Raw genomic sequence first — 66,188 nt, forward strand, 5'->3', positions numbered from 1 at the left:
AAAGGATCATACACTACCATGAACACCTGTGAGGTGGCTTCCCTTTAAGAATAAGCTTTCTCCCATATTTTTCATGCACTTGTCCTTTACTCCTTTGCAAAATTGCTGGTTGTCAGCAGGGCCTCATATCATGAGTACCATTCTCTGGCCAAGAGGAAAGGGGGTTACTCCTTTCAGAGCTGTCAGCACCGCTCCTTAATCAACCAGAAGGCTTTCTGTAGTGCAGCATGAAGCCTTCCCTCCTCCAGGAGCTCTGCACTCCCTTATTGCCTTCCCAAGGAGCAAGACAAAGCTGCATTTTATTAAGCTGTTTTTAATAGAGAAGCCGGAATGCTTAAATCCAGTTCTGAACTTCCCCAATATCTGAGGGGACTTGTGGCTTGGATTTTGGTGCAGGCCTCTGTTTCTTAGATTCGTGATCTTGGAGTGTTTAAAAAATACACAAAAAGAGAAAGAGAACTTCCCCACCAAGGAATTTTTCCAAAGCATCCACAGTGGTAGATACGAACAAATTACACTGAATAAAACAAGCCCCGGCCATGTTATTTCCCCTTTCCCACTGGGTAAGGGCAGCGTATTACCTCCCCTACTGATAGATTTGCATATGGGTGGGTTCTAGAGTTGAAGTGGAACATTTGACTGTCATGACAACACTCTTGTACACGGCTATGATTTAAATGACTTACAATTATCTGTGGATGGAAATGTCTCCTAATTGGCTCCTGGGAAATGTGTGGACTGTAGAAGTGAAACAACTTGTTCCAGTTGATTAATAAAAGAGATGCTTGGTGAAACTTTAGAAAATCCCTATATTAACCCCTGGTTTGGTTCCTGGTATTTTATTAGAATTAGTTGAGGCCTGATCCTGACAGATGCACAGCACCTGAAATTCTCCTTGACTTCAGTGGCCACTGCTGCTAAGAGGGAAAGGAGACATGTCCACATATCTTGGGGAGGGGTAGAGTTATACAGAATCCTCCACAGCAAAATGAATTGCATGCCAGGGTGAAGACTCCAAATTACACCTCTACCCCAATATAACGCTGTCCTCGGGAGCCAAAAAATCTTACTGTGTTATAGGTGAAACCACGTTATATCGAACTTGCTTTGATCCGCTGGAGCGCGCAGACCCGCCCCCCCGGAGCACCTCTTTACCGCATTATATCCAAATTCGTGTTAGATGGGTCGCGTTATATCGGGGTAGAGGTGTAATTACCCAAGCTGTGTAACAGCACTAAGTGGTAGGAGGACTAGAGCTCAGATTTTCCAGCCACACAAGCACACCCCTATTGCCAGTCCTCCATAGCCAAAATAAATAGCAGTACCACTGTGCTCACTTAAGTTGATTTCCCTCCACACATGGAGGTCTGGCCAGATTTCTCTTGTTCAGAAACAGCATCAGAGGGAGAAAAACCTGTGGTGTCATCAGTTCGATTCTTTTTTTCCAATGAAAGGGTCTGATTTTTCATTGCTCTGCACCTTATGTATGTAATCATTTCCCTTACACATAGTAGGTGTTTAACACAACTAAATCTGATTTGATAGCATTTGACACCCATTTTGTACTGATATAAATGTCTATACAAGATGGAGTGCAACAGAGAATCGGGCTCAAAATCCTTATTTTCATGAAACTTAAACCATAAAGAGCATGTTACCAGTGTTTCCTCTTGCACGGCTCAGAAGAAACCTCTCTCGTAGTGTGACTGATAGATGTTAAGCAAACCCGCTTTAGATATAACCCATTCTGAGTTATCTAGGTGGAGAAGAAGTGGGAGATAGTTTTTTTTGTCTATTACAGAGGTCTTTTCTACACTGGATACAACCCTGGGTACAGCCGTCTGTGGTCAGGCATCCGTATAGCCACACCAGTATAAACGCCTAGTGCATAAAGCAATGATTTATATCGATGCCACTTACATAGCTTGAAAATAAGGTAAACTACACTGCTGAAGATTGTGGCTTTGCCAGCCTACACTAAGGATTTGCACCAGTGCTGATACACAGTAATCACCAGGACAGACAAGGCCTGAGTGTATGATTAAGCCTCTACATACTCAGCAGGTCAACAGTTCATTATTACAGCACATAGCATAGTGAGGTCCTGGTTCGTGACAAGGAGTCCTAGCTGCCTTGGTAATGCAAACAATTTCGTAGAGAGATCGAACTGCTGATAGAAGTTTGTGCTGGCTGGCTGTCAATTGCCAAAGTTTTCTCTCTTTACTTAAACAAGGTGAGAAAGTTCTAGAAGAGTAAATAAGTGAAATTCTCTTGAGGAAACTGGGAGTCCCATAGGTTGTGCTTCTTAGTCAGATGTTACAAAAACAATTTACCGTTCAAAAGAGAGTGGGTAAAATTTTCAATAGTGCTTAAGCACTTAAGTCCCATTGACTTTCGGTGAGACTTGGGATCCCAAGTGCCTAAGTCACTTAGTAACTTTTGAAAAGGTTACTCAAAATTTCAAATATGAAACTTCAGTAGGTGTCATATTACACCAAGGCTGGGTGGGAATTAAATTCTGAGTCTAGAAAGATCTTTTTCTGCTAGTCAGACAGTATTAATCACTTTGTCTGCAGAGTGGGGCTCTTCTTCAGTTCACAGAATAAAGTAAGGAGAATTGTGGGTTTTTTTGTATGTAATAACAGAGAGGATTATAAACGGTTGCATTGCTTTGCTTTGTGAATTTGTGTTGTTCAAGCTTTTACTAAAGATCCTGCATAGAAGGCTTTGCAGTACCTCAGGTTGGTTATAAAAAATGTTGCATCTCAAATGAAAGGAAATAAACCTAACACAACACTCTCCACATTGCCTGCTTTTCATCCTGACTAGTTTGTATTAAAGGATCCATACCATGTTAGTTTCATGACAAGTAGAAAACAGTAAACATTCATTCTGGTGCATTAAGGTATTCCTTACAAATAGCTTTCAGAAGGATGGGCACTTTTCTCAGTGGGCAGTCATTAAAATTTGGTTCATTTTGTTTTGGAACTGCTACTATACTTTATACTTGACTCTGGAATTGAAGGTGGTCTGAGTTTTTTAAACCAGTTTCTTGAAGTTCTGCTTAACATCAGAAGCCTATTTGTGATCAAACAAGCGGAATCAATATATGGAACATTTCTGAGATCCTGGAATGTAACTTTAAGAAATTACAACAGTTACAAATGGAGAGCCAAACCCCTGCCTTACACAAAGTATACCTATGATAAATTAAGGTCTTACTGACCTAATGAAAAGCTACAGATTGATATTCCTTTTGTTGAGCAGCCTGTAATTTCATTACTTTTATTGACAGTAATTATAACAGGCTGAATTTATGGACGCCATAAAGAAAAGTTAGTGAACCACATGAAAATGTCAACATGCTCACTTTGGTATGAGCAGTCTCAGGATTTTTTTTTTTCCTCGTGCAATTCTGTTCCAGGGCAGTTCTTCTTAAGGTCTAGGGAGCATTACTTTAGAATTTCCCCATACCAATTCCATTTTTTGAAATAAAATAATGGCTTCTGGTCTCCTTAGGATTTCAGGCATATCTTTGAACTCTCCCCTTACAATCATAAAATTGATCATCTTGTCATTATTCCATCAGTTATATCACCTCCCTCTAGCCCCATCCCATTGGGTAGGTCTGAAGTTTGACTGAGGATTTTCAGCTCTCCTTTTTGTATGTTTTGAAATAATTAAATTAACTGTGTAGGCCAAATCTTGCACTTCTTAGGCAAACTGCCCATTTACTCTGTTACTGGAAGGTTTTCCTGTACTAGGATTACAAGATCAGGCCTTCGCCTTGATCATGTGCCAGGGTTTATACATGTAGCTCTGTAAGGCTAGGTGTCAAGTTTACTAGTATGGGAGTGTTTGTACAAACAAGCTGATGTAATGCTACTATGAATATCCTAGCAGGGCTGGAAACAGATCAACACCACCTGTAAGAAGTATTCAACAGTAAGAAATTAGTAAAGAAGAGCACATGCCTGGTATTTCTGCCAAATTAGCAGCCTTTCTAAGTAAAATAGAGACCTAGTTTTCTATAAACTGGGAGGCGTAAATGAGAGGCATTTTGTGTTTTGGTGAAGAGTGCACTAGACTGAGGCTAAAAGACTGGAATTCTATTCCTAGTTCTGCCACCAATCTTCTGGGTGACCTTGAGCAAGTCTCTGTGCTTTTGTTTCCCAACCTGCCCTTTGTGTGTCTCATCTGTATATATTGTAAGCTCTTTGGGGCAGGGACTGTCTCTCCCTACACAGTTGTAGAGCTTCTAGCAAAATGAAGCTTTCAGACACTATCATCATACTACCACTACTGAACTGCAATCAACAATTTGGCAAGGTAGTCTAAAGAAAGATCATAGCTCAATCCCAAAATGCTTCCATACCATATTAACCATTCTGGAAAGAAACTAAGGACAAGGACACCATTTTGCTAAATAGAGAGAGAGAAGCTCCTCATCAAAATAGCAACAGACTAATGGGATGTCTGAGAGTGATGCAGGCAGGCAGAGAAGTGTATTAAAGAAAGTTAAATCTGACACTAAAGATGCAAAATGAGGAGGATTGGCTTTTACAGTACTGATGTGAATGGGCAGAGAGAGAGAGAGATTTTATTTCCCACAAGAGCTCAGCTATGGAGTCACGTTAGTGACCATGTACAGAGAAAACCATACAGATTATACGCAGGACTGAAATAAACTGTAATTAACCAAGTAACTTCTTAAAAAAATATTCAAATGATATTTGAAAATGTAAAAGTATTTTCTTAGAGAAACTACATAGCTTAAAAGTAAGGAGAACTACCAACTTACCCGTACGACTGTGGGGCTAACTATGCTAATGCCTACATGAAGCCTCCGAGTTTAGAAAAATAATTGAATAATTGCATGAAAGGGCTCCCAGACTTTAGGAAATGGTGATGAATTTGTGAAATTATATAATGTTCAGGCAAAACGTTGCACTGCAAAATCTTTACAAATGTTTCGTTATGTGCAAAAAATTAATATAGTATGATTTTACTAGCCCTTTTAACAGCTTGGTCTGTAGAGGGTCTTGTGTGTGCTAACATCTCCACCTTTGTATCTTCATTGGTACAGCACCAATGATAGTAACATTAGTATAGACTGACTACCAGCATTTTAGCCACTGTAGTTTCTAACACTGCATCATCTAATGTTGAGAAAATCTGCTTAAAACACCAACAGCCACTGGTGGCCAGCTTTCACTAGTGTTGTTAATGGTGGTACTGCCCTAGTGTGTGATTTTAACCGAATTACTAGTATGGAAAAGGCCTAGTATTCAACCAGGACAGGGTAAGAGGCCATCTTTAATCCAGAGGTATAATGCTCCCTGTCTTTAATGTGTTTCATAATATATTGAGTAATATGAATAGGGAAAATTAATTTTGTGTATATAGGGCAACATTTGTAGAAATTTCCAGATGGGCTATTGCAGATGGTCTTGCTTGTTCTGTTTATCTGGTTAGCTCTTAAAGAAATGCTTATTATTAACTGTGGTGCAATATTTTTTGGATGTTGTGCATATCATAGTAAAGTCTGTTTTACCTGAATCTCCCCCTCTAACTAAGAATATTTTTTTAGGTGCAGAGGTGCTGTTTAGAGGTTGTATGTATACAAACAAACAAAACATGCCATCAAGTCCAAACAAGTGCAGGCACTCTCTGTTGTCTGTGTAACTGGAAGTGCTATTTCTAAAACTTATGGAGCCAGGAACTGTTTAATATGCTACATTAAATAAGAGCCAATTCATACATTCTATTCAGAAAATATTATTTTTGTTTTTAAAGAGTTGTTAACCCAGGACATGCTTGAAAATAGCCTTGAAGAACAATGTGCTGTTTATATCTACGCATTTAATTAAACTGGGTAAATAGCAAAAAAACCCAGAGAAAAATAACATACCAAAGACTCAATTATAAATGACAATTTTCTGAAAGAATAGTGGAAGGGTGTCACTGAAATCCTGTACAACTAACCTAAAATAAGAACAGCTCAGCATTTCTATAATATAGGTGCTATTTAGAGTCATGAAAAACCTTGAATTGGTTGCTGTAAAGAGACCTCGCTGCTTGTGCATTACTTTATTTCCTTACATTGTGGTGCTGTAGTGTCTGTCAGCAAGTGGAGTGTGAGTCAGCCTCCCACTCTCCCAATTTCATTGTACAGATACAATATCTTCAAATCAGCTACTGTACTGGAAGATGTGAGTAGATCAGTATACATAGAATCATAGAATCAGGGACCTCAGGAGGTCATCTAGTCCAACCCCCGCTCAAAGCAGGACCAATCCCCAACTAAATCATCCCAGCCAGGGCTTTGTCAAGCCTGACCTTAAAAACCTCTACAGAAGGAGATTCCACCACCTCCCTAGATAACCCATTCCAGTACTTCACCACCCTCCTGGTGAAAAAGTTTTTCCTAATATCCAACCTAAATAACCTCCCCCACTGCAACTTACGACTCCTTGTTCTGTCATCTGCTACCACTGAGAACAGTCTAGATCCATCTTCTTTGGAACCCCCCTTAAGGTAATTGAAAGGAGCTATCATATTTATACTATACACATGACTACAATATGTGAGTGTGTGTGTAATACAGTATATATATGTATAGATATAAAAATACACACAGTGAACACAGTACTAGATCCTCAGCTAGTATGAATTGACTTGGTTCAATTTGGTTTATACCCAGTGAGGGCCTGACCCAGGTACTGAAGAATGTGATGATGTGTAGCACTAAACTGGCTGGAATAGTGGGTTCCTCTTCTTCAACCCTGCTGATGGATGTCAAGTTGGAGGTCAATATGATTCCACATCAGTGTTCCCTCTCATTTTTCCCACCCATGTGCGGAGTGAATTTTATTATGTGCACCAATATGGAGGTGATGTGTGACACATAACTTTCATCTTGGTGCACATAACAAAATTCATGTGGTGGGGGTGGAGCTGAGGGGTTCGGCGCGTGGGAAGGGGCTCAGGGCTCGGGCAGAGGGTTGGTGTGCAGGGGGTGAGGGCTCCGGCTGGGGGTGCGGGCCGTGGGGTGGGGCCGGGGCTGAGAGAGCTCAGGGCTGGAGCAGAGGGTTGGTTTGCAGGGGGTGAGGGCTCTGGCTGGGGGTGTGGGCGCTGGGGTGGGGCTAGGGATGAAGGGTTTGGGGTGCAGGAGGGTGCTCTGGGGTTATGGCGGGGAGAGAGGATTTCCCCCCAGCTCTCTCTCCCCACCGTAGCAGGCACCTCTCCCCGCCGTGGCAGCTCTGGGGCTGGGGCTGCAGGATAGGCACCGCTCCCCTGCCCCAGCAGGTCTGGGCAGGGGGAGGGCCACCCCGGCCGCCCCTGGGGCCAGCGCAGGCCGCTCCAGCCATGCCCTGTCTGGAGCAGGGCTGTTCCAGCTGCGCCATCCCAGCCGCACCGCCCTGGCAGGTCTAGGTGCCGTGGCCGCAGCACAGTTGGTGCTGGGGGAGGGGTGGGGTGCCCTGGCTGCGGCAGGTTGGGGACCGGGCTAGGTGGGGGCATGGGTGGGGCTCCCCTCCCCCAGCCGGTACCCAGACTGGTTCCTTCAGCGCCTGCATGGCGCTAAATAGGCTGCTGTGTGGCTGCGCAGCTTACAGGGAACTTAGTTCCACATGATAGAATTTATGTTTTCACAGTTTGTAAAAAATGTAAGAAATGACATTGAAGAAACTGTTAAAAGAGCATTAAGGTTACTGAGTCAAGCACTCAAAAGTTAGGAAATGCCAGAATCAAGTTTGCTTCTGAAACTTTAACTCAGCCTCCTTGTGCATATGCATTATGATAGAGTCATATGATCACATACTGCTTTTCTATCCTAAGTGCCATAGGCAACTTGTCCAAGGTTACAGAAGAAGTCTGGGAATTGAAGACAGATTGCCTGAATCCCAGCTCAGTGCATTACCCCAACGAGCATCCTTCGTCACCAAAAGACACGTTTGAACTGCAGGGTAGTTTGCAATCCTATTCCAAACGCTCTGTCTTTAGTGTGGCTTTGTTTCCACTCTAGGACATGCTCTCTTAACTATAGCAGTGCTTCTGCTAGCTACTGAAAGGTCATGTGATCTCTATCCTCCTCAGACCTGAATATTGATTTTCTGCACCTCAGACTTCCTGAAGATTCTGAAGCTACCGAGTACTGCAACATATTAATCACAAAACTCCCTGTTGCCAGCTTCCTCTAAAATTAACACTCACGCTATCACACGTTAGCCCTGTAATACCGTACTGGGGCTTGCAGGGGTGAAAGGTCAGAGATGAAAGGGTTCCAATACTGATTGTTTGTAATCAGCCCAGGAGGGAGCAGAACACTTCTGTTTTACACCTGTCCTCTTGCACCTTTTCCTTTTTTTGTAATTTCCTCTAAAGGGAATTCTATAGAGCGGAAGATGGTATAAGCTAATATAGGTTGCTATATTTGTTTGTCAAAGCTGTGTCAGTTTAGTCTGCATCATCAGTAGAGCTGTGCTTAAAATTTGAAGGAAGATTAAAACCTTTGGGCAGGGGGGTTAAAATAGAAATTTGAAACTTGGCTGGTCCAAAGGCTTACGGGTTCACTGAGTTCTACAAACCTGGCCTGAGCCATGTTGCAGAAACAATGCAAAACTTGATTTTGGATGGCTGAAAGGAAAGAGACAATGTAGAGAGGGCTTCAAACCTCCCTCTGCTCAGCTGAGAAAAGATGGGAATCTCTCAACACGCCAGTCACCATTGCACAATTTTGATATGCTTTGGTTTGACTATGTCTAGAGTGTCTGAACACAGAAACACAAGGGTGTTGCCTGCTTTGTGTTTAGCTTTTATGTTTGTATTTTTAACATTTTCTGCTTCTTTTTCTATCATTTAAGCTGACATTAGTTCTTAATGAATTAAACAGAATTAAAATAAATTACAAAACCTAGCTATTATTACAGTTTAATAACATGTCCTATTGCTGAAAGGCAGCCTGTGAATAGGGCAATATGAAGCGGAAATTTAAAGTGCTTCATACAGAAAGTTGTGGGGGAAAGTAGAAATCATGAAGGTTTATGAGGGCTATGCATGCAGCCTTGGTTAAAACCAATTAGTTCAATTACTGGCTCTGCCAGCCTTTCTCTGTGACCTGGGGTAAGTCATATAAGCCTTGATCCTACAAAGCACCTATTTTACATTAAGCACCTGCTGAAATCTGTCCCTGTGTAGGAAAGTACTTAAGCATGTGCTTAAGTCTCATTGTGACTTAACACCATTTACTTCAGAGTTTCCCATGTAACTCACCTCTTTGATCAGTGGGAGGGGATGATAAAACCGTAGCAGGATAAAAACTTTAACCTAACCTTGCGCCAAGTTAGAAAAAGCTGTGCCATTACTAAAGACATTATAATAATATTCCCATTTGAATACTTTTCACAGAAACAGGTGTATATCATCAGAAAGTATAATCACACCTTTCATCGGAGGTACAAGATCCATTTTTCATTTTAACCCTTTTAGTGCTAAATTAGTAGCACCTTTCGTGGCACAAGACAATAGCTGATTGCAGCCTTATTCTTTCTTTCTTTCTTTCTTTCTTTCTTTCTTTCTTTCTTTCTTTCTTTCTTTCTTTCTTTCTTCTGCCACAGATATGGATCTGAAAGGCGAGTTGCAGGATATAATTTAGATCTGGCACACACCTTTTTAAAAATAAATTATATGATGGAAAATAAAAAAATGAGGCTTAAGCAACTTTCAACCTCAACTCCTCAAAGGGGTAGAATGTGTAATAGACAAAAGTTAACAATATAGAGGGAGGAGAATCAAATAGATAAAATCAGATGGGACTTGTAGCAACAAGGTTTCTTTTAGGTTCTGGGTGGGAAGTGTATGTGTGTGGGGGAAAAGGGAGTGAAGAGCCTATACTATTTGTTTTGTGGCCAGCTCACTGACAGAGTCCCAAGCCTTCACGATGCAGACTGAATGGTGATAAACTGTGTAGGTCACGGTCATGAGTAGCTGCACACTGTCTATCACATGAATGCAGACGTTCTCCGCTAGCAGCCACTGTTTGTTTTTCAGTGTTGACATAGAAAGCCGAGCTGTTGTGTCTTGTTACCAGCTCCATGCAGAAAGTGCCATTTCCTTACTCTGTGCAGGCAAATATTTACTGGCTGTGGGGACAACCAGGTGGAGTGCTAAGGAGGCAATCACTGAAGTACTGCAAGGTCACTCAAGGGTCATAGCGTGGACTGCTACAAGGTTTTGTGTGTTTTTAGTGCATAAAAACAATAGCTATGACAAGGGAGAAATTCACTTAACCCCTTATGGAATTCTTTACTTTCCTGTAACGAAAACTCCCAATATAATGAAAGAAAAGTTTAAAACCTATCAAATATCTATGGTCAAAATGTTCACAAGCAACCAGTGGTTTGGGGTGCCTCTGGTTTTGCATGGTTGCAGAGGAAAGCTTGAAACTGCGACTCCTAAAGGCTCAGGAAGCAATTTTTTTTAAAATCTATTTTTAAAATTTCATGTTTTAAGCTGATCTCATGATTTTTGGGGCCTTACTCAAGATTCTTTGAATGCTTGGGGTTGTCAATGCTATGAACTATATGGATAATTTCTCTGGTAGACTAGGCCTCAAACCAGAAAGCCCCTCCATGGCTTACAGTCTAGTCTAGTTAAGTTCGGTGCCTTAAATACAAGAGCATCATTCTGGACCTTTTTGTACAAGTGTAGGTTTGAAAATATGGCAATGCCTGCCTTAGATATAATAAAATAATGGGTGATAATTAGTATAATTAAAATAAAACTAATAAATAATAGGTCCAGATATGTTATTACTCAAAACACCAGAATTGTCCCTAAGAGTTATTCCTATCTTGCAGTAGATTCCCAGGTCTGTAACATAGTTTTGGTGGAGCACAGAATGGACTTCCATCTTGAACAGTCCCTTGTAAGTCTTCTTCCTTCAGCAAGAGTCGGTATGGGAGGATTTAGGCTTCTTAAATCCCTCAAAATGCACCTTCCAGCCTTATTCATGCTGGACTCATGTTTCTCTTCCTTCAACCTCAGCTCTATAAACCTCTACAACAGTGTATCTTCTTCTGCACATTGGACATGACCCAAAACACTGCAGTCACCTTGTTCTCAACTGATTCAAGACTGCAACTTGCTGGGATCATGATAAATAAATTGCTAAACAGAGGGTGATACAGAAAATTACAACTCATGTACTGCGATTAAACACCCAAGCTTAGGCTTTTAGGGAACCAAAAGCCAAAGCAGCTGTCCAATACACGTCTACCCCGATATAACGCGACCCGATATAACATGGGTTCGCATATAGCGCGGTAACCCTGGGGCTCCAGCAGCGAGGCTCAGGCAGCGCTTTAAAGGGCCCGTGGCTCCGGCTGCTGTGGGGAGCCCCGGGTCCTTTAAATCACTGCTGGAGCCCTGCCGCTGCTACCCTGGAGCTGCGGCAGCGGGTCTTGGCTGGCGATTTAAAGGGCCTGGGCTCCCCGCAGCGGCCGGAGGCCGGGGCTCTTTAAATCACTGTTGGAGCCCTGCTGCCACTACCCTGGGGCTCCAGCAGCGGGGATCAGGCGGCGATTTAAAGGGCCCAGGGCTCCCCGCGGCTGAAGCCCCAGGCTCTTTAAATCATCGCTGGAGCCCTGCTGCTGCTACCCCGGTATAACGGGGTTTCACCTATAACGTGGTAGGGATTTTTGGCTCCTGAGGACCGCGTTATATCGGGGTAGAGGTGTAATTCTGAAATACGGAAGTGCACTCAGGTAGCAAATACATGCCCTATGATTAAAGGAGCATTTGGCATCTTCCTTAAGAAGGAGACAAGGATGCTTTCATAATTTCATATGTACTTTAAAATGAGACAATGAACAATAAATCATTCAATGGAGCTTATAACTCATTCCCTTAGTTGATGTATATACCAGAATAAATAGAACACTTGGTCAAAAAAGTAAGGATGGGCTTGGTCCAACATATGTATGTATGTACTCAGACACACAAGTGCTCCAAAATATTATTTAAATGTGAAAAGTGATCGTGCAAAATCATAATCTGATTATGTAGTTTAGACCTTTTTTTGTCACACCTATGTATCAATTTCCATCATCAATTTTCACTTCCACCATTTGGTAAATGGATGCTACAATAGGAAAAGGAGGCAGGGGAGCATTTGGTATATTTCCCCTTATTTCTTTTTCGCAGACACTTAGTTTTGGGGAGGGTTTTCTGTTATTTTTAAAAAGTCAGAAGAACCAAAAAAAGGGGGTACAAGTTCAAATTTTAAAAACTGTTTGGCAGATTGCTTTTAATACCCCTTAAAACATATAAACAAGTTTACCCTTTGTTCCCAGAAGCCGTTCACATTTCCTCATGAGTTTAAACAAATATAATACATACACCTCTACCCCGATATTACGCGGTCCTCTGGAGACAAAAAAAATCTCACCACGTTATAGGTGAGACTGTGTTATATCGAACTTGCTTTGCCCCCCCCCCCCCCCCGTTCCTTGTTCCCTGACCACCCCCTCCAGACACCCCTGTCCCTAATCACCCCCAGGACCCTACCCCCTACCCAACTCCCCTGTCCCCTGACTGCTCCGACCCCTATCCACACCCTCCACCCTCGGACAGGCACTCACTGGCAGCGGGGGGAAGCGAAGCAACATGGCCCCAGCCTGCTCCACTCCGCCACCTCTCAGTCACGTTGCTCTGCTTCCCGCCGCCGGTGAGTGCAGGGAGGTTGGGGAAAGGACGCCCCCCGCACTCACCTGAGGCGGGAATCGGAGCGACGCAGCCCCAGCCCAGCCGGGTCGCTGGTGGGGGGTTGGGGAAAGTTCCCCCACTCACCTGCGGCGGGAAGCGGAGCGCTGCAGCTGGGAGCTGGCGGAGTGGAGCGGGCTGGGGCCGGGCTGCTCCACTTCCGCCGCTACTGGTGAGTGCAGGGGGGATCCCTTCCCCCAAGCCCCCACCCCCCCGAGCGACACGAGGGAAGTAGAGCGGGCTGCTCCCAGCCCCCCGCTAATTCCCCGGGCCACTCTGGAACTATGGGGCCCCCAAAATTGCCCCCCCCACAGCTCTTGCCTCCTAGATCCTGGGGGGGGGGGAGTCCCTGACCGCCCCCGTGACCCTCTGCCTCTTATCCAACCCCTCGGCCCCGGCCCGGCACCCTTAACACGCTGCTCAGAGCAGCATGTCAGAGCTTTACCACATTGTATGCGAACCCGTGTTATATCGGATAAAGTTATATCGGGATAGAGGACAGGAGAAGGAGAGAGCAGGAAGCCAAAGGCTCGAAGGGGGGTCCTGTGAGCCATGACAGCACAAGATTCAGGTTCCATGGCAGAATAGGCTACTTCCACCTTAATTGAGTTGGCTCATTAGTACTGACCCCCCACTTGGTAAGGCTACTCCCATCTTTTCATGTGCCATTATATATATTCTGCTTACTGTTTTTCACTCCATGCATCTGAGGAAGTGGGTTTTAGCCCACAAAAGCTTATGCCCAAATAAATGTGTTAGTCTCTAAGGTGCCACAAGGACTCCTCGTTGTTTTTGCTGATACAGACTAACACGGCTACCACTCTGAAACCTGAAGACTTACTGTGCCAAGTGGAGGAACTATTGGGCTGTACCTTTAGCTATGTGAAGCTCAACAGTTGAATTACAAACTGGTTTTCAGTCGAATGAAGAGTACGCCAGGGATATGTTCTCTCACCTATGTCATTTAATGTTCTAATAGAGTTTCTGAGGACAAAGCTGATTGAGGCCAAAGTAGAAAGTGTGAAATTTAAAGCTTCGTCTTTAGAGGATCTTGAGTAGGTGGATGATATTGCCTAACTTGGAGAGGCTATTCCTATCCACGAAAAAATATTAATTTAATCACCTTCTATAAAAGGTGAGTTCTTTTCCCTCCTTTTAAAAAACTGAACAAGGAAGTTAAATAACTAATGTTTCAATCATTGCCTTTAGAGACAGATCGAAGGATAGACGTACCCAGAATTGAACAAAATAGGAATATTCACTGCTCTTTGAAAAAATATGTTATGCTCATCTAAGAGAATAATAGAAATATACTGAAACTGAGAACTACATAAATTATGCTAATACTCTCATCTTTAAGAGCGTTTGCCACTCTTATACTGAGTAGTACCTTATTGTAACCAATTCAACAGTCCATCTGTATTCAGTAAAGCACTTAAGAATGTGCGTAAATCCTCTCTGCTGGGATTTAAGCACATTCTTAAAGTGTTTTACTGAATAGGGATGAATTTAAACATGCATTTAAATGCTTTACCGAGGGCTTGTGGTTTAGGGTATTGCTTAACCGGAATAAGGGTGGTAGATGCCTGCCACATTATACTGCATTTGTTTTGATCTTTTCCGTGGTTTAAGTTTTAAAGTAAAAGCTTCAGTTCAAACCTTCATTGTCTTGTCCTCACTAGATCTGAGTTATAACCTTACTGTTACTGAAGTGTATGTTTTAAAAACCTATTTAGTATGTTGGCTGTTGAAATGGTCACAAACGAGCATTTTTGTCATGTTTTCCCAGAGAGTCTGACACCCTCAGAGCATGGGGAAACACACTGATGCCACATCCTTGAACTCCTTTGTGTGTTAAGAACAATGTCACATTTAAACAGAGAACATAGCTCCTAAATAAATCTAATAAAATTCAGGGTGACAGAAAATGAAAACCTTTTGAAGCACTAGTTGGCTACAGTGAATATTTGATTCAGGGCTAAGAGTAGTGATGGCAGCAGTTTGTCATTGTTAAAAAGTGTGAGGGGAACATAGGGGCAGCAAAGCAGGCTCATCACCAATAATCCTGTCATCAACTCATGTATTGCTTGTGACTTTAAATAGTTCCCTCAGAGCCCAGCGTGAATACCACCACCACCACCACCACTACAGCAACATGGAAAAAAAGGGGGGACTCACAAAGAAGTCATAAAGTCTGGAGCTCTAGCCAGATTTCCTTTGCAAGGTGAGGTGTGGCTTGCACTGTGTGTGTGGAATTGCTTGGGAGGGACACACACGCTCCCCCCAGACTGGAGAACCTAAGACTGGCAATGGGCCAAGCAGTCAGACGCCAGGCTCCGGGCTCTCAGCACTGGGAGAGGTCGCTCAGCCTGGTTATACAATGGTATTATCTCAGGCCAACCACCGCTGCAGAAACTCTCAATGCTTCCTGTCCTTATGGTAGCAGCACAAACTGTCCGCTTTCCAACCACTTTCTGACACACTCACCAGCACTTGGTCGCCAGACTAGCTGTATAAATGTCTAAAACTACTTCTTTCCTGGGATTTTCCAGACACTGCATGCAGTAATCTATTGTATTTTTATCCCCTTCTGTCATGGTCAACATGATCATGAGTCACATGGGGAAAGGGAGTAGCTCCTTGTTCAGTTTATATAAGACCAGCAAAATCAGCTTTTCAGTAAAAAGTCTTTAGTATCACTTGATATGTTTTGTGCAAGAAAGCATCATATCAATAGTAGTTATATAGATATGAGAGATTTAGGGACAGTCCTTTTCTTTATTGTGATTTTTAATTTGTGGATAAGCACCCTGTGCGCTGGGTGGGTTCTTGTAGCTGTATTTTAAAAATGTGAAGTCATAGTCACAGCAAACCAGTCTCCAGAGCTCACTATCCATAAGCTATGCTTTCTATAAAAAAACACTAACGTGCCTTTAAAAAGAAAAGGAAGGGATCATGCACAAAGTGAAAGGAAAACTCCAGTATAATATAAAGAAAGATATTCTGATCCTTGTAATTATGTGTCAAAGCGACCAATTCACTAGAAAATGTGAACTGTCTTAAATATAATTTAAAAATAAATTAACAGTGAAAACAGTATCTTGTTTGTGGTTAACAGTATCTTGTTTGTGGTGTACGTAGCTATGCTTCTGTGTATTGTTCTTGAAATGCATTATTTCTGCCAGTGATTAGCCTCCACCAGAGAGAAATAGAGTCCCAGTCACTGAAATAATAACTGTGGGCATATTAAAAACTATGGAAATATCCTTTTAAAATATTCTGATTTAATAAATGATATAACCAAGCAGGAGAGTTTTATTTTAAAGAGGCAGATAATCTAGAAAATCCAATTTTATGATCCTGAAAACTGGCTTTCAGGATCTGATGGGCCAGATTCTCAGCTGGTGTAAAATGTAATAGATCCATTTACTTCACTTGAGCCAGATATGTATTTGATAGACTTCATTCTCTTGAAAACTAGAACAGAATTAACAGATACTTAAGCACATACTTAACTGTAAGTATGTGATTAGGTATATGGGAGTTAAAAAAATGTTTCCCATGCTTAATAATGTTAAACATTTAAATGGTCCCAAATGAGTTTCTGTTGTCCCCCCTCAGCAAGGTCTATGGGGTAGGAGAGTCCTAAGTTTAGGCCTATGCTACCGTTTTTTGGCGGGAGGCTATTTTGTGAAAATGTACATTAACTTGGCAGCACCACCATTTAACTTAACTTTCCAAATCTACATTAATACAACAGCTATGTAATGGTAATTTTTTAAAAGGTAGGAAAAGCAAAAAAAAAAATTTCCTTCAGTAATAACAAGTCCTGGATATGCATTTAAAAAGATAGGTCCCAATCCTGCAAACTTTACATTAATAACTTTATGCTTGAATAGTTCCATTGTAGCAGCCACACATGTCCGTCTACAGGAGTTATAATATGACACAGTAGGGCAATATTTTGTTCCACAAGAATCCTGACAAGATGATTCATGCAGTGTAGGTGGGTGCTCAGTCGACTGAACTATAAAACTGGGTGAGGAGCCACATCACTGCAAATCAATGTCTAGGTAAATGTTTCAACTTTGAAAATGATGTAATGGTTTATATATTTTCTTTCATTTTTCTTACTTTTTTTTTTTTTTTTGTAATTTTCATCACCAAGTGAATGATCAACTGTCTTATTTTTGCTCCCATGGAAGCTAAAACTAAAAACAAACAAACCAACTAAAAACAGTTTGGATGAAGACGACTTTCTAATACTTAGGGAATCTTTAAATCTTTGCCATTATACTCATCACTTGATCACTAACTCTGCCTTTCCATACAGAAAGTAAGCATACAGTGCTAGTTCAGTATTACTGCTACCTGAAGGTATGCTACAAGCAGCAGCCTAGAGAGGGGTAAATGTAAATGGATGAACCAGGTGGTTAAGTTAAATAAATGTATAATAGAAACACAATTATCTTGAATTAAAATGAGACCTTACCAAGTGAGATCCTGTTTGCTCTGCATGGACATTACAGAGCATGTGACACTTTTTATAAGAGTGGGGCTTTGGTTTGGTATCTGTGGCTAAAATTTCCTCACTCTCCACTCTTGTTCAGTGTTCTATGAACTGATTGCATTTCTGGGTTCATTTCAGAGATATCTGCTTTTAGTGGGAGATCTCAGATTTTACAATGAGGATGCTGCCAGCCTTGCAAAACTCTGTTTGCTCAGTTGTCTGGGATGAATAATTTTTTTTGAGGGACAAATAAAATATCGGTTTCATCACTATGATGTATGGTAAAGGACAAGAGAGTCAGTTTTGTTCCTGGGCTGATTAATTATGATTTTACAAGACTGGCTGCAGCATTCGTGGGCGGCAATGTAGCTTGATATGCAAATAATCTAGCAAACACTAGTATATGTGAATAAAATTATTTACTTGGATCCTGATCCTGCAACTGGATCTGTGCAGTCGGACCCCTGCAACCATCTGGATCTGATTGCGCTTTGGAGTGTCTAGTGATTTGAAGTTAATGCCATTACTTTTGTGAGTTGCTTTACTCCTGTGTATCCATTCCTAAAAAGCCAATTTTTATTAGTATGTTTGTTTTAGTTCTAAAGGAGAAAACATGCTGCTCTGACCTGAGCACCCTATTTCCACCAAGAAGATACTTGAAAGAAACTAGCCATTTTCTAAGAGCTGTAAAATATTGTCCTGTTTGTTATGTTTAATTTTCTTTACATCTTTTTTTCTTTTAAAGAAAACCCTTCTCTTTTTTCTCAGTTTCTGCAAGTTCCCATCTTTACTCTGGGGTAGCTTGGGTCAAAGTCCACTCAAGTTTCAGCTGGTACCACTCATGCAGTTTTTGGCTACCTTTCTCAACCAGACTGATTCAGCCCCTCAGATAGCCAATTTGCCTAAATCAGCGGTTCTCAAACTGTGGGTCGGGATCCCAAAGTGGGTCACGACCATATTTTAACTGGGTCGCCAAGGCTGGTGTTGGCCCTGGGCCCCAGCAAATCTGAAGCCCAAGCCCCACCCAGGACTAAGATTACATGCCCCCTGCCCAGGGCAGAAGCCCTTGGGCTTCAGCTTTGGCCCCCCCGCCCAGGGTGGCGGAGCTCAGGTGGCGGGGCTCAGGCGGGCTCAGCCTTCAGTCCTCTCTCCTGGGGTCATGTAGTAATTTTTGTTGTCAGAAGGGGGTCACGGTGCAATAAAGTTTGAGAACTTCTGGCCTAAATGATTGTTCTTTGTACTATATCACTTTGTACCTCACATTTGTTGCATGATTGAAGTTAAGCCCATGCATACATGTTTTCAGGTTCAGTGCCTGAGGTTGCAATTTAAACTCGGAAGTATAGATCGGTAAAATACTAATTATCATCTTAGAGATTTTATTTGTGAAAGTCAAGAAAATAAACAGAAATCCAATATGGACCAATTCTTCTTGGTGAGTCAAATAAATTAATTTCTGTGCTGATGCTTACTGAAACATAAAATTCACACAGTAGTGGATAAAGTTTGCTATTTAAGACACAACATTAGTGAAATCTAAAACCTTGAGTAAAAATAATGAACACAAATATTAGTTATTTTGCATATCAAAATAACTCTTGTTCTTATTAGCAAACATCACCATTGCTTTAAATTTTCACCTTGTAATAAGAATACAATGCTATGAGGTAATGAGAAATCTAACTAGACTCTTTGAAAAGCATATAGAATTCAGATGATGAGGACGAGACAGTTATGAGAATGCACTACACAAATGAGATAGAGAGATGGACAAATGCCAATATAAAGAGATACAATACCATTTCTTAAAAGACATACACTTATTCACCTCAGGCTACACCCAATTATTTTTAGGGGCCTTACTCATTTCCTAAGTGCCAGATAGGAAATATTCAGATATTCATTGAGTTTCCAAACACTCATTAACTGCAAAAGAAAGTTACTGAAAACCCCTGTTCACTGCACTTTCTTCAGTGTCTTTGGGATAGTTATGATGCATTCAGCGTCCCATTCTGGCACCAGGAGTTGTTCAGAGGTTCGGAATAAGCAATTTACTCACAGAGTGAATCATGGAAATTAGAGATATAAAAGATGTCTGTCATTCAAACATGTCCTGGACATGATCATGAAGGTAGTTTTTATTTCTTATATTCTTGCCAATGCCCTATTAGGCAAGGTGCTTATATCTTTCAGGTGTCACCATTCACCTAGAAGTTTAAATTCTGGGCTTCAGTCTAGGGTTAAGCCACTTGTTAAAAATATTCTGTTGTAACATTCCATTCCGTTATACAGTATTTTGTTTTGTTGTTGATGGCTAGATAGAAAGTTGTTTTTGCTGGTTCTCTCACAGTTTACTGTGTGATGTTGGGCAAATCACATAATCTCTGCCTCGGTTTCTTCTCTGGTAGAATAGAGTTAATAATGCTTACCTACCTTTGTTTGCTAATATTTGGAAAGAGCTTTGTGATTCCCAAATAGCTGTTATAGAAGTGCAAAATATTATTGTTTTATATAAGCAACTGTAAAAGGGCCACTTCACACACATCTCATTGATGAAAAAGCATGATTGCAGCAACATTTTCCACCCCAATAACAGAAGACAAAGATCTCAGGGGATCCATATGTTTTAGCAGCCAAATTGCTAGTGTGGGGGAGAATCTCAGCACCTTGATGAAATTCCTTGGGGAACTCTCAACTCCATGACAGAGTTTCTGTCTTTCCAGAGTCCCTTCCTGCGTGTTTTTTTATGAGTGAGATGCTGGTCATGAGGGGTCAAACCCCACTCTCATGTTTAAAAACAAAAGTATTTATCTATGTTACAAGTACTACCCTAGATTGTTAAAATTAAAAGATTTTTTTAAATAGAGAAAAGTACCTTAGATTTTATGCATTTGTTTATTATTTGAATTTCTTTCATGTTGGACAATGAAAATAGCCTAGTCAATTTCACATTTTTTTTCCTCCTCAGATTCATTGTTAGGATCTTAGGTGCTAGTAGAATGCTCAAGATGTGGGTAGCAAGCACTGCAAGGGAATGATTGTTTATTTTAAAATAAACTGTTTCCATTGATTTTTTTTTTTAATTCACATAACTATTTCTGTTGGCCTTAGATTTTGTAAAATTTATTATTTTTACAAAACATCCATTTTGGGGGCAGATTTAACCATATATGTGTCATTTAAAGGTTAAGAAAAATACAATACAATTCCTAAAAGTATTATTTTTCCTTTTATGGATGAGCAGTAGGCTAAAAGACCACAGTGTAAATAGAGTTTCCTGTTCCAGGGTAGTGTTGGCTACTGCAGGAGCCAATAGAGTTTCCTGTTCCAGGGTAGTGTTGGCTACTGCAGGAGCCCAAAGGTCCTTTGGGAAAAACTTGATAGGAACTATGAGCTGTATGTGACCTGAGGCTCCAGGAACCAAAGAGCCAGAACTGAGGGAAACACATTTCACAGCCCTTTTGTGCAATTTTAAGTCCCATAAGCACTTCTGGGAAAGTAAACCCTGCATCATACACACAGGATTATTAAAGAATAGTGAAGGAATCTTGCAAATGCTTTTCAGAAATTATTCTATTATCTGTAGATCAATAATCTCTTTCCTTGAATCTTGCCGGAGCACTGATTTTTAAAAAAGCCTGCAGACAAAGAGCTGGCTCCTGCAAGGTGCTGAGCAGGATTAAGGGTGTTGAGCATCTCTCCACTGGGTCAGGCCCAAATCACTCATTCCAGGCATAACACTTTTAGAAGCCTACTTCAGAACAGAGAGTTCTTAAATTATAAAGCAAACTCAGAAATTATCCGGCACATCATCAATCTTAATTTACAACTATCACTATCACAAGCTCCCACTCCTCCAGGATATATGTTGCTATTCTCCCCCACCCAAAAAATGGTGCAAAGTGGGAAGAGGGCCTTGAGTGAGCACACATATTGTCACTTAGGCCACAGTCCAACCAACACTTGCACAAGTGCTTAACTTCAAGCACATTAATAGTGTTATTGACTTCACTGGGACTACTTATGAGTAAAGTTAAGCATACATATCTGCAAGATCAGGGACTTAATGAGTAATGACATCACTGACTGGGACTTACCAGAGTTAGGTTCAATTCCTGGCACTGCCACCCACTTCCTGAGTGTGAGCAAATCACCTGATTTCTCTGTGCCGCAGACCCTGATCTGTAAAAAGGGGTAATAGTACTTCATTTCTCCCATTCTTTGTCTTTTTTTTTCCTATTTGGATTGTATGCTCTTTGGGGCAGAAGCTCTCTTACATACCTGTGCCATCTCAGCTGAGACCTTTAGGTGTTACTGCAATACACATAATATTTGAGAGACTAAAATAATTTTGGATGCAAAATCAGTCAGGGACACTTGAAGCGTCTGATTTAACTGTATAGCTTATTCAATACTTGCAGTGATACACTGAAACTATTTTACTTTTGCTTACCACATTACAACATGATCTTGGAAACCAAAAGAACAGCTCAAAGGGGAAACATTTTCATTCAAAACTTAGCGAGAAATATAGTTTCAAAAGGTAAAGAAGAAACATCCAGTCACATCAAGTGTGTCACTGAGAATGAGATAATGCAGTGGTTCTCAACCTTTCCAAACTACTGTACATTTTCAAAAGGCTAATTTGTCTTGCGTACCCCCAAGTTTCACCTCACTTAAAAACTACTTGCTTACAAAATCAGACATAAAAATACAAAAGTGTCCACCACACTATTACTGAAAAATTGCTTACTTTCTCATTTTTACCATATAATTATAAAATAAATCACGACCCCAGGTTGAGAAACTGATATTAGTATATAGAGCAGTATAAAAACTTCATTGTCTGTGTGAAATTTTAGTTTGTACTTTTCATGTAGCTTGTTGTAAAACTAGGCAAATATATGGACGAGTTGATGTACCCCTGGAAGACCTCTGCGTACCCCCAGGAGTATACGTACCCCTTGTTGAGAACCACTGAGATGATGCATTTCTTTACAGTTTGATAACTACTCTCTCTTTGTGATACAGCCAATATTGTCTGGTGGTTTTGAGTTAATGTACAGCACTTAAAGGATCCTTTCTCCTTACAATAGGTCGTGACGTTGGTTTCCAAATCCAGGAGCGGTTCTAGCTGGGTAATATAAAATGACCTTCCTTTCAGGTTGATCCTACAAAAAACAAAACAAAAACAAGACACACCACACTTCTGAAAAGATTGAAACCTAAACAAAGGCATCTCATTTGCCTTTCGCCTCCAAGATAATATTTCAGGTTTATTAGACAGTTTGTCTTTTAACATTATTCATTTGAAACAAAACCCTGGGTGTGTGCTTTCTAGAGGCCCACCTAAATCCACAAAGCTATACATAGCACGGTCTGATTTAGTTACCAGCTGACATTTCTCCACAGATATTCCAACTGAAGAGAGGAAATTCTGAACTTCCTTATTATTCCAACATGCTGAGCCCACTAGTCAATAAAAGGTTTTGCATGCAAACAGCTTCTTGTAATAAATGGTTGGGGATATTTTCACTGGTTCCAGTGACAGAGATTATATCATTAGTTTTTTTATCTTTTACCAATTCCTTTGGAAATCATTACAATGCTAGGGGGGTTCATGTTACATTTCCTGGTGACTCCCTTGCCTTGTGAAGTATTTGAGTTAAGTCATTTCAGTGCTTTGGTGTGGCTCTCAACAACGACCCTCCCCCACCCCCCACTGATCCATTAAGGAATAACAAAAGGAATCCCAGTGGGCTCATCCAAAAAGGGACTTAGGCACTTAATTGACACTTTCATTGCCTAAGTCCAATATTTAAGAACCACTGAGATCCCCAAAGCCCCCCCACTCAGCAGCCGCCTTACCCTGGAGGCATTTAAATTTCCACAGGTAAAGTCCCTGAGGTGCCTGTTTCTGCCACTGGGTACATGCAAAACTTCCTGAGTCCTAATGCCGTTGAACTGCCTGATGCCCTAGCTCACGCGGGTGGGTTTCACAAACTAAGTGTTCCTCCACCTATTTGGGCTGGATCCAGTAGGCATGGTCAGAGAATGCCTACCCTGCACGAAAGATGGGCAGGAAGTTTTCAGGCAGGCATCCCCTAGTATACTGGGACATTGAAAACCTGTTTTCAGACCCTAACTCTTCCTGATGTGAGGCACAGACTTGAACTTGGGTTTCCCACAGCCTAGGTGAGGGCCCTAATTACTAGGCTACTGAGGATGCTGCACCAGGTCTTGCGCAATCTCTTCTGCTGAAGCAGTGCCATTTTTCATGAAATGATTAAAGATTCATTGGGCCAGAGAGAGAGCAAAAGAGAGAGACTGACTCTATAGCCCAGTGGTTAGGGAGCCCCCCTGGCGCAGGGGAGACGTAGTCTATGTGAATCCCTTTCGGAGGTGCCTAACTCTGAGTTGAGAATTCCAGTGGGTGGCAAGGCACTTAAAAGTTAAGTGTTATGATGCCTAAGTCCCTTTGTGGATTTAGCCCATCCAGACCATCAGCCAGAAAGATGGTGTGTGGGGGCATAGGCTTGATTTTAGGGCTTGGGGAGGCTTCTCCTCTAGTCCCTCCACTAACTTTTAGCTTGGATACCCAGTGTGTTTCTTCCCCTCACTGAGAGGAAGGGGTAAGGCAGGAGGGAGCAGTGTGACCTTTCTGCCCAGGAGTGTTTGGCTGAGTGGAGAGGTGGCAGTTGCAATTGCAACCTTCTGCCACAAGGGGCTGCTCTGTTCCCCCTGCTGCGAGGCAGGCCACTGCTCTCTGGAGTTGACCCTGATCCTGCACCCTTGAAGTGTAATGGGAGCTTTGCCATTAACACCAGTGGGTGCAGGATCAAGCCCTCTAACAGGGCCTGTTTCTCTGTCTTCCCCACGATGCTGGCAGAATTATTTATCTGTATAGAGCTCAGAGGACAAGTGGAATGGAGTGGTGAAAGCAGGGCATTAAGGCTCCAATGTATATTGGTTTATTAATTACCTTTCAATTAGTACCATTTGCCAAAGTGTATGTGGCTGTTGTACAGTGGCTGTTCATGGCAGAGAGTCAGTGGCTAAGGGTGCAAATGTCTTTATTTCTTCTTGATCCCTTCCCCAGCCAAATTCATAAGTGGTTGTATTGCCGGAAAAAAATAAAGTGCAGTTCTGCTCCCCCCAAAATTACCTTCTTACAAGGACATCGTCGGGTGTCTTTTTTGTATCTCAACTATTTCCACATTAAATGTGCTCAATTCTCACTTTAAAAGATATGTTAGACCCCACCTAACTTCCAGCCCTACAAACACAGCATATGTTCTTTCCTTCAAAGATGACCAGAAAAATCGGGACACCTTTTGGAGGGGGAGGGAGGGTGGATGAGTATAGTTGTGTATATAAAACAAAGTCCCTAATATCAGGACAGTCCCATTTATATTGGGACATCTGGTCACCCTATTTCCATCTCACTTATTCATCAGTAGTGAAGGTTCTGCTGGTTACATTAGGTTCACAATGACACCTATCCATTGCCTTCAGTTGATCTGCACAGATGTAAGTGGCTGGAACTAAATTAACCCTTTGGTGAACAGACGCGTTGGCTCAGTCTGTTTTAGCTGTGTTGGGTTTACAGGGTTAACAGGAGTAAAAATCAGTACCAACTTATTTTTGCCACTAACATCCTCAGTAATTACATGGAATATACACACAGAGCCAGATTGTTGAGTAAGAAGGTGCCATTTTTATATAGTCATTTGTCAGAGATGAACTGAGATTTCATGATGGTATGTTGAGAGTACAGACTCAGGGTTAAATCTTGACGTCTGGGGGACTCTGTCCTATAGGCAGAGGGGCTCCTGAAGCTATGTGACATCAGCTATAACACTGATCTCTGTGACTCCTGTTAATAAGTCTTGTTGATTGCATTGATATTCTTCTGCTGCAGCACCCACCTTGACTTTCCAAAGCATCAGGGACAGCTGATAACTCTGAAAATTACACCCCACACAATGTAAAGAGGTGTGTGAAGGGCAGAGGGGGCCCGAGGAAGCCCCAACCTTCCCCCATGTTCCTTTCACAAACACATGAAAAGCCTGGGGGTTTGAGTGTGAGTCTGGCAATATTTGGTCTTTTACTTAAAGCCCTGGCTGATGACATTCTGGTGTACAGACAGAGACAGCAGCTACTTATTGCATTAAGAGAATTAATAATGGGAGCAATAAAGCCAAATTGGGTAAGTAGCACTGAGAAGCCAGGTAAGCTATGTGTTTGCATAGATCAAAGCAAAAAAGAGCTCACTACCAAATACCTAATATTGAAGAAATCTTATCTGACTTGGCAAAAGCAAAAATATTTATAGTACTTGTTGCCAAAGATGGATATTAACAGCTACTATTGGATAAGGAAAGCAGCTGCCGCACCACATTTTGGAACCAGCAGGTAGGTTCGGATGTTGAGAATGTCATCTGGGATCAAGCCTTCAGTAGAAGAATATCAGTGCAACCAGCAAAGCTTACTAATGGGACTCACAGGAATCAGTGGCATAGCTGATGACATTCAAGTGTAAGACATGGAGACAGCATAGCGGCAGCTCATGACCACTGCCTCATCTGTCTGCTAGGAAGAGCCAGGGAAGTAAATCTAAACTGAATTGCAATGTCATGTTTTTATTGACTGCAATACTATGCATGGGACACGTGCTGACCTGCCAAGGGCTACAACCTGATCTGAAAAGGTTAAGACAATACAGCAGATGCCCACGCTGAAAGACATTAAATCAGTTTACAAAGCCTAATAATCTCTGAACTATCTGACAAAATTTATTTGAAGCCTTTCAGATGTCTGCAACCTCCTGAGGTGATCATTGGACAAAGATGCTGTACAGACATACTTACCTCAACATGATGCAGCTGTCACACATATCAAGGAGCTATCCCATCCTGAAACACTATGATGTGAATGAAGAGGAAAACATACAATGTGATGCCTAAGAAGCAGAGCTATGAAGCAAGGCTGGCTTCAACTATTGCACAGCCCCTGGAAAGACAACTGTGGAATGCCCTTAACAAGGGAGAAGCTATGAGGGAGGGCTGTGGAATCCCTTAGCCCAGGGAAAGGGGTTGGGCCCGTGGGGCCAAAGGAGACAGAATATTAATAAAGACTTAAGAAATTGGACTCCAAGAAAGGGCATATTATTTTAAGTAATTTGGGCTGCAAACAAATTATTGAGGAGAAGCAGGAGGGAACTCAGGGCAGCATGCTTGCAGGGCCATGCTGTGCCACAAGAGGACATGCTCCAGAAGTACAACTGGAAGATCCTGTCAGGATCAAACTATTTCTTTAGGACCAATTGTGCACTGGAAGCAAGCTACATGTATTGAACAGATAGATCCTTGTTTGTATAACATAGTATTGAGTGGGTATATATTTCACCTAAACTGTAAATACATTTGCCCATTCCAAACAAGTGAAAAACACGGATGTGAAGGATGGTAAAATATGCAGTGACTTGATTAGCAGGAAGCGGAAGGAATTCAAGCCAACGAGTGATCGATAGATGTCGGAATAGACTCAAAACACCACACCCGTTGTAACAAAGACTTGCAGTTGACCCAACATCAAAGCACCTGCAAGGTATATGCAAGTCTTTCTTTCATGCCTTAGTATCGTACAACCCTGCCAAACACAGGGAAATTAAGGAAATTATCTTAATTGCCAAGCAAGTTAAGAATTTGTAAATTAAAAACGAAAAGAATTGGGGTTAAGTTATATATATGATGCTATAGAGCGCATGGGGGTATAATGGAATGTTGGCTATGTAAGCCGGTTATGGTATTCATGTTTAACTTTGCTATCTCAGATAAATGTAGTAGAAGTGATGTTACAATAAATAACTTCTCAGTAGGGGGTGCGGTGGTGTGATTATGTGCAGGAACTTAGAGACCTCTATAGAGGAGAGAGGACAGCATGTGTGGAGGAAGGACTAAAATCTGAACGTTGCACTGCCTTGGCATGCTCTCTTTTCATGCTTGATCGATGAATATTTTTGAGCTGTTCTCTGCAACTCTGAGGGCAAGAAATGGGCTTGTTTTATAAATGAAAGCTCAGATTCTCTTGTAATCACTTGTGTTAAGGAACTGGGGCTTTAAGTAGAAGACCAAATATCGCAAGACTCGAGATTAAATCACCAGGCTTTCCATGTGGGTTGGAACATGGGAAGCGGGGAGGTTGGGGCTTCTTCTGGCTCCCTCTGCCCTTCACACATCTTTACACGACGTGGGGTGTCATGTTCAGAGTTGGGAGCTGACCCTGATGCTTTGGAAAGTCGAGGAAGGTGCTGCTCAGCCCAGGGCTGCCTCCCCCAGCAGTCAGTCAGACAGGATATTTTGTACTCTTTTGGCTGCTTTGTAGATAGAGGTCCCATTTAAAATGTTACTTGTCTTTAAAGTGGTTAATACTCACGATCAGTTTTCCCTAAATAACATTGCAATTAAGAAATTCTGAGATAAGGTTAGGATTCAGGAATATCTGTGGACTGGTATTGACAGAGTTTTGTTTTTTTTCATATACAGAGACGGTTTCCATCTTTTCAAGGATTAGAAAAGTAGAAAATTCAGAACAACATCCTAGAATTGTTACTGAGATGAAATGAACTCTTCTGTGTAACTGGTGACGAGTGGACAAAAGGAATTTAATTTATCATTTGGAACTAATTATGACATTTTATTTTTATTTCCTTTTATTTTATCCATTCTCTGTTTAAAAGCAAAACATTCCTTTATAACTGAATACGGCAGACGGAGCAGGTAGCACCTCTGCAATGTGTTTTGCTGTTATTGGTATAGATGCTCCAAAATCAACAGATAAATGTATGATGTCGGAAGTCTTTCAGGATTCTTTTTGGTGCATTCCACTGCTGGATAAAGGCAGGTGTGGCTACATCTGCTTATCTTTTACACAAGACTGTCTGGTTGGAGCAGCTATACAGTCTTGTTGCCAGGTATTATACAAACAATACATATATGATGTCATTCATAAGCTCCTCAGGTTAAAGCTCAGTGGTGTCTCTCTGAAAGAACCCAATGTATACGGGATTTGGGAAAGAGTAAATTTCAGGGATTTTTAATAATATAAATCATACCATGTATTCAAACTGCTCGATATTTACAAATACACCAACCCTGCTATTTATGGGGGTATGCTTTGGGAATCTGTTCTGCCAACACTGTGTGTGTGTGTTGGAATATATGAGGAGGAGGAATAATATTTTTATTGCAATAATGCTTAAAGACATGAATGAGGATTCTTGATTTTAATTTGATTGGCATGATCCTTGCCCCCAAAGTTCTTACAATCTGTGAGTATAACTGCATAATTCCCTACTATTATTAGGGAGAATTATCAAGTGAATGTTATTTCTCTCCAAAGGAAATTAAATCCTTGTTTTCCTCTTTTCTTAAGTTCCTTAGTAAAGAATTCTGCATTGGCCTTGTTCACTGCTGCATCACCTATAAGGAGGCTGTGGTAGCAAGAAGTGCAAGTTAGAGCAGCTCTCAGTTTGCCCTATCCTGTACTGAAGTGGCCCCCAAAACTTGAAATCGGGGAGGAGCTGTACAGTTCCCTGCAGTCCTTATACTGGCCCTAATTTGTTAGGGCCTGATCCTCTGAATTGCTGAGCTCCCTTGACTTCAATTACCTCTCCAATCGTGCTCAAGGTCCTCGCAGCTCACAGGATCAGGGCCTTAATTTGTATATGGACCAAGAGTTATCTAAGAGCAAATACAGATGACTGCATGTTGGATTTTGCATTTGAACTCTGAATAACCGGAATTTGTAAAATGCCATGCGATCAAACAATTCCTTATAGAGCATACTTTGGGAGCAACATATGCGTTATTTATCTCAGCAATGGTGTGAAATAAACAGAATCCCAGAAACTTGTTTGGGGCATGCCCACTCCAGATATTTGTTGAATAATAACTGTGGTATAAGGCTTAAACTTCCCTGTTTTAGCCCAGTGTCACCTTAGTTGGAGACTCAGATGTCTGAAACATGCATATGTAGTGTAATTCTCTTTGAAAAACTGCAGTATCTTAGGGTATGTCTATACTACCTGCCGGATTGGCGGGCAGTGTTCAATCCAGCAGGGGTCGATTTATCGCATCTAGTTTAGACGCGATAAATCGACCCCCGAGCGCTCTCCCGTCAACTCCTGTACTCTACCGCGGCGAGAGGCGCAGGCAGAGTCGACAGGGGAGCGGCAGCAGTCGACTCACCACAGTGAAGACACCGTGGTGAGTAGATCTAAATACATCAACTTCAGCTACGTTATTCATGTAGCTGAAGTTGCATAACTTAGATCGATACCCCGTCTCCCCTCAGTGTAGACCAGGCCTCAGTAAAGCAACAGTTTTGCACAGAGATGGCTGTTAGCCTGGCAATTAATAGTTTATTCTACTTTTTGGCACTATGAATGTACATATAGAAGCGCAGAGCTGAGTCCTGAGAGTTGGGAATATTGCCAAGGTTTTCAAAAGTAACTAATGATTGAGTATCAGAGTCTACACTCAGCCAGGATTCACGATCTGAGATCAATCCACTGGCGGTTGATTTAGCGGGTCTAGTAAAGACCCGCCAAATCAACTGCAGTTTGCTCTCCCATCGACCTCCCACGGTGTAGCCCCCACAGTAACTCAACCTAAGGTACATCAATTCCAGCTGCGTTATTCACGTAGCTGGAGTTGTGTAGTGTAGGCTGACATACTGCAGTAGTGTAGACATAGCCTCAGGTTTTGGGTGCTTGCTTGAGTCATCTTAAAAGGGCCTCATTTTCAGAAGGTTCTGAACATCCACCCTCTGAAAATCAGACCCCTTAATGTGTCTTATGTTGGGTCCTCTCAATCACTAGTCACTTTGGAAAATTTTGGCCATTAAGTCTTCTGACAAGAGGTTCGATACTGTGCATATATTTGCTGAATTTTAAAATGTTGTCTTTATGCAACTAGTTTTCCCCTCCTTTTTCCTTTAAAAATAATCATAACTTTTGTTAATTTACAAATGCACATTCCCAAACAACTGCACTTTTCTTGCTCTTGGTCTTTCTAATTATGGGAAGCATGAGCAAGCTAACCTTCCCTTTCCTCACCCTCCTCATTGTACAGTAAAAGCCAGTATTCTTATCTGCTGGAGTTCAGACAATGTCATGCAAAATGGGGGGAGGAGGGGGAACAATTGCTGGAGCTGTTTCTGCCCATCCTTCCACTGTGTGAAAGAGGCAGAGTTTGGAACATTGCATTATTTCAGGGAATAATCTAGCACCAAGAACCTGAAGCTAGGCTCCTAAATCCCTTTTTAGACCCCTAAAGTAAGAAATCTGATTTTCAAAAATGCTGAACACTCAGAAGCTTCCATTGTGGCCTTTGGGAATTTCAGGATGCTCAGCACTTCTGAAAATCATGCCAGTTACATAGGGCTTGTACACACATAGATGTTGCACTGATTTAACTTAAATTGGTTTCTTTAAAATGGTACAACTTTCTATGTAAATCAGGCCTGAGCTGCCTAACTTTGGATTTAGAAGCCCAGCTTTAGGTTCTGATTCCTGAAAATGTTGGCCTAGAAATCTACGAATTTTCTGCAATAGTGCTAGCTTGTTAGTTAATTTTCAGCGGATTTTTCTTATATGAAATCTGAATAATGTTAAGTACATTGGAATGTCTGTCATTGTTTATTCTTCTAAATAAGAGAAAGTTATGGTGAAAGTAGGAAGATGGTGTTTACTTCCCCATAATGCCACCATTTTTGCTGACATTCTGCATTTCCATAAAATGCACCTTTTTTTGCTTGGTATAATTTTGTGAGCAAATCCGATTGCACCCTTTAGCTACGTTGCTAAGCAAGTTTTCATTATTTTTAAATGGGGTTTCAACATGGTAATGCGCACTACTAGGAGCAACTTTAAATATACTTTCAGGAACGAAAAATGTGTTTGGAAACACTGACCCTACTGCACTCTGCAACTTTTCTTTATCTTCTTTCTCACAAAGTTTATTTGTTGATTCTGAAGGAATTAAGCTGATAAATGCAGTTCTCAGGTAGCCCCTCTGTGACATTTTAACCCAGGTTCAAAGCCTCTGTTGTAGTCCAGCTCCCTGAGAGAAGCTTTGATGTTCTTACACTCATTCAGCCCTCATTGACTATTGTCCCAACTATTTACCTTTGTGAGGTTTTGGTGACTTTTTTGGGGGTGAGGAGGTGGGGGTTAAAGGGGTAGTCTAGGATACAGCAGTATATCTTAAAACAGAACCTTGTTTGCTTTGAGATGCTAAGAGAGAAGTTAATCACCTGTGATCTGTCATATACCTCAGCATAAATTGCAGGATCCATATACAGCATCCATTTTTCTCTTTTTGTCCCTTTCATTTCTCTTTTCATGCTGTAAGCAGGGTTGCGTGAACAATTTTTATAATGGGGGCATTGAAAGCGGAAACATGTATTTGGCTGTTATTACTACTTCAAGCCAGAAGGTGCTACCGCACCCCAGCACCCCTAGTTCCACCACCCCTGACTGTAATGATAACTTGCATGAGTTGATCATGCAAAATCTTTGTCGTACTCACACTAGTTAGACAACTGAATCCAATGGGAATACCTGTGTGAATAAAGTGAACGGGATTTGATCCATAATGTAGGTCAGTGGGAGCAGAATTGTGTCCAAATGTTTGCTAAAAGAGGCATTATGATAAAGCTAAGCTTAATGAACCATGATTTGAGCGTTTAAAAGCAAACAGGTTTAAAAAATGTATTAAGACGTTTTTTTTTTAAAAAGTGAATGGTACAGAATTTAAGCATAGAAGTTTCTGGTTATCAGGGAATTAACGTACAGATTATCAAGGGATGCAAAGCTTGGTTTAAGATCAGATGGCATAAGGAATACATAATCTGCAATATTACTAGAACTGAATATATTCCATGTATCCAGTAAAGAGGGCTCAATTCTTCATCAGTAATTGTGCTGAATTCATAAGGAATATCTCACCTTGTATGAATAGGAGTAACAGTGAGAGACAAATCTTCTGACACCCTCTCTTCCACCTAGTGTAATCACTGAATATTAGCCACATGATTTCTAGTCTGATAATGAAGCAAATTATTCATTGGAACATGGTTTTAAAATCCTGGATTGCATCTGGCTAATCTATTCATATGACTTTTTGGTAGGACTTGGTGGTTATAGGTGTATAAAAAAACTTGGCAGGATGTATAAACTTGCTTAGAAAATCAGCTTCAGGTGGGTTTTTCTTTCTTAAGATTGGATTCAAGTTTAAATGATTAGAATCAGAATCAGAAAAATATTTGAAAAATAGGCTTTTTCATCCCTTACAGTTTCAAATACTAGTTGACACACAGCATTCCATTTATGTACAGCTAGTGATAATGCTGTGATGAGATCTGCTCTATACAGTAAATCAGAAACATCACGGTCCCTGACTGCTCTGTTTGAAATAAACAGGGACATCTGACTTTTGCCTGCAAGGAGGTCATTGACTCATGCAGTTTGTGTCCCAGGCTGAAAATCAGATTGTGAGGGATTAGATTGATTTGAGAACTCCAGATGAAATGAAAATTGTTGGACTACAACCTTCTCATTAATTTCCCCCCCAAAAGAAGGCTCTCTCTCTGATATTTTCTAATGATGCAGATTAGTTGCATACCTTCTCCTTGCCTCCTGAGTCAAATTTTTATTTGAAATCTGTGTGAGGTTTTGTTACTAAATCGTGCAAGAAATACTGACCTGAAGATCAGCTCAGTGACTACAGTGAAATTCTGAAACAATATATAGAAAGAAAATATTTCTTGTTACTCTGTTTAAACAATATTTATTATTAAGAGTGAAGCAGAATTTCAGAAAAGTTGTTCACACTTTGTGGTGGCCCTCTCTGCAGTTTTGTATCACCAACCTTCAAGCCCACACTTTCACAAATGTTATTAAAATGGTAATCCAGCTATAAAAGCATGTGAAATCAGGAAAATTAACACTTTAGAAATTAAAACAACTTTGCACGAATATAGACCTAATTTTGCTTAAAATGGTCTTATTCTCACTGAAAATAGTCCCATTTTGGCACCAAAATTTTCAGAAAAATTAGACCTTTGAATGTTTTGTTTTAGGCCATCTCCAATAAATGTGCACCCGGAGGGGGTCATCTCTGCATGGAGCTTTCACCTTTGTGTTGGAGAAGAATGTTGGCCATTTCTTCAGCACTATAGACTTCACTTCTGAAGCCCAGGAAGGATGCTCTCTGGTCTAGTCCATGCCAGGGATGGAGACTAGGTGAGCTTGGGAAATGAGAGTGGGAAGCAATGAAGCTGCGCTGCCAGGGATCTCAGAGAGACTTCAGAGGCCAGAGCAGGTGCCGCCATTGAATCCTGGGCTCCCAGAATCCAGGCAAGTCAGTGGGGATTTGCCAGGTTTGGCAGAAGTAGACCCTGCAGTCTTTATCCTAGCAGAAGCAAATCTTCCTCTGCTTTCTCATCCAAGATGGGACAATGTGGGGGAAATCTCCATGAAGGACTCATCATGTAAATTTCTTCCTTGTAGGTTTTACTGCAGGGTAGGGGATAATCTTTGAATTGTATTGCAAGTATCTTTGCAGTAATAGAGGGATTTTTATCCTGAAGGATTTCAAAGCCCTGTGCAAATCCTATATAAAGGAATCACTTTATATAGGACCACAAAAATGCAGGTGGAATACAGTTGCAGTTTGATGGTGGGCAGCAACACTACACCTTAGTTAAGAACATAAAGGCATGAAGAATAGTGTAACTCTTTGTAAATGAAATTACAGCAAGGCAGTAGAAATTACCCAAATTGGAATTTGTCCAGGTCACCAGTGCCCAAACTCTTATTCTTGAAAAGTGAAACAAAATTGTTATCAAATGATCTTAAAATGATGTCTGAGCCAAATTCAGGACACTAAAAACATTTTTGCAATATTTCTTAATTTCTGTTTTTGACAGTGGTTTTATATTCTACAGTATTTTTGTGTGTACACTATATTAAAACACGTTGATCTACTAAAAGGTATAAGTTGACTTGCCTTATCCACTCATTGATTAGTTGAATGTGTATAAAAAGTCACAGTTAATTATGCATTATACACTAGTTTGTCTCTACTTTTTAAACATGTAGAGACATTCAGGCCACTTATTTAGATGCCTAAATATAGATTTAGAAGCCTAGTTTTAGGAAGGGCCTCCCCCACCCCCCAAAAAGTCATGGCCTTTGTGTATAACACATGCAACTATGCTTTTTTATACACTAAAATTCAACCAGTTACTGAATTGAATAATCAGGTACAATTATTGCTTATGTTAGACTAATGCATGTTTTAATACACATGCTGTCAGTACAAAAAAGGTAATTTCTTCAGATACTGCAAAAATACTTTAATCAGTCACTTCACTGCACTCAAAGAAAACTGTAACTGTAGGTAAATGTGCTGCTATATAAAGGGAAAAATAAAATTAGCGTACAAAGGACCTTTGATGTGTTGGATGCTGCCCTCAACCTGTTATACTGTGAAAAAGCTCTTAGGAAGAGGTTGTTTAATTTGTTTGTTCAATGTTAATTTCTGGGACAGGACTTTGAGAGGCTAGGCCTTGAGCTAGGGATCAGCAAAACAAAACAAAAAATTATAAGCAAGGCTATAAAGAAATATTACTTTAAAAAATGTCTTTGGTACTGTCAAATAAGATGAAGAACCGAAAAGTCTCCAGATTATTACACTTTCCATTAACATCCTATTATTGTAATGCAATTTGAACAATTAGTAATTTGTATATTGTCTTTGAATGATTTGCCACTTCATTGTCTCCAGCTAGTTAAAATAGAAGTGACTAATTAAATTCATTTTCAGAAGAAAAGCAGATTTCGCTGTAATAGCAATAATTAGTTCCCAAAATGAAAGTTAAAAGTAAAGGTTTGGAGTTGGGTTTGACTTCCTCTCCTTTAATTTCAGCTTGGATTACCAGCTTCTGCGCTCTCCACTTCACTGAAATCATTCTTACCAGTGTTGCTGCTAACCTTCTCCTGGTGAAGTCTAAGGCCCAGTCTATCCTAGAACAAAATCTTTTTTGTCAAAGAAAATCAGCCAGAAGGACCTAATGATGCAGTGACTTCCATGATGCTTCACCAGGGTGGTTGGAGAAGAAAGGCCTGGGACCAACACCCAGATCTATACATGGAATGTATTAAGTCACAGGGTTCAGAGACATATGAGCTGTGTCCTCTTACTGGCTTGCTGTGTGACCTGGGGCATGTCAGTTAGTATTATTTTGTCCCAGGTTCCCCCATCTGCAAAATATGTTTAACTTTTGTGAAGCGCTTTGAGATTGACAAGTGAAAAATACTGTATAAGTGTGTGGTATTATGATGATGGATGTGGAGGCTGTGTTTGGAGGGAGTCATGATGGGCTCTTTCTTTGTGAACCTCCTCATTTACCTGGAAGGAGAGGGGTAGATTTCAGTGAATTTGGTGTCTGTCTCTTTCTGAATTATAGTTTCATTCCAGAGAAGTCGCCTCAGAGAAGTCTTCACACTGTGTGGCCCATCCAATCACTAGGGAGGAACTTGCCACTCTGCTGGGACATCAGGTAGGGAATGTGCAAACTTGTTTCTGCCTCCTTTGATATCATGCCCCAGTACCTGATACAGGTAGCTGAGCTACCTGGAGTTCCTAATCTAGCCTTTAAGGAGGGTGTGAGGTTGGATGGTCATCATATAATGCTTGTGTGACTGCCTCAGAGGAGGGTCTGTACCCCTCAGCATCTTCTCAACTTCATCCTTAACAAGACCCTCATCTCTTCAGACACCCATCCCACCTAGCTGGGATGTAGTCAGGACACCTCTCCCATTTAGCAATATGGGGAAGACAGGGTGGTTTACCAACCCCAAGTGAAAACCCCTATTTTAAGTATTTTTGGCTGTGCAGTCCATGAGGTAGATTTTCAGTTGGAATGATTGTTTTCTCGGAAATGGTCAGAAAAATTATGTATATATTTGAGTCTGCATCCTGCTTTAGGACATAAGCAGGTTTATTTTGCTTTTCAAATGTCAACAGTATAGTGGTTAAAAATTGGTTCTTGGAAGACAACTTTCCTTAAGACGAGTGTGTCATGCTATTTATGTGAGTAACCAGTACAACACGTACAGTAAAGTAACTAGGATAGATTTATTGATTTTGGCTGCAACAAATTAAAACATAACCTTGAACACTTTGTGATGTTCACAGTGAGGTTTCCAATTACTTCTGGTGCCAATGTACAGTATCTGATTCATCACATCATTGTATTTAACAGTCCATTTTTTTTTATAAAAATATATTTAACAGAATGATAGGCTTTTCTCTACTAAAAATGTGTTTCACTGACATACGGAGAACTGAATAAAGTAACTTTTTCATATTATTCTGGCATCAAATGCTCTCATAAAAAGGAATCTTTTTATCTACCTTGTATAATTTCAGATATCATGGGGCAGCTTTTGATTTCTTGATCTGACAATAGTTTTCTTAGGCCCTACCTACACTGTGCGCAGAGTCATGTTAAGTGTAACTAGGCTTTGACACACTTATCTGGTATAATGAAAGGTTTCAGAGTAGCAGCCGTGTTAGTCTGTATCCGCAAAAAGAAGAACAGGAGGACTTGTGGCACCTTAGAGACTAACAAATTTATTAGAGCATAAGCTTTATGCATCCGAAGAAGTGAGCTGTAGTCCACGAAAGCTTATGCTCTAATAAATTTGTTAGTCTCTAAGGTGCCACAAGTCCTCCTGTTCTTCTTTTTATCTGGTATAGTTACAGACAGGCAAGGATCCATGCTTCGGTGTAGCCTCTGCCATCAGCAATCAATATCTCTTGTCTTTACAACATCATTATTCTAATCAAATGATCCAGTCTAGGCAACTACACATTTTAATATTGCATAGTATTTTTTTTAAATTAGTTGTTCTGTGACAGCAACCTAATTATTTACTGCAGCAACATTATAATATTTCTTTATTTTAGTGCTGTATGAGGAAATTTGAGCCTTCTCTCCTAGATCCTCTCTTATCATTGCATATCTCTTTGTTGTGAGTCTGGGTCTGATCCAACAAACATGACCTGTGTCAAGTACATACATAGCAGGCCTGGCAGATACTCTTACCTGGCTTGCTCAGTGAATCATCCACTTGTGTTTATCAAGGTACCTGATTCCAAAGAGCCCTACGATTCAGTAGCTCTCAAATGCAATTTTTGATAGTCTTTTTATTTTAAATCTCTAGTAGTGGGGGAAATAATTTCACTTCAAATGTGATGAATGAGAAAATGGGTAATGGCATAAGTGTTAATCATTTCTAGGTAACCATAGGCAGCACAGATATTTTTTCAGTTTAAGGAAATTGTGATTTGTTAAAATAAAAATATCAGGTCTCAAGTTTCAGCTAATATGTTTGAAATATTTGAAGTTTAGTGAGACCTACAGTTCAAGTGTCAGATTGTAAATTTCTACTTTAGCTACAAAATAGCACTCAGTAGGATATAAATATGGGGCCAAATCTGGCCGCCTTTGCTCACATAATAGTTTTATTGATACCATTGAAATCAATGACAAAGCTCCCACTGACTTCAGTAGTGCTAGGATTTCATCCTCATAGCATAAGAACATCAGAATTTTCCCCATAACTTGCTCTATAGCCTCTTCAAGCATTTCTCTACAACGTTATGTTGTTAGTGTTCTGGAGAGCTGACCAAAGGATCAATGAGAAATAATTTACTTGATTAATTTATCCACTTTTCTATTTGCAAATTGTTTCTGAACAGCTTGTGTTTTATTATTCTATCCATTTGAAATTATTTGCCAAATGATGTCTACAAATATTTTCAAGTCTGTAGATGATTTGCAAGTAGTTTGCAAGCATTCAGTACACTAAATTCAAGGTATGTTGGTTAGCTTAATTGATGGACACAGCACAGGGGTCTCATTGTTACTTCTGTTCCTTAATTGGATAAACTAAACTCTTTGAATCAGATGTCAATGTGAATACTTGTCTTTGAATTCAGAATCCTCTTTTCATTAATATTCTCTAAAATGTGTTTAATTCACTGTTTCTGCAACCATTTCTGCCAATAAATTTGCTCACTAGAATATTTGAAGAAAGTGAACATAGAAGGTGTTTAACATAGCCTAAGTGAAGTCTAGTTTTTATTTGAGCAAATATTTGAATATATTTTGAGGTATTTATCCAGTCCTAGTACAGACTGAATTATCAAAAGAGGCAGAGGCATTTGATCTTATAAATGAGGTGTTCTTAGAACTATTGTTGTCTGTGTTAATCCTGCAACTGTTAGTTTTAGATTTTTAAGTAATCCTACAATATTATATTAATTATATTATCTTATATTAATTTTGCTCCATCTTTTGTGATTCAAAAGAAGCAGTACATACAGGGGTCTTAATAGCTAGCTCATTGTTATGAAAGTGTAAACTGAAATTTATTCTGCCTCATGCATCATCAACAGAGTATTCGCTTATTTCTCGCTCTGGAATCTTTATTGTTGATGGTACATGAATCATAAAGAACCCAGCTTGACTTTCAGGCTGAGTTTGTGTGGCTTGCAGATAGAAAAAAAAATCAAAAGCAGTTTTGATCCAAAATAATTGAGAAACTGTAAACATGGATATTATGTCATTTTTGCAAAGTCACTTTTTAGAGTAGAATGACACTTTACATTACTTCCCCCAAAAAACTTACAGAAAATGGTTTTAGGGACATATTCTCCTCCACCACTCCCCTCAGAAATATACCTCAATATTCTACATGAATTGTCCAAAATAATACAGCTTGTAAATGTTTTAGTATGGCGCTTTGGATCATTGTCATAGATGCTATAATGTAAGGATAACTACCAAGTGTTCTCTGTTTTAATTATTCAGTGGAAAATCTGTCCATCAAATATTTCACAATCTTATTTACTCAATAAAAGGAGCTCACTTGAGAGATGCCCATAGACTTAAACTTAACAAGCAGTAATGTTCGATGGTTTTTCCACATTCCCTACCCATATCTGTATGTGGTTTAGTAACTAAGTAACTTTATCTTATCTTTTTGTTTTAATTTCAGATGAATTTGGTGCTCCTGAAAGTGAGGGACTGATTGCACTGGCTAGATAGTAGCATAGCAAAGGGCCCAAACTCAAAGAATTGGAAAGTTGGTAGGGCAGCTAAGGTGGAAATGAGTGAAAGCTACATATATTTTAACAGCTATTGCACCTTTCCAAAGATGGCTGTAGAGCTGAATTAATTATAAAAACACTTAATTTAAATAAAGTGAGTTTTGGCTAGTGTTGTATTTCAGAGTTGCTACATAGGCTTTGGTCTGGACAGCAAACCCTAAGAATTAGGTATAGTTGTGCAAGAATAGTTGCCCAAGGACTTGAGAACCAAGTCTCCTTTGCTTCTTAGGCCTTGTCAGTACTTGGAATTAGACCATCTGCCAGTAGTGGCCAACAACAGGGGTCGTGGCACTGGTGCAGACTTGGGATATACACAAGGAAAACTATGATCTGCACTGGTGAAGCTTACTTTTGCTTGGAACTGAGGTAAACTTAACCAATGAAGTTTGTGATTTTACTTGTCTATGTTGCAGGTCTGTACTGGTGCAGCTACACTGGCTGCTGGTCAGCTGTAGCTGAATCCCAAAATATATAGACAAGACCTTAAAGAAATATGTTATTTAATAATTAGTTAAGAATTGGGCATTTATGGCCGATCATTCTTTAAACCAGTGGTTCTTAACCTGGGGTGCATGACCCCCTGGGGGTGCGAGATGCCCTTTCTGGGGGTGCAAGACATGCCAGATTTTTTTAGAAGGTAAATCATTGAAAACACAAATTAAGCACAGGAACGTAAGTACAACTACTTTGTTTCATCGAACCTATGTATTTATTAACATTATACTTTTTTAACGATTACTGTAATATACAAACAATATAATATACAAACAAAAAATTATTTTCAAGTTTTTAAGCTAATTGTAGGGGTGTGAGAACATATTTTAAACTAATTGTAGGGGTGCGAGAACATATTTTGAGAACCAAAGGGGTGCAGGCTGCAGTAAAGGTTAAGAACCACTGCTTTAAACAAACAAACAAAAACCCAATACGCAACAACAAAGAAGTATCTGAGCTAGGTCTACATCAGAAACTTTTGCCAATATAATAATAATATCAGTTAGATTTTTTAATGATATTTCTATATTGGCAAAAACCCTAGTGTAGACACCGTTATACTGCTTTAAAAACACTTTTTTCACCAATATAGGCTGCATCTGGTTTTTCATTTCTTGTCCCATGTGACTAGTTGATGTCTGGGTCTGGTGGCTCATCTCTATAAGCTGGGGGGAGGAGCATTTAGGTGTGGGTGGGCCCACGCCCACCTATTCCCTGTGCTTCAATAGGTACCAACATCTATCAATCTATTCCTATTATTCAACCCGCAGTGCTTCCCCATCCACAGTACTACATTACATGTACCTGGCAGCTGTTGCTCAGAGGCAATAGTGGTTGTAAATAGGTTGCTCTGTGGCTTCTGCTGGTAGCTCATTGGCCATACTGTGGTCTCTGTCTGTGGGGTGATTAGTTTGTTGGGGCACTGGGCTCCCTCTGGTGGAGGCTGAATGGTTTGTCTACCTGTCTGTCTAGATTCTTATACAGGGCTTATCGTGGTTTCAGAGCATCTTTAAAATGATATTACTATCAACTACCATATGAGGGAATGCATCTTCTTTGATTGCTGAGATGGGCTGCTGCTGGCAGTCTCCCCAGCTGGAGCAGAGGGCTAAAATGGAGAGCAGTTTCCCTTAGGTGGCATGGGAGATTTGGAGGGAGCAACTAATAGAAGTCTGGGCCCTATATGAGATGAGTTTGATGCATTTCAGTTCCAGCTCTCACATCACTAACTCACCACCATGCTTTGTACTACCTGGCCAAATGAATCGTTATAAACATTACTCAGTTGATCTCATACTTATAGGTGTTATTTTCTTCCTGTGTTTACAGCATGATGCTTTGAAGTAATTGGTAGAGATCTGCTCTGCTCTTCATAGCATGAACACTACTGCAACTATACTGCCAAAGACTAAAATGCTATAGTTACCCCCCTTGCTTTGTGAATCCAAAGTGTCCCAGGTCTTACGATGTAGGGCTGAGTTTTATCCATGCTACACATATGCACTGGGTAAATTCTATCCTAAAGCCACTTCATCTGGATCTGTGACAATGGAACCTCCACTACCAACTGTTCTACATTGTTCAGTTTTGTGATCTAGACTTCTATTCTGTATGGACCAGAAGTTGACAGCAAATTAATTTTTATTTGTCACCATTGGATATGAGCCTAAAACACCAGAACTTGAAAGTCCAGTGAATTAATTGTGTGCCTTAGCCTCTGAACTGAGGATAATACAGTAGTTTCATCTTGAGTCAGGCAGCCTATCTTGTTGGAATTAGTAAACTGAGTGAAGATAGTTGGGTAAAGACAATCTGCTTGCAGGTTATTTGCACTTGGAGTGGGGGAATCTATCTTTCTTTTTTTTCTCTGGGTAGCTAATGAGTGGGTTTTGTTTATGTTCCTCTTTTCTAGCTTATGGCTCCATGTGATAATTGCTGTCTCATCCCTTCTGCAAACACCCTTCAAAGAGCACTGTGCAGATATGAAAGGTGATGTTGGAGGGAGTGGACACAGGGGTTTTTCAACCCCCTGACTTTCTTCAAACACAAATAGATCATGGAAGGGAAGTAGATGCAAACTTCAGCTAGATGATTTATAGAAAAATCTAAAATCCAATTAACCAGTGACTAGTTTAAAATACCTCAATGGCCCAAATTATTTTGGAAGCTTTTGCAATTGTTACTCTTTTTGAGAGACTTCTTGGCTGCTTTGGGCATGATCTTAAGAGGTGTAGCATTGCCTCAGCTCCAACTGACCAAAGAAAGTTGAGGATGCTTAGAACATTGCAAATAATGTTGGGTTCTTTGTAAAGAAACATTGGGCTTGACTCTGCATCCAGTGAAGTCAGTAGATGTTTGGCCATTGAAATCAGTAGGATTTTGGCAATTGACTGTAATGGGAATGTGATCAGTTTTACTGTTTAAGTAGACTTTGTGTGCAATTATGTATGTTCCCTTTTTAACAATATGTATCATTTCACTATAACCATTAAAAGTTGGAAACTATTAGTTGGGAGTTATATTGAAGTTAATAAGATGAAATAACTCACTGTAGTGATACTTAAGAACTACCAAAAACTACTGAAAATTTCATAATTTCAACAGTAACAAAAAATAAGAAAAGAACATCCTTCTAATTTTTCATACGCCTATATTTAATTCTTTAGATATAGTAAATGTCAGGGCTCAGAATGGTTTAAATTACTCAATGGAATCACAACATAAAAACAAAATGTTCTCAACCATGGTGCACCTGTTCTGGGTTTCATTTATAACCTACAGCATTAAACGGATTCTTGTCCAAATCTCTTGGGTATACATAGCTCATCTGGAAATGTAAAAACAGGGTTTTTTTGTGAGAGTTCCAATATTTCTAATTTCTGACCGAGAAATATCCCAGAAAATCTTTTATTATTATTATTGTTGCATTTCAGCACTTTTTTAGAACCAAAAATGCAGTGGTTTATTGGAAAATGAAAAATATTTTTCAATCTAAATACTATCCAAACTGTAGAAAGATTTGTTTCTGTTTTAGTGTTGAAGGTTTAGAGCTATTGTTTTTTCTTCTGGTCCTGTGCTCAGCCCTAGTGACTATTGCAACAAAAAAAGATGGTAAACCATCTAAAGATTTGAACCAATGATCCCAAATTTTGCATTTTTGTTGGTATCACTTACAAACTTCAGTTAAAATATTAGCAGCAGATCACCTGGTCTGTAATTTAAATAACTGCATAATAGAATGGCAACTACTTCACTCAAAACACATTTCCTTTTCCCCTGTGTATTAGTTGAAAATTTCATTTTGACACAGCAGAGAGGACTTAACATATACTGTAAAAGTGTCACTGTCTACCAAAGAAAGCAGTGATAAACATACAGTATAGGATTATCAATAGTACAGCAGACCTTGCAATGAACTTTGTAGAACATTCATTCTTGTGACTTTTGAGTGAAATTAGTTTCCTCTTTGATAGCATAGACCTTACACTATATACTTTATCAATGGAATCCAGATCAACTTTTCACTTTCACAAAGTTATTTGAATTGCATTTCTCTAAGCCATAAACTAAACAATTTGTTAACTGAAAAAGTTCTATTAAATGGGCTAGATTCTGATTGTAGGTACAGTTGCATAAATCTGGAATAGCTCCACTGGCATCAGATTTTTACCAGTGTAAGTACAAGCAGAATATGGCCATATGTGTGTGGGGGGGTTAAACTAATTTTTACTGGTGGTGATTTGCAAGGTGTAACTGATTCTAGGGGAGGGTTAATCTTGTGGCATTTAATTTGTTTTTAAAATTTGAGACTATTCTTTGGAGTTGTGTTTTAAAAAATGTATTTATTTATTGTATTATGCACAATAGCCTATGATTTGTATGATATATTAAGAATAATAATGGTTAAAACCCCTAACTTTCACAGCTTTGTTTAAGTGAAACTGGGGTTGGCTAATAAATTAAGACATACGTGCATTTTGATAACCATTTTTAGTGTGTGTTTGAGTGTGAAATCTAATTTTCAGAAGCAGAAATACATTTAAATATATAAGTTGATCGATGGTAACATTCAGCATGGGCCCCAAATCTTCCATTACCTTTCAGTCTTTCAAAGACCAGTTCCCAAATTGAAGAACAGTGGGGTGACAGTAGTAAAGGAAAGTTTACAAAATGTAGTCAGATTGAATAAGAATGAGCTAACTGGTACATTTAAGAATAAAATGAAGGATGAGCCTTGGGACTAGATGTATCTGTCACCAACTTGGAGCTGCTATTTCTGGACCTGATCCTGCCCACAATTAAGTGAATTACAGTTTTGACAATGACTTACATAGAGCTACCTTGGTTCCAGATATAATACATACCTTGGCTTTAAATATACTTGATCAGGGGTAAAACTTTCCTCAGGGGAAAAAAGATCTCTCTTTTGTCCTATCTCTGCTTTAGAATTGCTTAATATGCCTGGACTTAGCCATTTCTATCAGCCTCCTTCTTCAAAGGGTACCTGGTGCCCCTCATTTTAAAAATAAAAAATGATTGACTATAAAGTTATCAAATCTCCAGAGAAGAAGGAAAAGGGAGAAGCTCTTTGGCACCTGAAGTCTTCCAAAATGCCCAAGATTTGACTTTAACTGATCAAAATAGGTTTCCAGAAAATCACTTTCCACCAAAAACTGCTCCTTGCCTCTACCAGAGAAGGTGTGTAATGCTACCCAGAGGAGGAAGGGGGTTATTATATTCATCTCTGTGGTGCAGCACCAAATCCAATGGGACACATACACTTGGCTAATATGTGACTGGATTTGGCAGAGATTGTAGCAAGGAGGGGCCGGTGTAAATCCAGAGGAATCCACCTGAAGTCAGTGGAATTTCTCTGTATTTACACCGCAGTAATTGCAATCGAAATCTGGTCCAATGTGTTTGGTTGCAACTTGCTAATTGGTAACAGCAGCCCCACTGCAGAGAACTGGCCAGGCTAAGGGTAGCTTATATTAAAGCTGGGAGGCAGGAGAGCGGCTCGCTGGCAGGCAGGCAGGGAGCCGCAGCTTGGGCGGCAGAAGGGCGCAGCTCTCCTCTGGGCTGGCTCCGGCCTTGGTTTAGAGGCTGGCGGAGCTGCAAGTAGGGTGGGTCTCCACTCCTCAGTGCCTCGCCCTGGGGGAACCCGATTCTGACTTACACCGGGGTCAATCGGGAGCAGCTTGAGGGAAGGCAAGGGAGTGGTGACACCAGAGTGAGGGGGGGCGGAGCTGAGCCCCCGGCTCCTCTGGAAAACGCACGGGGAAAGGGGGCCACGCAGCGCCGGCTGGGGCTCGGATGGGAAGAATCCTGCAGCCCCGCGGCGAGGGCCGGGCAAGGAGCTTCAAGCCGCCGGAGGAGCGGGAACAAACAACGCGTTTCCTCCTTCCCAGCCCAACGGGAGCGGGCTGCAGCGCCCAGTCCTGCCCGGAACCAGAGAGCCAGGGCGGCAGCGACGCCGGGGGAGGGGAGGGCACAGAGGGACGAGACAGCATCAGCCTCCCCTCGCCTGAGCACGTCGCCCTCCCAGCCGCGGCTTCCTGGAGCTCTGTGATCTCCAGCGGCGGCTGCGGCGGCTGGGGGGTGTTGATGTACCTGCTCGGCCGGGCGCCTGAACGCGTTATATAACCCACCCGAATCGCGATCAGGAAGGCTCGGGGCTTGTCTGACCCAGAGTGCCAGCAGAGCCGCTTTCCGAGAGCAGTTTGCACTGGGCAGACCGTGCAGCACTGTAAAAAGGCACGTTGATGAGTGTACCTGGGGGCAAGCCCAGTCCCTCCTGGGGTGGGAAAGTGCGCTTACCTTTGGGGGTAGAAAGTCTCTCCGCGGACCTGTGCAACACCCTGCTACACTCTGCAAAGGCCCTTCCTTCCTAACCCGAAGGGGAGACGGTTTCTTTCTTTTAGAAAGAAAGGGGGAAAACCCACACCCAACAAACTTGTATGTGTGCAAGGGCGTTATTGTTTTAGCTTATTCTCCGAGCTATTGTCTATTCATACAAACGGCCAAGCCTTGCGTTACTGCGTTCCTTCTGGAAGCTATATACGGATATGGACAGACAGCTCCGTGTGAGTGTGTGTGTGTGTGTGTGTGTGTGTGTGTGTGTGTGTGTGTGTGTGTGTGTGTGTGAGAGAGAGAGAGAGAGAGAGAGAGCGATTACGCCTTTGGTAGTTTAAATTGATACACACCAACCAACTGTAAAACACACAAAACTGCTGGGAATATACTTTAAAATTAATCATTCATTCCGCTTTATTCATTGTTTAGCAAAGAACAAATGGTTGTAGTTTTGATTTTAACATTCTTAAGTCTTCCCCTCTTATTTTTCTAACTTGAGAACCCCAAAATGGCATTTCTCTACGTTGCAGTATTTTCAGGCAGTGTTGCTTTGATTGCTGTGAGCATCGACTGTAATTGCTGTACCGAGGTGCACGATTGTTCCTTTTAAACACACACACACACACACACACACACACGCACGCACACAAAGTTCTTGTCTTGAGAAACAGCGCGATTTGCAGGAAACCCTCCGGATGTTTGCTGCTTTTCATGTGGCATTTGTGGTCGACTCTGATAACGCTGGGAGCACCACTTCCAACACCACATTTTGTAATGGAACTGAAATAGAAACACATCTTTGCTGAAGAATTCCCCCCGTTCGTTACCTCACACACACTTTTATATTCGCAAGTTTAAAAGGTCAATAAATCAGAAAGCTGAACTCTCAGTGGCATTGTTAGGTTGGGAAAGTTAACGAATGACCCCCCCCCCTCCCCGCCCCCAGTTCGTGTGAGGGTGAAGGGTTTTGGATACACATAGTCACAAGTAGAGGCTGCTTTAGTAACTCCTAAGGAAAACGAAGTTTAGCAGTGGGCACAACTTGATGCTTTCTAATCCAATTCAATCTCAGCAGTCAGGATGGTTTGGTATAAGTAGGCTGGGTTTGGAATTCAGTAATGAACCATGCACACAGTCAAACAGAACGGGGGGTGGGGATGGATAATCTATCCATGACACCAAATGCACTGGAAGGGTCACACACTGCCAAATTTTCCATACAAATCAGCAAGCTTTTACTTTATCGGCTCGGATTCAAAACACACTTTATATTCCCTTTGATCCCAGATCAACGAGCTGTAGAAACTGTTTGCACAAATCTCCCAAGCAAAGTCAGCGGCGGTTTGCTTATTTCATGACCTCATGTTCATTATATGAAAAGACGTTTTCGCCTATGCTAGAAATTGCAGCATAGGAATTGCAGAAATTCTGGCGTGAACTTTATATATAGTCATTCACTAAATTTGCAGAGCTATTAAAATGTTTGCTCCGCAGAATTTCTTCCTCTTGAAGTTGAATGTTCCCAAAAGTACTTGTGCTGTCCTTGAATTTGAAAAGGATTGCTTGAATATACTCTCTTCCAGAGGTCAGATCCTGCAGAAGGTAGGAATTTTGTCTGAGCTAAATCATAAGGACAGGGCCCCAATGCAGCGGGGGATTGATCCGAAGCAATGAAAGTTTATTCACGCCAATAGGTTTTAAATCAGCCCTCGAAATATAATCAGCAGCAGATCAGTTGGGAGCTAATAGTTGGCTTTCTCTTTTAATTTTAAGTTATCTTGCTTTCTACTCCTACTTTGAATATGCAGCAATGTGCAATAAAAGGGATGTATATTTTCCCGTCGCGTTAATTTAATCCAGATAAAAGATATCTTTCTCTCATTTTTTCCCCAGTAATCCACTAATATGTGACTCATTGCTGAGAAGATACTAAACCCCTAGCCTAGGACTCTGAGGGGTCCAGTGTCACCAGCACATCCAGACTGGGCACAATATTAAAGCCGCAGCCATAAATATATTAAAAAAATGGATGATGACCATATTTAAAAAAAAGAACACGAAGGGAGAAAGGCTTAAGGAGAGAGTACAGGAGTTAGCGCAATACAGTTTGTATTTGAACCCTTAAAACTAATTCTAATAGGCGTTTCTGATTGTTGTGACCAATTAACTATAATAATGCAGTTTTTGCGGACAAAATTAAAATATCTAGATTACTGAATTTATTTTAAAGCTAATTTTAAATATACAATGTGGAAAGATTATTTTGGTACTGGTACAGTTTGCGGCTATTTATAGAAAGCAGCTTATTTTCGTAATAATTTTTGTAGCATTTGCCACACAAGCCAAAGAGACAAAGATATATTTAAATTCTTGCCCTTGATACTTTTCAATTTTGTCTGTTCCGTTCCCAAACTTTCTCTCGAACAAACATTAAGATGGGGAAAAGCCCAAAATGTGCCTTTTCTTTCTAGTCCTTTGGTAACGGGTTGGAATCTTTGCGACAGGGATAAATGCCTTTTTCTGTACGAAATACACAACGTTCGACTCCTAATACTAGACTTTAAACACAATAATTTATAACAGATACATGAGAAATCTAAGCATTTCTATGGCTTTAGAAAAGGGGACATAAAACCAAGAATGGGCCCAAAAGGCAATCACAACAGTTAGTTACTTCGGTCACAGTAGTGCATCTCAAGGTATTGCTTTCTTGAATCTCTACTAGATATTTCAATTGTAAAGGAATAGATTCTTATTTTACAGGAAACATGAAATAAAACGCTGGATTTCATTAAAGGCGAGGCTGAGTTCATTCATGAATTCAGGAGAGGATTCATGTAGTGTGAGGTTATTTGCCTGTAGCTGTTGTCCAAACAAAGGTGTCCTTAACTAAATAAGCCTCTTTGATCTTATGTTTAAAGCTCGGCGCTGTTCTAAGATAAGCATTCATGCATTTAATAGCGCCCTATAACAATGCAAACATTAATCTGAGACTTTATGAAAAAGTTGTAATTTTTATGACCTTATATGCCAGATGAACACACAATCTAATATATATGTATATATAAAATATAATTCATGTATCTCTATGTGATCTGATTTCATGTTTATGTTTGCAAAATACCCAGCTATGTATATTTACTTCACAGTTGTTTACCTCATATATTCATGTTACGAGCATGGTATGTTCACCATACTTCTAAATACTCAAAGCATCTATGAGGTGAAAAGATTGTTGTAAAGGTGAACACAAGTACTGAGCGTTATATTACCACGTCCAGGCTGTATGTATTGGAAACACATCACTGAAAATCTATTGTTTTTACGGATTACAAGAAGGAAAAATTGATGTGAGGGTACAGGCTTTAATTTAATGAGCTATTCATTGGATGCAAAGTACTGAGATGCACCTTTAACTTACGTGTGAAAGATATTCCTTCCCCAGACTACTAAACTGGACATTTCTATGCTAGTTATGAAATTTAGAGAAAAGAGGTATCAAGTTTTGCTAATGATTTAGCTAATCCCCTCCCAGCCAAACCCGATCTAAAATTTAAAAATGGTGGAGCTAACATGAAGTTTGTGCCATCATATTGATGGCTCTGCTTTTATGGTATATCCCTTTTTCGAATATTTCTCTGTCTTGACTATTTATATTACAAGCTCTTGGGGAGAATTTAGGCTTCAGTGTTTGTACAATGCCTATCCAATAGGTGCTGCTCTTGTTTGGTCCCAGTTCAAGCCATCAGCAACATAATAATGATTATTAGGATACATTCAACTGTATTACAAATGAGTTTACATAGTTTTAAAAAGGGATTTCTCACAATATAGAGCATATACCCATAGGCGCGCTTGCTCCTCGCATTCTGATCTGAATCCTGGAAAAACCCGTCCCCACCCGGCGCTGTCTGTCCTGTAACCTGCACAGGTAAAGAGTAGCGGGAAGGGGCGGGACTGGGACTCTTCCATTCCCCGCTCGGAGCGTCGAGCCCCCCGTCACCTTCCCAGCCCAGAGCCCGCCCCCGCCCCGCCATTGGCCGCGGCTCTGGGTAAATACGGCCGCGCTCTGACAGCTGGCAGCAGTGAGCCTGTTGTCCCCCCACCCACCCCCGAGACCCTGCTTCAATCAGCGGCGTCCCGCGCCCAGCCCCGCGCGCCCAGCCTGCCAGGGGAGCTGTCCCTGCTGCCCCAGCCGAGCCAGGGGGAGAGGGGGCTGCTCGGAGCAGACGGTCCTTTTCCTCCCAGCTGTTGCCCGGGGAGGGGTCGGAGGCGGGTCCGGTTCAGCCCGGCTCCTCCCGGTGGCTCCGGCTGCCCCGAGATGAGCAGCCCCGATGCGGGCTACGCCAGCAGCGACGACCAGACGCAGGCAAGGTGCTCGCTCCCCATCATGATGCCGGCCCTGGGCCCCTGCCAGTGGGCAGAGTCCCTGAGCCCCCTCGCAGACGCCAAGGTGAAGAGTGAGGCGACCCCGGCGGGGGCTGCGAGCAGCAGGGCCAAAAGCGAGTCCCGCATCCGCCGGCCCATGAACGCCTTCATGGTGTGGGCCAAGGACGAGCGCAAGCGGCTGGCGCAGCAGAACCCGGACCTGCACAACGCGGAGCTCAGCAAGATGCTGGGTGAGTGTCCGCTCGTGAGCCGGGCCGGGGGGGCTTTCTCCTCCCACCTGCCTCGGCCCGGCCCGGAGCTGGGAAGTGGGGGAGGCTCCCCGCACTCTGCGAGCGGCGTGCAGGGAAAGTTACCGAGTGCTGCTGGTACCTGCCCCGCGAGCGAGGCGGCTGCGGGGCCCGGACTGGACCCGGGGCTGGTGCGCTGGGGCAGAGGGTATGGCAGGAGTTGCCAATGGCTCTCGCCCAGGGACTGGGTTAGCGAGGGGAGCTCGAGGCCGCGGGTGGGGGAATGGAGGCTGCCGGATGGGGGGCGCCCGGGGTGGGTAGTGGGGATGGAGACGGCCGAGCGTTGGGGGGCCGCACTGGAGGCAGTCGGGTACCGGAGGGGCGCCCAGAGTGGGGGGGGGGGCGGGGAGGCGGCGGCCGGGAGTTGCGGGGGTGCACTCGGGGGGATGGAGGCGTCTGGGGTACGGAGGAGGGAGGGGCGCCCGGGGTGGGTAGCGGGGATGGAGGCGGCCGGGCGTTGGGGGGGGGGGCGCACAGGGGGGATGGAGGCGGCCAGGTGCTGGGTGGGGCGCACGGAGCGGGGCGCACGGGGAGGCGCACGGAAGAGCCGCAGGGTTACGCGGTTTGTTGCCCCGCAGGGAAGGCCTGGAAGGCGCTGTCGCTGGCGGAGAAGCGGCCGTTCGTGGAGGAGGCGGAGCGGCTGCGGGTGCAGCACATGCAGGACCATCCCAACTACAAGTACCGGCCGCGCCGGCGGAAGCAGGTGAAGCGCCTGAAGCGCGTGGAAAGCGGCTTCCTGCCGCACGGGCTGGCGGAGGCGCCGGGCGCCGGGCTGGCCAGCGAGGGCAGCAGGATGTGCGTGGAGAGCCTGCCCTACACGGAGCAGGGCTACCCCGCCGTGCAGAGCGCGCTGCCCCCGGCGCTTGGCCACTACCGGGACTGTCAGCCCCTGGCTGCCGCCTTCGACGGCTACAACCTGCCGACCCCGGACCCCTCCCCGCTGGACGCGGCGGAGACCGAGACGGCCTTTTTCACACCGCCCCTGCAGGACGAGTGTCAGCTGGCGCCCTACGGCTACCCCGCGGCCGAGTGCTACACGCACGGGGCCGAGAGCCAGGCCAGCGCCGCGCTCCGCAGGCACCTGCCCCGCGCCGAGCCGCTGGGGCAGCTCAGCTCCCTGCAGAGCCTGCTGGGCTGCCAGGGCCCCCTGCACGCCTACTACGGGCAGCTGTGCCCGCCCGCCGGCCCGGCCCGAGCTCCCCAGCTCCTGCCGCAGCCCTGCCAGCCCTCGCCGCCGCCCGAGGCGCAGCAGTGCAGGGAGCCGCTGGAGCACCTGTCGCAGGACGAACTGCTGGGCGACGTGGATCGCACCGAATTCGAGCAGTACCTGCACTTCGCCTGCAAGCCCGAGCTAGGGCTCCACTTCCCGGGCCACGAAGCCGGCCTGCCCGCGCCAGACGCCCACGGGCCCATCTCCTCCGTGGTTTCGGATGCAAGTACTGCTGTGTATTACTGCACTTACCCAGACGCCTGAGAGACACGGTCACTCCCAGCGCTCTCGCTGTGTGAAGTAGCTGGGAGTGTGTGGCGGACTCCCTGGTGATGGGAGCCTTGTACAGAAGGGTGTGTGCTTTGCTCCTATTTATGTAATTTATTGGAATCTTGAGAACTGACAGGTGACAGAGACCCACTCAAGGGTTGAAAGACAGCTCTCCATCTGATCCCCAAGTGGTGCAATTCTAGTGTTTCACCCTGAACTGAAAATTAAAACTATTTAAACTTCAGATAGCTGCACAGTTGGACTGTAACTTATCAGCTCCTGGAAGAGTTCACGATGCTGTTTAAAATGTTGTGACTGTTCAATTTTATACATATTGAATTTGGGTTTTGTACAGACTAATTTTGCACTTTTACAAATAAAGGGAAAAATAATAAAAGTTTTCATTTTTATGTCCCCTTACATCTACAATTAGTATTCTTTTAATGTATTTGATAGTTACTGAATTGTTCCCTTTAGTAGCTATTTAGATGAATGTCCTGTTTTCATTCAAAGTCTTTACAGTAAAGAGAACTTCATTATACTTAAATATAAGTAATCGGAGGTAATGTCAAACGACTTTTTTATTATTTTTATTATTATTTTTTAAATCTGGGTTTTATCTTAGTTAAATGGCAGAAGGAATTGATAAATATCTCTCCCCTCAAAATATTGTTTATTAGAAAATTCAGATATTGATGTGGGTTTTTTTAGGGATTTGGTTTGGAGAGGCTGAGTCTAAAAAAAAATTTAATCGAACCTGCTTTATCTGTATGCTTATAGTAAAATTGAAGTTAAAGGGGAAAGGAAATATTACACCAACATATTTAAGCTCTTTGTCGTGCATCTAATGAATCGTCCAGACGTTTGAATTCATTGGGAAACAGGATCGTTCTTTAAAAGTGCCAACCAACAAATGCAACTAGCTCATGTAGAAATAATGTAGTCTGCGACTGAACGCCTGTCTTCAGTGTATGTGGAAGAGGAGGATTCACTTACAGGAAAAGACTGAGGGGAGTCAATGTCCTCTCAAGCATAAATCTGACATTGTATTTTAGTTCACACACTGTAACACACGTGCAAATCGGGGGCTTTTAGAGTTCAATTTTCCATAGCTGATTCCCAAATATTCAGGAAGCTGTTATTTTTGTAACCGAGCATTCCATTAATAAGTTAAAATAGGAATTTAGACGTTAGTGTTCTTACTGGTAAGCATTACTACTTCATTTCGGTCTGACCTTGCAAATATGTCAGTGCCACTTCAGATAGAAAAACCTTTCGGTGCGGTCATTCCAGTGTTTCTGTTAAAAACACATGCATAATTACAAGGGATTAAAATGTTTAATTTCAGAAAACTTTTTCAGCTAAGACGAAGTAGGGGTGGATCAAGTGGCGACATTGGATTTATAAATTCATATTCAGTTTTAGGGCAGGCTTCTGCTTCCTTTATTTATCCTAAGTAACACTTCACTCCCAGTGAAATCAATGACACTATTTGAAGTATTGTACTGCCCGAGGCATGGGTGGCAGAATAGAACCCTTGGAGCTGGGGTGAGAGAGAAGGTCTAGCTATCCTATGATTCACCTGACTTTCATCTGGACAGTGAAATGAAATAGTGTCCTTTACCTGAAAACTTATGCAGACATCGCCTGATCCATGAATGTTGGATCAGGCTCTAACGCAGTTATGTGGTATTATGTCTGAAATGTAGCATATGACTTCATTATAGTAGCAACTTTTGAATTAGAACACAAAGCTCACTTTCTTTGTACAATGTTCTACTCTCAAGATTCCTAAAATAGTCGGCATCATTCCCTGTTGCTCTTTTCACTGTGCACTGGTGGTGTGACTGTGTGCTGTGTACTCCACACCATTCTGTGTCTCCTTACTCAGGTTAGCTGAGAGCAGATCCCTTGTGTTTGGAATTCTACAGATAATTTTGTCCTAATATATGCAAAAATATGACATCGGGCATAGGGTTTGCCTAGGAGTAATGATACAATTCATTAGGGAGAGGCCCTTTCAAACAAATTAATTAGGACCAGATTTCAAATGTTACCATACCTTTGCTTGCCTACATTTTTTGCACCTGGAAATCACAGGCACAATTTAGATAATTTATACTTCTAAACACTTGTGTGGGCAGTTGGATGTAAATATTCTAAATTGCCTATGTTTCTGCAAAATCTCTGCTGGGCACCAATCAGTGTGGTATTTAAGGGAAAGGAAAAATACTACTCTTAAAAGATGCACTACTTTACTTTTCATTGCTTTTCGTTACAATCCAGTGGCACTCTGCTTTACTCTAAAAAATAGAGCCCCATGTCTAGAGGATGGGCCTGTGTGAAAAGGGTCATGACTTGACCAAAAATGGTAAAATTTTCAAACCATGTCAAATTATTCTTAGGCTGCCTTTTGGAAAAGGCGCATCCAGACTTTTTTTTGCTCCATTTGTGTACGTGCAAAAACACAGCAGATCTGTTTTATCATTAGACTACAGAAGGATATTAATGTCCTTAGTTTATATTAAGTGAGTGAGGGGGATTATTTATTCCAGTTTTTGATGTGACTATATTGAATGAGCTATGTGGACCTTGCAATTTTAGCCAAATATCGTTGAATGTTTTCTGTCAGGTAAAGAAATTAGCAAGTCCATTTTGGACTGGCTATCTAGCGCAAGATGCGGACATGTTATTCGCAAGTAACTAGGGATAATACAAGGTTGAAGCCCAAGCTGGGGTTGGTAGAATCATGGTTGTTGCGATCAGCCCAGCAGCTCTCCAAGCAGATCCCGGAGCAGAATTCGGTATAAATTAGGATGCCCTGATGCCATGCAGAGATCCCTTAAAACGTCAGCATAAAAATGTATCTGTAATAGAGCTTTTAACCTGCACATATATTTCAGAGACTCGGACAAATTCAGTAAAAACAGTCAAATTTCCCGCAATCTCAATGAGAAAATCAGATGATCATGTCTGATCAAAAATAACGTTTAGAGAAATGTTCCTAAGTACAGATATACATGATACCCACTCAAATATACTGGGAAAGTACCGTGGTGGTATTTTGTTTGTTTGAATTACCGTGCCTTTAATAATGCAGGCCACAGCTAGCTATGGAAAATAGTTTCAATTAATCGTCACCCGTCCTTTTTGGCAGAAATTGTCCTGGTTCTTCCCTGGGTCTGAAATTGCTTGGAAATAAATAGGTGACTTTGTGGTTTTTGGGTCGGAGGAACATCTCTAGCTGTTTTTGAGATATGGGTTGAATTCCTTTCCTTGTCTCCACCCCCTCCGTAAAATTGCCAGCCCCTTTTCACATAGTTAAAAAAATGGGTGAACTTTGAAATATGTCATGTACATAAATTATGTCCATGACCAAATGTGGAAAAAGTTTACATAACAATTAGAGCTGGGAATAATTACCGGTGAGTGTTATTTGATAAATTTAGCCTTTTTTTTTTATGGAGATGTAGGTGTGTTGGGGGGTAAACTGTATACAAACAGTTTATGAACATGTTTATTCACTAATCAAACATTTGACAGATTGCGTCTATTAATATTTTTTGGTATGTAGATAATTTCTCAACAGTTCGATTAGAGTATTTGGCATCTGAAATTTGGGACGTGTTTTTTAATTGATTTGATACATGGTTTAGTTGATAGAGTTCCTCTTCCCTATTTGAGTAAGAATCGGGTTTCTGGCGCCCAATATTCCCTTTTAGGAGTTCAAAATTGACACTGAATATTTGGTCAAGTTAATTTAAAATGTAGCAATGTTTGAGAACTGCCCCAGCACTCCGGGTAACATTTCTAACAGTTCCTGCGCCTTGACTTTCAGAAAATTAGACTTAAATTAGGCTCCTAAATCACGTAGCCACTTTTGACAATGTTACACAATGTTCTCTAGGATATTTATGAAAAGTGACTATAGAAAGCCCAGGAAAACAGCCCAAGTGAATTTAGTTCTGAATGGTAAGAATGTTCGTGGACATTTGTTGAAAGATCTTAACATTTAACCACTTACGCATTTGTTATCATGCTTTGAAGGCGTTTGTGACAGATTTGTAACATACTAAGACAAGTCCTGCCGGGGGAGCAATTTACATAAAGAATATGTTAAATGTTTTCTTGACGCATACACAGTCTTCTGCTCATCCTTACCATCCCCCCCTCCTCCTAACCAAAAACAAACAAAGGCCTCTCTACTGTCTTAACAGCAGGATTAGAAGCAAGTCCTGGCCCGGGAAAAAAGATCTTGCGATTTGAAGTTTTCATATTTTCACTTGCAAAGATACAGCAATCAGCTTAACCTAACCTTAAAGTCTCCAGCTAAACAATAGCGTTAGCAAGTCAGTTTCTTAAATCCATTTATTTAAACGAAGTGTGAACTCTGTCGTAGGATTTCGAAACTTAATTAAGATCACTTAAACCCCAAGGTTATTAAGGTTGGGCTTCCTCCTATTTAAAAATCCCACACCAGGTAATGACTCATCTATACACAATTACCTTGTTGAGGTTCCCAAGCACAGCACGCTAGTTCTGTGACACAGTAAAGCACATACCGTGTTGTGTAGTTGAGTGCATATGAGCCTTGACATTTTTTACATTTTCCCCGTTAGAGCTAGTGTACTCCCAATTCTGCACAGATTTCAGTAAATCGGTGGGAAAAAAACCAATGATTTAGGTCTTGTCTATATAGGATGGTTTATGGGGTATAATCTTAAAGTGTGAATTTAAACCAATATATAGTTATACCGGCTAGTCCGTTATGTGAACACTCTTATGCTAGTATAAACGGTTGTTTACACAGGGAGTTTATTACACAATAACTATTTAGGAATAACTGCCTGTGTGGACTCTCTTATCCCAGAATAAGATTGCTTGGTTCTGGTTTAGTTTAATCTATTTTTAAGTAAACAGGAAAAGGGCACTCCTATTATTCCAGAATAAGCATGTCCAAACGTGGAGTTATTCAGAATAGCTATTCCACTTTAAATCCACAATCTACCTTACTCCAAATTAATTTTCAAGAGTAGATCTTGTCTACATAAAGAAACGAATTCGGATTAAGGTAGGGTGTGAATTTAAAGTGGATAATGCCATAAGCAAATCAGGAATAGCTATTCTGCTTTAAATTCACAAGCCCTAAAGCCTTTTTACAGTTTAATTTATGTTCCCCAGGAAAGGGTTTTATTAACTTCACCCCAAAAAGCTATTCACAGCAGAACAAGAGTGTCCAGTAATACTGATACAAAGGTGTAGGTTGCACCCCTGTAAACAACGTGGAATCTCTAGTGTAGAGGGCTCTGACAGGCCATTTACAGCACCAAGTCAATTAAATCAGCCTGGTACTGAAAATGGTGCTGGAGCTGGAGACCCATCTGCACCAGGGCTCCCAGTTTTGCTAATATTGGTGTAGTTGCAGAGGGATTAGCAATGATGGGACATTTTTATTAAAATTCCCTAGTGTTGATGAGGCCCTGAATGCAGATTTATCATTTTTTTTACATTTAGGCTCAATCTAAACTATACAAAGAACCATGTTAGGGAGAACAGTTAAATCAGAAATGTCTTCACTTTAGGACTATATAATTTTATAGAGGCTATAGATTAAAGGCTCTGATCCTTTAAATACAATTCCTACAGACTTTACTGAATTACGCTAATTTGATATAAGTAGGTTTGAATTGGTTCGCGTGGATCCACAGCAGGGGTTTGCACTGATTTAACTAGGTAGATTTAAAATCAATACAATTTCACCCAAAGCAACTTTGTTTCTAGTATAGACAGGGTCTAAGCTTGTAAACTCATTCTGTCAGGGACCAAGCCCTCCTATATGTCTGTTCAGCTCTTGAAAGCTTCTCGGGGTTATTGTAATGTAAACGCCATTATTAATTTGTTATTATTTTACTAGTGCGGACTCCGTCCTGACCCCGGTGCTCTGTGCTGCGCGGTTGCGTGGCTGGCTCCAGCAGGGCGGCGTGGCTGCCTGTCCTGGTGCTCTGGGAGGTGTGGCTGTAGCGCCGCCAGCCACCGGTGCTCCGGGCAGCGGGGTCAGGGGGCAGAGAGGGGGTGGGGGAGTTTGGATAGGGGTCGGGGCGATCAGAGGGTGGGGAACAGGGGGGTTGAATGAGGGCAGGAGTCGGGGGCAGTCAGGAAGGAGAGGGGGGTTGGATGGCGCCGCGGGGGGCAGTCAGGGGACGGGGGAAAGGAGTAGGGGACCCGGGGGGCTGTCAGGGGGGAGGAGGGTGGATGGGGCAGGAGTCCTGTGGGGGCATCAGGGGGGAGAAGCAGGGGGGTCGGATAGGGGGCGGGGCCGGGCCACACCTGGCTGTTTGGGGAGGCACAGACTCCCCTAACTGGCCCTCCATACAATTTCAGAAACCCGATATGGCCCTCAGGCCAAAAAGTTTGCCCACCCCTGGTCTAGAGGCAGCATCTGAGATCAGCATCAGGCCTGTGGGGGGCAGGGACAGAAGTAGCTGGGGTAGGATTGGGGGAAAGGCAGAGAGCTGAGCAGAGGGTAGGATGGGGCAGGTGCAAGAGGAGCTGGGGTGGGAGTAGGATTGAGGGGGTGGGAGCAGTAGGAGTTAAGGGAATGGATGTGGATCAAAGGAGCTGGTGTAGAGGGCAGAAGGAGCTGGGACAGGGAATAAGGATGGAGATGGGATAGCATGGGAGGTTAGGGCCAGTAGAAGCTGGGGAAGTTGTGGGGGTGGAACAGTGTGTTTTATCCCTTCCCCCAACTCCTATCCTGTCTGTCTGTCTATTTAGATTGTAAAATCTTTGGGGAAGGGATTATCTACTACCTTGTATTTGTTCAGTGCCTAGCACAAGAGGGTCCCATTCTTGGTTGGCCTTTAGGTACTACCATAATAAATATGATTAATAATCATTAATCAGAGCCTCATTGTAGGAGGCATCATACAGACACATACCAAGAGATAGTCCCTGCTTTGAAGAGTTTATAATTTAAATCAACAACAATGACAAATGGTAGGAGGAAAAATGATCAGCTACCTCAATGTAATTACACTCCTGCAAATTCTACTGGAGCCAGGACCAGAGGCCCAAATTCTGTAAACAAATACGAGCTTAACTTTAACCACAGGAATAATTAAGTGCTTGCAAGACTGGGGAAGTCTTTCCCCCAGTTTCCCATTTGTAAAATGAAAATAATATATTAAATAAATAAATTAATGGAGATATCCTATCTCCTAGAACTGGAAGGGACCTTGAAAGATCATTGAGTCCAGCCCCCTGCCTTCACTAGCAGGACCAAGTACTGATTTTGCCCCAGATTGCTAAGATTTTGCCCCCTCAAGGATTCAACTCACAACCCTGGGTTTAAAAGGCCAATGCTCAAACCACTGAGCTATCCCTCCCCTTCCTTTTCCCCCTCTTTTCTATTTTGTCAGTTTGGACGGAAAGCTCTTCAGGACAGGGACAGTGTCCTACTATTTGTCCAGTATCTAGCACAGTGTACTGTGCAGCTGGGACTTCCAGTCAATGGGACTACACAGGTGCTTAATGTTAAACACCTGTCTAAATGTTTGGGCCTAATGACTTACCAAGGCCATCCAGGGAGTCCGTGGTAGAGCCAGGAACTGAGCCAAGAGCTAAGTCTTGATCTAGTGCCTTAACTATTCATGTCATTTTCAGTATTTCCATTTAAAGTTATGAGTGACTTTCTGTTAGTACAGATGCTGTCCAAGCTGCTCTTTCATCATATGTTTACAGGAAGAAGAAAAAAGTTGGTAGTGGGAATAAAACCCAGAAATGTGTACACAGCAAAGTATTCAGCTGTGCACACAAATTCCATGTACAATTGAGTTATTGGCCCAATCTCCCTAGTGCCTAGCCATTAGAGGAAGGAACTGCATAGAGTCATCTTGCTTCTGGCAAGTATCTATAATAAATTAATAATACATTATTTGCTCCTGTACAGGGCTCTTCCATATGAGGATCTCATAGTGCTTACAAATGCCTATGAATTTTGCCTCACAACATCCCTTGTGACTAAGGTGAGTTTATAATATACTACTTCTAAAATGTGTATAAAACAACCAATTTTATTTTTATTTGTATATTTTGGAGGCAGCATATGGCATATCTACCCTTCCCCCAATAAGATCCTATGTCCCTCTTTATTCTCTACATTTTGGTGCTCTGATATCACTAATATACAGGAACGGTGGTGGTAATCCAGAACAGGAGCTCCTCCATCTGCATTGATTTCAGCATGTGGAGCCTGCTAAAGCATCAAATCCTATGAAGTTGTTACTAGCAGTGCCCAGAGCACATTGAAGGAATGACAGGCTTTGGCCGGTAGTCACCAAAAGGTGACTTATGCGCTGGCCTGTAAATATAACTATGATTTTACTCCAAAGTTTCTGTATCCTAAGTGTATGTAAATTCCATGGGAATATACAACCAGCCTCCCAAGTATTCTGCAGTTCCTGCACTGCAGAACTGTGAAGCAGATTCTGTTTACAATTTTAAACAAAACAATGTTTCTAGTCCTTAGGGTTGTGAAGATAAAGTTTGTAACTGAGGCAGACATATATTGCTAGCTAGGGATGCAGAAACTCAGCCTACCCCAGCTGAAAGTCAGCTCTATACCCATTCTTAGGAGAGGCAGAAAACGGGGAGACAAAAGGATCACCCCCTCCCCATTAGGAAAATCTTCATCTACCTTTAGATTGCAAAACCAGCACCAGCTCCCCCACCGCATGCTGGATGCTGAGCGTCTCACTGTCAAAACCTCCAGCTTCCCCAGGTCATTTCTAAGATGCAATTATGTTTTGGCCCTACAAAATCTGTCGCCTTTGAAAATTTAGTGGCAAGGTAAAATACACGGGATTGAAGATCAGCATCAATAGCATAATCGGAGTGTTTGTACCATTCATTTCTATATTCCATGTAATATAACCGTCCTGTGAAATCATTGCAAAACCAGGAGACAGAAAATGTAGGGACAACGTTGGGCTGTGAAATAATAATATTTTTCTTGTACTTGTCAAGCTGTTGAATTTTTCTGTACATAAAAAAAATCAATTGCTGATTACAATGTCCCAAGATGTAAGAAGGGGGCAAATTCCTGATTTGAGTCATTTTAGAGTAATGTTAATCTAAAGAATATAGATGATTTGTGGAGAGGTTAAATCGCTGTTCAAATCTACTCTGCAGTTCAAGGAGATAGAATAGAATAGAATAGGTTTGGTCTGCATTGGTTTCTGTAACATCTGCTAAACATTCGACAACGACACCTTTCAATCACTGCTGGCCTTGATCCTTCTTGACCAGTGTGTATTCCATTCCCAAATCTTTCCCCTCCAGCAAACGGTTCGACGGAATGGTTTCTCTTTGTGGAGCCTGTCGTTAAACTACTCACTTGCTAATGGTTTGGGTCCTTTGAGGTAGATTAAGGACTAAATTAATGGGTTAAATTACTTTATTTTATAAGAAATACACAAAATTGCTTGCATGTTATCATTTGAAACACGGGCAGGGGAAGAATTCTAAAGAAGCCAAAGTAATTAGTACATTTGCTTCTAGAGAAGAAGACGACGACCAAAAAACAAACAAAACCAAAACCAAAACCCCCACAAACAAACGAATGCACAATCCCCTTGGTCATCATGGGTACTTGGCACCTGAACTCTGAGATTCTGGGCACTGCAGCCAGTCATAACACTGCATATGTTTAACATTATCCAGTGATTTCCTCTTTCACCCTTGCCAGCTATTTGGTGGAGAGGAGTTGACAAAGAGTTGCATACTTCATCGGGGGGGAAAAGTGTTGCGCTTACTTGCCAGATGGACTTAATTAACCTAAAGCATGATTCATTCATTCATTCATTCATTCAATATTAATTTATTTGTCGAGAGCTGTCCAAACAGACTTCCTTATCTCAATAAGAATGTCTCACAATCTAATGTTTAAGGACCCTTGATGTTTTCGGAGAATATTGATATATTTAATTATAACACATTTAAAAACAAAAATATTTCATAAAGAGACAATTAAAAGGCAATTTTAAGAAAAACTTATTTCAGAAATCGGTATAATTTTAATGTCACTTACACACATTTCGATATAAAACACAACCAGGGACACGTTTCACGTTAAATAAACTGAGTGTTGCTTAGTTTTTAATACTAGTACACTAAACATGAAGCAGGTGATTTGTCAAGCTAAGACATAGACGAGAGTCCATGTATGAGATGATCTCCAGGGCCAATACAAACAATCCATATAAAAGATCTCTCGTTATGCATTCCACCTCCCGTGTCTCCATAGTTAAGGTTACAGCTAAGTATCGGGTTATAATTTGCTCACATGTACGATTTCTTGACCGAATAATTCCCCCCACCCTGAATCCTGGAAAAACCCGTCCCCGCCCGGCGCTGTCTGTCCTGTAACCTGCACAGGTAAAGAGTAGCGGGAAGGGGCGGGGCTGGGACTCTTCCATTCCCCGCTCGGAGCGTCGAGCCCCCCGTCACCTTCCCAGCCCAGACCCCGCCCCCGCCCCGCCATTGGCCGCGGCTCTGGGTAAATGCGGCCGCGCTCTGACAGCTGCCAGCAGTGAGCCTGTTGTCCCCCCCCCCACCACCCCCGAGACCCTGCTTCAATCAGCGGCGTCCCGCGCCCAGCCCCGCGCGCCCAGCCTGCCAGGGGAGCTGTCCCTGCTGCCCCAGCCGAGCCAGGGGGAGAAGGGGCTGCTCGGAGCAGACGGTCCTTTTCCTCCCAGCTGTTGCCCGGGGAGGGGTCGGAGGCGGGTCCGGTTCAGCCCGGCTCCTCCCGGTGGCTCCGGCTGCCCCGAGATGAGCAGCCCCGATGCGGGCTACGCCAGCAGCGACGACCAGACGCAGGCAAGGTGCTCGCTCCCCATCATGATGCCGGCCCTGGGCCCCTGCCAGTGGGCAGAGTCCCTGAGCCCCCTGGCAGACGCCAAGGTGAAGAGTGAGGCGGCCCCGGCGGGGGCTGCGAGCAGCCGGGCCAAAAGCGAGTCCCGCATCCGCCGGCCCATGAACGCCTTCATGGTGTGGGCCAAGGACGAGCGCAAGCGGCTGGCGCAGCAGAACCCGGACCTGCACAACGCGGAGCTCAGCAAGATGCTGGGTGAGTGTCCGCTCGTGAGCGGGGCCAGGGGGGCTTTCTCCTCCCACCTGCCTCGGCCCGGCCCGGAGCTGGGAAGTGGGGGAGGCTCCCCGCACTCTGCGAGCGGCGTGCAGGGAAAGTTACCGAGTGCTGCTGGTACCTGCCCCGCGAGCGAGGCAGCTGCGGGGCCCGGACTGGACCCGGGGCTGGTGCGATGGGGCAGAGGGTATGGCAGGAGTTGCCAATGGCTCTCGCCCAGGGACTGGGTTAGCGAGGGGAGCTCGAGGCGGCGGATGGGGGAATGGAGACGTTCGGGTGCGGGGGGCGGCGCGCCCGGGGTGGGTAGCGGGGATGGAGACGGCCGAGCGTTGGGGGGGGGCGCACAGGAGGGATGGAGGCGGCCAGGTGCTGGGTGGGGCGCACGGAGCGGGGCGCACGGAAGAGCCGCAGGGTTACGCGGTTTGTCGCCCCGCAGGGAAGGCCTGGAAGGCGCTGTCGCTGGCGGAGAAGCGGCCGTTCGTGGAGGAGGCGGAGCGGCTGCGGGTGCAGCACATGCAGGACCATCCCAACTACAAGTACCGGCCGCGCCGGCGGAAGCAGGTGAAGCGCCTGAAGCGCGTGGAAAGCGGCTTCCTGCCGCACGGGCTGGCGGAGGCGCCGGGCGCCGGGCTGGCCAGCGAGGGCAGCAGGATGTGCGTGGAGAGCCTGGCCCTGCCCTACCCGGAGCAGGGCTACCCCGCCGTGCAGAGCGCGCTGCCCCCGGCGCTTGGCCACTACCGGGACTGTCAACCCCTGGCTGCCGCCTTCGACGGCTACAACCTGCCGACCCCGGACCCCTCCCCGCTGGACGCGGCGGAGACCGAGACGGCCTTTTTCACACCGCCCCTGCAGGACGAGTGTCAGCTGGCGCCCTACGGCTACCCCGCGGCCGAGTACTCCACGCACGGGGCCGAGAGCCAGGTCAGCGCCGCGCTCCGCAGGCACCTGCCCCGCGCCGAGCCGCTGGGGCAGCTCAGCTCCCTGCAGAGCCTGCTGGGCTGCCAGGGCCCCCTGCACGCCTACTACGGGCAGCTGTGCCCGCCCGCCGGCCCGGCCCGAGCTCTCCAGCTCCCGCCGCAGCCCTGCCAGCCCTCGCCGCCGCCCGAGGCGCAGCAGTGCAGGGAGCCGCTGGAGCACCTGTCGCAGGACGAGCTGCTGGGCGACGTGGATCGCACCGAATTCGAGCAGTACCTGCACTTCGCCTGCAAGCCCGAGCTAGGGCTCCACTTCCCGGGCCACGAAGCCGGCCTGCCCGCGCCAGACGCCCACGGGCCCATCTCCTCCGTGGTTTCGGATGCAAGTACTGCTGTGTATTACTGCACTTACCCAGACGCCTGAGAGACACGGTCACTCCCAGCGCTCTCGCTGTGTGAAGTAGCTGGGAGTGTGTGGCGGACTCCCTGGTGATGGGAGCCTTGTACAGAAGGGTGTGTGCTTTGCTCCTATTTATGTAATTTATTGGAATCTTCACTGGAGCTATGGGACAGCCAACCTGGGTCGAAAAGTACTTATCTGTTTGAACTAAAACATGATTGTTATAACATACAGGTAAGGGTCTTCTATGGCTGGCTGACCTGCAACTGGTTCATCTGTTTTATATGTCAATGTCTGTCTGTTTTGTAAGAGTAATGATAAAAGTGGTGCCTCTTGCCCACAATGTTTTTATAGTTAAACTTTTTAAAAATGCCTCCTTAAAAGATTCTTATTTTGTACTTTTAGAAAATAAATCACTGAGATTTCTTATGCATTTGTTTTTCTGTACAAGTAGCATTCCTTTTTAGACTATGGAAACCTCTATATCCTGCTCTAAGCAGAGAAATCATGGAGTGGGGAAAAATGTAATTACTTGGCCTTTGAGCCATTCCTGCCATCATTAACTTGGGCAAAGGATCTCTGGAACGAAACAAGGCTTTTATTTGCCAAGTTTGGACTCTTAGTGCTGAAATAAGACCTACTGTACACTTATTTGGGACACACTACTGACTTCTGTAAACAGTACTTCTTACCAATCTAGAAGAGCAAACTAATATCCTTTGGCCTAATATTTTCTCTTTGTTGTATTTGGGTCCTCTTCAGACATAGTATAATACCTAGTTCATGCTGATCCTTCAGTTGGGTTTAGGTTATTCTATTTTTATGGCAGTTGCTCAGGGCCTCAGAAGCCATTGCTGCTGAAGGAAAAGTAACAAACAAGATTTCAAGGTAAGGTGATTATTACTAGAAGTGCATCTCAGCTTAGCAAATAACTTTAAATGTGAACTTCCCCTCAGCTTCAACATTCCTGTTTAGATACATCTCCACCAGAAGGAAAAAAATAGATGCATCAAAACCACCTCTGTAAAACACAAAGCCAAATGGAACATCGAGAAAGGATCTTGGATTTTGATTGGGGTGTCTGATGAAATATTTCATCAAGCAAACAAAAAACCAAATGTAATAAGTACCTACAGACTAGATGAGTCTTTATGTAATAAACTGTTACCTCCTGGTGAGCTGGAATCTCAGACTGAATAACTGATCTTTTTCCTTGCAATTCAGGAAGGCCACTACTACTTATTACCAACAAAGATAACTACAATTCTGGCCTGTGCTAGCAGCTCAACTTCAGATAATTGGGAATACCCTAATGTACACAAACAGATTAATTTAATTTCAAATAAATACTCTACTAATTATACACATGGGCTGGTAACCATTAAGCAAGAGAATATAATTTTATGTAGTATCTTGTGATCAAGAGGCCAAATTCTGACCTCATCTAGGCCAGCATAAAGCCTGAGTAAACTCATTGACATCAATGGAGCTGACTAGTTCATAGACTTCCATGGAGTTATTCAAGATAATACATGGTCTAATTGAAATCCTAATCTGGATCAATTTGTTTTAAAGTGCTTTCTACTGCATTTAATGGAACAACAGAACATAGTGGCAAGCTGAAAACAGAGCAGGGCAAGAGTGGTAGCAAGAATGGTAAATTTCAGGGACAAAGAGCATTGATGTGGCCTAGGTATGTACTTTC

The 66,188-nt window shown here is 42.5% G+C and overlaps 2 protein-coding genes and 1 long non-coding RNA gene across 4 annotated transcripts in view; 2 read left to right on the forward strand and 1 right to left on the reverse strand.

The window, feature by feature from the left end:
* Positions 1-21,367: 21,367 nt before the first annotated feature.
* On the reverse strand, positions 21,368-46,052 carry LOC135981719 (uncharacterized). Of its 2 annotated transcripts, none has more exons than XR_010598877.1 (3): positions 45,835-46,052; positions 22,364-22,443; positions 21,368-21,454 (listed from the first exon to the last, which is right to left on the reverse strand). It is a non-coding gene; the product is annotated as an uncharacterized LOC135981719 (long non-coding RNA). The 2 variants fall into 2 exon arrangements; XR_010598878.1 differs by having other exon boundaries at positions 21,404-21,454; positions 22,234-22,443.
* A 2,975-nt stretch (positions 46,053-49,027) lies between these two features.
* LOC101936816 (transcription factor Sox-17-alpha-like) lies at positions 49,028-52,442 on the forward strand. The gene is made up of 2 exons (XM_065585558.1): positions 49,028-50,489; positions 51,125-52,442. The coding sequence occupies exons 1-2, from the start codon at positions 50,192-50,194 to the stop codon at positions 52,018-52,020; spliced, it is 1,194 nt and encodes a 397-aa protein (XP_065441630.1). The 5' UTR covers positions 49,028-50,191; the 3' UTR covers positions 52,021-52,442.
* Positions 52,443-62,606: 10,164 nt separating this feature from the next.
* LOC101952772 (transcription factor SOX-17-like) overlaps positions 62,607-66,188 on the forward strand; it is a 3,759-nt gene continuing 177 nt past the window's right edge. Inside the window, exons 1-2 of the mRNA XM_042857015.2 lie at positions 62,607-63,151; positions 63,606-66,188. The exon at positions 63,606-66,188 is cut by the window's right edge and continues 177 nt beyond it. Of these exons, the coding sequence (XP_042712949.1) occupies positions 62,854-63,151; positions 63,606-64,507 (1,200 nt within the window). The 5' untranslated portion in view covers positions 62,607-62,853 and the 3' untranslated portion in view covers positions 64,508-66,188. The remainder of the gene's footprint in view (positions 63,152-63,605) is intronic.

The sequence above is a fragment of the Chrysemys picta genome, chromosome 2 (genome assembly GCF_011386835.1).
Source record: "Chrysemys picta bellii isolate R12L10 chromosome 2, ASM1138683v2, whole genome shotgun sequence".
In the NCBI taxonomy this organism is placed as follows: Eukaryota; Metazoa; Chordata; order Testudines; family Emydidae; genus Chrysemys; species Chrysemys picta.

Bases quoted from the DNA above. Each gene is read 5' to 3' on its own strand.
- LOC101936816 (XM_065585558.1), top strand. From the start codon at position 50,192: ATGAGCAGCCCCGATGCGGGCTACGCCAGCAGCGACGACCAGACGCAG. The intron at 50,490-51,124 runs GTGAGTGTCCGC...GTTGCCCCGCAG, and splicing joins GGAGCTCAGCAAGATGCTGG to GGAAGGCCTGGAAGGCGCTG.